The sequence below is a fragment of the Lepisosteus platostomus genome, chromosome 4, assembly GCF_059453375.1.
Source record: "Lepisosteus platostomus isolate fLepPlt1 chromosome 4, fLepPlt1.hap1, whole genome shotgun sequence".
NCBI lineage: Eukaryota > Metazoa > Chordata > Actinopteri > Semionotiformes > Lepisosteidae > Lepisosteus > Lepisosteus platostomus.
Genome location: NC_142614.1, coordinates 69229818 through 69301906, shown reverse-complemented (window position 1 = coordinate 69301906; position 72089 = coordinate 69229818). Strand labels below are relative to the sequence as shown.

Genomic DNA, 72089 nt, shown 5'->3' with positions numbered 1-72089 from the left:
AAAAAATAATAAACTGTGTTTTAAAAATAAAAAGATATTCTAAATTCACTGTCTTCATCAAAGTGAAAGATTCTAAGGGATATTGAGGATGGAGTTACAGTAAATAATGTAGTGTAAGAAGGTAGTGCAGTAGGTTCAGGCAAGACAGAAATCCTTATTTAAACCACATTCCCCAGCATGTTATGGGGAATAGGTCGCCTGACCTGTGGGAGGAAGACAATTAAAACCAGGAAGCTGAGGTACCCAGGTTGACAGTTGACTGAGCTTTTGGTGTGTGATTGCATCAGAGGAGAAAGAAGAAGGGATGCAACCTTATTTTATTTTTTTTGGAAGTGATTTATTTTTTAGAACATTTTTGCATTTTTGCAAGGTGTATCCTGCCTTGCATCTGTTGCTTGCCGGGATAGGCAGGCCCCCTCCGTGACCCTGTATTGAATAAGTAGATTGGAAAACGGAAGGACGGATATAACCTGCTTTGGAATACTGTAATTTCAATAAAAAGCAACCACATAGATTCTTTGGCTCAAAGTAATGTCCTAATCTCACAGACTAAGAGGATCTCTAACAGAGAATTGTATGAAGAAATCTTGTCCCAGAAGTCAAAATTCTCAAAAGCATTGAAAATTGAGAAAGATGCAATGGATTCTTTCATACTCAACACTTAAATACAACCCAGAAGATACAAGTGAACCATCAGGAAGTGTTTTTAAAACTGAGTCCAGGAGGAACTTCATTACACAATGGAACTGTGGGACTATGGAACAAGCTGCCCAGTCGTGTTGTTGAAGCCTGGCTTCTTTCAAGAAAAGGCTAAATCACATCTTCTAGTCCCTAAATTAGTTACTGTAAGACCAAAGCAGCTAAATGGGACTAATGGCCTCCTCTCATTTACAGTATAACCTCTGTAATGTTCTGAAATTGTCATAGATTATCGTGCCTTGTCAATAGAGCATGTCATAAAACTGTATTGATTTTATCATTGTATGCAAGAGACCATGTAATTTACTGTGGTGTGCATCTATAGCAGGATTTCCAGAAGTATGTAATGAATTGCCTTGTCTTCATAAAAGGCAAATTGCTGTCAGAAGAAATGTAATTGTATAATAACTCAGCAGTGGGAGTAATTGTATATTCACAGTGAAAAACTAAACTTTCACCTTTAATAATACCAAATTGTTTCACGGAATTAGATATGCTCCTGTTTCTAATGACTACAAGTCTACATTACCTCTCACATTAGCTGTTTCCCTGTTTCTTACTTTCTGTGCCTTAAGGTTATATACTGTACTGTACATTTCATTTGGTTCTGAAATGCTGCAGTGATTGTTCAAACTTACATTGTTGAAATTCAAAATTATTTATTTCTATTATTTATTTTTTGTCCTTGCTGACCTTAAATGACATCTTCAGTAATTCACTTAACATACAGTACTTGATTTTGATTTCTTTCAATGTTATTGAAAAAGAAATGTACATGAAGGTGAAATGTACAGCATACTGTATGCAGTAGAAGAGTGGAAATAAGCAAAATTAGGCTTTAAAATTCCTCCCATACTTCTGTTTTAAACACAGTTTTCCATATGGTAGTTTCTTGTACTATTTGTACAAGACAAAGACAAATATTCTGTACCTGAGAATACTGTACCTTAATTTTCTTATAACTAACTTACAAGGTCCATCCAAACAGTAATACATCACCGTAACACATCCTGTCAAAAAACAACAGCATTTATTTTTTATCTCTATTCAAAGTAGCATGCATTGATAAAAATAGCGTTTAAATGCCATTTGTACACTCAGCTTGCAAATTGATAGTGAAGGTCACTTTAGTGAGGTTCTGAGAGAGTGTTTGTGCCTCCTTTAGGTGACAATAATTGCTAACAGTAACTAGATTTAACAACAGACTTTAAAGAACAGTCACTTGTGTGAGAATGTATAATTAAGTTGAATATACATTCAAAAGTCGCAGCCTTATGCGCTGCTCTACATGTACTTAGCAGTTAATGTCATTTTCAATGATTCATAAAAGAGCTTTAGGATTTTACTGGACGATAATGGGAAGGAAATTTAATTTTCCTCACACTTTTCTTCAGGGGTGATTTTCAGCCGTGGATTTTTCAAAGACGGAGATTCTCAGAATTCATAGTTAATGGGTAACCGGAGTAAGACGTGTTTCAATCTGAAACCTTAAGTCAATAAAAGCACTCAGCAAAACCTGATCTTAAAAAATTAAGTGATATAACTTGTATTGTCTAATTATCCTTAAAAGGTCATTATCATACTGGGTAACTCTGCAACATACCAAGGCAGATTGGATTCGAGTCAGAACTAGCTCTGGTGCCTTCTGTGTACTGTTTCACCCTTTAAACTCAGTCGTATTGCTTAGCAATTTATTAATGTATATTTGCCATGTACTGTACATATCACTTATTTATGTAAATGTTGTATTGATTTAAATACTGTATGTGTATATAAAAGAATGGGATTCTGAGTGGTTTAAAGATTGAAGATACTTGTTCAGACCACAAGATGAGGCCTGTAAGTCAAGACAGTGCTAGATGGGGTCTGGGTTACCACCTATCATTAACACCAGCACTCAGGTAAGAACTGCAAACAAGATCTGAATCTGTCTGCTCTGGTAACATTAGGGCCTGTATTGTAAAAACTGGCAGATGGCTGAACAAAGCTCTTGAACAAAGCAAGAGGACTATTTCATTTTTATTGAGAAAATTCAAATAGTTTTACTTGAAAACTCAGGCAATTTTCATATACAGTAAGTTTATAATTCTCCTGATTTTTATCACACTTCATATGCTTAATGTACAAATCTATATCAATGTGCAGTATTGGAATGGAGTATAGATGACATTTTGTTGATTTAGATTGAAGCATTCAAAGATGTCATAGATCATTCATACAGTAGCTCCACTTTTTTCCCTCAAACAGAAGGCTTGAATGCTATAAGTTTATTTCCTTTCATAGTTTTTCAAAGATGTTTATCATGGGATAAAAATGGAAGACTGTCAAGATGTTGTATTAAATTGATTTAAAAGGATGCCATAAAAAAGTAAAACACCATCTTACCCTGGAGGCCAAAAGCCTTTTACATCTTTATGGACACATCTTCTGCAACACTCCTTTTGCTTTATACATGCACTGTTTTTAGAACTGGGGCAGGGCATGGAGGAAAGCTCTCAGGCTATTTCAATATTTGATGAAATGGCTTTAATAATAAAGGATACACAGCTATTTTTTTTTTTCAGTTTTGCCATATGTAGAGGAGGAGAATGACGAGAGAAGACAATAGTTTCACTCTGTGCTTGGGGGCTTCTTATTTTTTAAACAGGGCAACCACCAGGTGAACAGTAGCTTGTCAGTTTGTATTAGGCTAAGATTGTTCTTTTTCTTTGTCTCAGCAGGGGACTGAGCCCTGTGTCCACATCGACTAGCTTCAACAGGCGAAGAGTTTGACTGCCAGAAGCTTTCTTTGTACATAGCTCATCTTGCCACTGTAATAAAAAATAAATATCAGAGAGTCATTGTAGACTGCACAGGATTACCGGCTGAAATTCACGTCTCCTAAGTATTTCATTTTCTTGACTATTCAAGGTTCCAGAGTAATGACTGCCAAATGTCCCATTCAGTAGGTTGTACTGTACTTTCGACCCAAACCAAAGCTGTGTGGCATGGGTGTGATATAATTCTCACATTATTGGATTATGCCAATATAATAAGAAATGTTATACCCTGTTTAGAAACAGGGGAGGAATTCCTATGAACCCTATAGAACCCATTGGGAAAAAATGGCAGAATTGTTCTTACAGTACCTTCTCTTCTGTCTGTTGTAGTTTTACATTCAAGGCTTTAGTTTTTAAGTAGTTGCAAAGCTGAATTCTTCTGCTTTTGCCCAATTGTCTGCTGAAAACAACTAATGCCACCAATGTCACCTTGCACCAACTGCATGCTGATCACCAGGTGTCTCCTTTCCTCACTGTTCCTCTGTTCTAGTTCTGGTCTCAGCCTGCTCAGCATCCCCACACATCTAATGTATCATCTCCGACTTCAGGCTGTGTGGTAATTGATGGGCGTCTGGACAAGCAGAATGTCTTCACTCAATCTGTAATAATTGTCCTCTGTTGTATTGTAGTGTAGGAGTCTAATCTTAAAAGGAGAGGAAAGCAGACACAAAAGAAAACAAAAACACTCCAAGGCTGACAAAACACTGAGCATTATATGCATAACCCAAGAAGTTATTTAATATTGCCTAAATTTAATCTGCATACAGTATGTTGTAAAACCACTGTTGCATTTAATGACACTATGAAAAGAAATGCACAGACAGGAACATTGTGGTGCACACAGTTACACCAGGGAGAATTTTACAGAAGCCATTTAACCTACCAGCATGTCTCTGCATGGTGGAAGGAAACCGAAGCACCTGGAAAAGAAAAACACACAAACATGAGGAGAACAAACTTACAAACTCTATGCAAATAGCACAGCAGGACCTGACCCCTGGGCTGCAGCACATTGAGACAGCAGTGCTAGCCACTGTGCCACCAAGTATACTTAGTGTACAGTACATATTCTCATTTTAAATGGAAGGTATTAACTGACGTTCAGCAGGAATAATGATAGAAAAAGGCAATTCACCCAACTGTTTTAAAATGCAATCATTACCGTTTCACTGTATATACTGTATCTCTTGCAAACATTCTTAAAAATTTCCATGCCTCCTGCCTCCACCCCATCTCCACCTTTGCACCTACACCTTGGTTAACTCCCCTCTCTGAGTGAGGTTCAAGCCTCTTTGTCCTATCGCCTACTGTCCCTTGACCAAACTGGTTAAGCCAAAACTATTTTACTTAAATACTCAAACATTCCCCCATTCTTCATTCATCTGACTCTGGTCGTTTATATGTCATCCAACCTCATTTACTTTTTATGAACGACAGGGCCTTCTATAGCTCTGCTATTGCTAATGCTCTGGAAGTGTACTATATCTCTAAGCATACAGTATCAGAGATGCACCTGCCCTGTCCAGAGTGCATTTTATTCTTAACTTGAAACCTTTCTTTTCAGACAGGCTTTTAATTATTGTCTGTGTCTGCTCCACTTTCTAATGACCATGTATTTTCTGCTGCACCTCTAACTGCTTGTGTTCCTTATATGTGCTTATTTTATAATTTATTATCCTTAGAACTGTATTCTTGTGTTTTAACTTATACTTCACCTACTATAAAGAGCTATAAAGTGCGTAGTTAGGACCCTATGCAGATGATATAATCCAGAAGTAACTTGAAAGGACAACAGGGAAAAGACGTTGAGGATCAGGATGGGAGGACAGACAGGGGGGCGTGACGATGGTGATCCGGCGTGGCGCAGGCAAACAAGTCCAAACTCTCCAAGGGGGAAATCTGGGCACAGTCCAGACTCCAGGTGCCGGGAGAAAAATCCAAGACAGACAAAGTTAAAATCCAGAACAGGAATAGGGAGTTAAAAACATGATGACGAGGCCAGGTGCTCTGAGCCCCGGACTCAGATGGTCAGGATGCCGTTCTGAAGCCGATGCCGTCGGGTCTCTCCTGGACCAGCTGATAGGCGGGCTTCCAGGCCTTCGTCTCCCAATGCTGAGCCAGGAATAGCGAGAGTGCCAGGCTTAAATAATAGCCGGACAAACAGGGGGCAGGTGCATGTAATCAACTAAAATACTAAAGGGTTGGAGCACCCTTAAGGGAGGGATGACAATTGTGACAAACTGTGCTATATGAAATCTAAAATGTTTATTATCGATATATCATTATTTTATTACTATAACACAGAGGTAAGCGGATGTACTGACCTGTACTGCAGGTAAAACACTGTGTTGCGGAATGAACAGAAGATCTTTTAATTGGCAATATAAACATATTGCGACAGTAGTTCTTATGTCTTTTTGAATTACAGACTGAGACTTTTAAGACGTTTGTCAACAAATCATGAACTTTTACAAATTGTGTTTTTACGTGAATTATAGGTGCCCAAAGTTCACTATTAAGAAAAATAATTGACATTAAATATGCTTGCCAAGAAAAGCTTACATTAAATATGCTTTCTGACACTATTTTTTTCAGCAATCCATAATGATACAATGTTGCTTACTGTATAGCTTGCTGTTTCAGTACTCCCCGCAACCACAATATTACAGTAGGTGAATTCACATTTTTTGTAGTTTTGCGGTATGTCCACCCCTTAAACCAATGAATGTATTGCATTAAGACTTCAGTGTCCTAATCTGGAATTAAAAATTAACTTTAGGAATGGAATTGCATGTTCTGACAATATCAGACCCAAGGTCTGCTATGGTTCAAGTTTGTCCTTGAAAACCACATACAGTACACGAAAATGAGTAAAGTCCTTGTTATTTTAGATGAGATTTAAATATCACATAATCAGAAAAGAGCCTTTTGAACCAAGAGATGTATTTTCGACTCTTGATTTAGGGTTTGGGTGTATCTAGGAAGAAGATTAATGAACATGTTGATGAGCATCAATATGTTTAAATTACCTTGCAATTCCAAGCAGAGCAACAGTGCTGAGCACGTGTTGTAAATTCTTTCACCTTTCACCTTAAGCTTCATGTGATCCCTGCTGCTTTTCAGCACCATTTTAGATCAGGAACAGACAAAAGGTCTTACAGTACATCACATAAAACTGAAAATCTAGCCTTTAGAAGTCCTTGGACTTCACCACCTCTAAAGCAGTGACATTACGATGAAGTAACGAAGCATTAGACTGTTCTTACACCTTAATTATCTCAAAACAAAGAGCACAATTAACCTCAAAAGTGTAAGCAACCTCATCTGACTGAAAAGCTTATAATTGTATGTGCTGACAGTGATTAATGGTTTCTGAAAATGTTCAATGCTGTTATTACCTTGCTTTCATGCCCATTAATCGACGTGTGATCTAAATTTCAACAGCATTGTGCTAAAAACGTACAGTGTCTGTATGATTTTGCTGCTGCGGAATATATATTCAATATTTCACAGTGAACTAGGTAGCGTTCTAGGGGTGAAAGAATAAGGCGGTGAAGTTCATTCCTTGCTGCAATGATCTACTGTAAGTATTATACTGAGCCAGGGCTGGATTTTGGTGTTAGTAGGCCCTGGGCACTTTCACTCCGAAATGTGCAAAAAGAGGGGTAAACACCAATTAAATTATGTTGATTGACATGATGCACTTTAAACTATTCTGATGCTAAACCACGTGATTGATGGAGTGATTCGAGCGACCATCGCTTCGATACTTCTAATCCCTAGAACAGTCGCTAGATGATGTATGATTATTGTATGATGATTGATTTGGAGCACCTAGAGTCGATTGCAAGCATGTTGTTTCTATTCGTTTTTCGTTAGTCACTAGTGTTTCCCTCCTTTGTTAGGTCCTAAAAACTTTGTAGCCCCTAGTGCCTAATGGGAAATCCTGAAACAGTTCACCAGGCACATAGGGTGCTTAAATTGCCATGCAACTGAGAAGATACTGTATACTGTAATTGCAGAGAGGTATTTTATGGGGATGATGTCATAAGAAAGACAAGATTGGGATGAAGAAAGTTCAGATTATGGGCAAACATTGTGCTTGGATTTCAAAGCAGGATGGCTATAGGCCAATGCTTACAGTACTGTATGTTAAGAAGTATTCACTTTAATATTTCATTCTTATGAGACATTCATGATGGCGTTGGCTAGACACTGAAGATAAATGTTTCACTACTGAGTCCTTGTTCTGAATGTTTATGTCTGGCATACAGAAATACATGTCCTCTGCAGTAGTGTGTGGTTGTTTTTCAGTTGTGTGCTTTCCTTCACTCCACAACGTATTTGGAAAATAAATGTTGCTACAATATTAGGTTTGTTAAGTTGAAAAAATAAAATGGACTTTTAAGGTCTATCATTTTTTTCTGATTTGAAAACTGATTGCCTTCTGAATAATATTGAATACAAGTGGCAATTAATGCATAATCCATATGTATCATAATGCAAACTGCAGTAACATTTTAAACCCAGTGTAACGACAACATACTGTACAGTAAGTATGCCTTACAATTTCCTTTTCTTGTACTTCCACTTTCTTTCAGTTATCTGTGAAGCATTATATCTGTATGTCAAAACATGACAAGAAATAGTGAACATATTTAAAGCTCACCAACCATCCCCTTCCACAGCTACATTAGCTTTATAGCAAGATGGCTTGGAAACTGAGTTTTTCTTAACATTAATTGGTACACATTTTCTAAAAATCTTCATCCTTGTTGCAAACACGTTTAATCTCAAAAGCTGAGAATAAGGAGTTGAGTCATTGCAATCCTTTAGCGTGAGGAGTTGTACAGCATTGCAGGCAAGAATGGCTTTTTTTAGAAAAATGTGATTAACAATTTTTGCAGCAAAATCCACAGTATTACAGACAGAGATAATGCTTTATCCCATACTAAGACTAAGCATTCCTCTAGTCCTCAGTTACCACCCCACTAACATAAACATACAGAAGATTTAGCAGAGGCACATAAAAAGGCTACAGCAAGACCCATCTATCCATTTTCTAACTGTTTAATCCAATTCAGGGTCATAAGGAAGCTGGAACCTATCATGGCAAGCAATGGATATCAGACCAGATACCAGTCCATTGTAGAGCACCTACAAACACAGACATGCACACACACTCACACCAGGGTCAGTTTTCCATAAGCCAATTAACTTACCTATATGTCTTTGGACTGTGGGAGAAAACCAACATAAACAAAGGGAGAACATGCAAACACCATGCAGAGAGCAGCCCAAGGCATTGAACCAAAGGCCCCAGCACTGCGAGGCAGCCAATGATAACCACTGTGCCACGTGAATGATTTGCTTGAATCATTCAACAATAAAAACCCTCAGGGTCCAACATTTATTCCCATCTGGAGCAATTTCACCAAATAGTAGAGTATGGCCTCCATAAATGGCATTACTATTTTAAGTAAAAACTCACATAAACATAGAAAATCTACACACTCTGAAGCACTGACTTCTGCTTACGATGATCAGAAGCCATTCTGGACCAGCAATCAGTTGTACTAAAATACAATTTATGGTAATATAAAAATAATGCAATTCCGTTTTTTTTTCAAAGAACATGATCAATGCTTAGGTTAATAGCTTTTGGCATTTTTATGTATATGTTTAAATAAATTTGTTCCTGCTTTCCTCTGGAGGTACATTTAGGTGCAAGGAAATTCTGTTATGCTCTGCTCCAGTTGCTTCCAGGACATGCTACAGTAATGTATGTCAATCAAGCTTATGATAATATAACCTCATGTCTCTGAAGGGCTAGATTACAATTAAGCCATTTCAACAGTTCACTTACAACCAGACAAGCATAAATTGACAAGTAACTTCCATGACCTTTCCGAACAATTAAGAGTTATCATTTATTATTAAAAAATATTAATTATTATTTCAATTTATTAGTTATTATTAGTTATTAACTACTTATTATTTCTTGAGAGGCATTAAAAATGTAGCAATTGAGGTTTGGACCCAATAGCATCTGGAACCAAGAGGAATTTCTTCTTTGATCACAGATCATTCTGTCATGCTCTGTCAAGTACAGTAACTACAACATACAGTACAATGTACAGGACATGTTGGTGAAATAAATACAGTACTGTATGACTTGTGTACTTTTAATCCCCCTAAAAGTTTAAGAAAAAAGACCAGTGAAAGAAATCTTCCATGCAAATAAGTCCTAGATGTTTGATCCACTTTGGTCTGATGTGATGTGACTTATGTTCAGTAGGTTTTGCTGAGGAGGTGATCTAAACCCTCCTGTTTTTGCTTCCTGACTCATAGGATCGGTACTGCTTGTTTAATTATTTGTATATACTGTATATAACTATTGTATTATTGTAATGTCCTCTTATCAATCTGAGTGATCACTGATCACAACAGATTCTGCACTATCTACAAAATTCCTTTGTCTCTCTTAGGATGTAGCATCTGTAGCACCTCTTGATTATGAATTGAACAATTGAATGTTATGATTGAAGTAACAGTGGCAAGATTTTTTAAGATTTTCTCTTGTCTCTTTTTTATTTGCTTTCCTTTTTCTTTGTCCTCTGTTCAAGAAGATCCACTTATTTCCCCTCTCTCCTCCCACTACTGTAAGACTTAAAATAATCTGGATTTGATTATTTTATGATAAAAAACAGCACTCAAATTAATTAATTGTGTTTCATGTGCATTTTGTGCAATCTTTTCAAAACTCAAGAGAGACACACATAATTCTTATATGAATACATATGTAGACAGATATTGTATCAATTAGTGCATAATTAATGGATAATACGTGTTTTTAATTTATTGTTTCTAAAACACTTTGTGTCCATGGGTTGTTAAAATATGGCTGTGAACAATACTAGTGTAGTGCAGTTTAAATATCCTATCTTACCAACTGGCAACAGTTTGTCTCGTTTGGGAAACAAAATCAGATGTTGCCAGTGATTTCCAGTGTCCTCCATGGGTCTTGAATTGGGGCCCATCCTGTTCCTCATTTACATGCTCCCCTCTGAGTCAGATCATGCAGCATTCAGTCATTGACTTCACAGCTATGCAGATGACATGCAGCTGTACTGTTTATTAACACCAAACCTGACGTGTCCACCACCTTGGAAAATGTAGACAGCTGTCTGGAGGAGATCAGGATTGGGATCAGCCAAAAATTTCCCATGCTTAATAGTGCCAAAACAGAGGCCATGCTGTTTGTAACACTTGATCAGATCACCACCACAATTAGCTGCAGTCCCATCATTGCTGGAAATATTATTCCACTATCTTCAGTGGTCAGCAATTTGGGTGTGAAGTTTGATGCTTCTCTCCAATTCTCAGATTATGTTACAAGCATCAATAAGTCTTCATATTAACATGTGAAAAATATCTCCCGGTTGTCTCTCAATTTTGCAGACATGAAAAGTTAATTTATGTCTTCTTTTCATCTTGCCTGGACTATTGTAACTCTCTTCTTTGTGGTCTGCCATCAAGCACATTAATTAAATTACTTCTCCAGAACACCACTGCCAGGGTATTCATCAGAGCAAGGAAGTCAGACCATAACCCCCTTGTTCTAGCAAAACTTAATTGGCTCCCACTCCATAAGAGAGTGGATTTTAAACTATTGGTCCTGATTTTTCAGGCTTCAGTCTATCTCGCCGACTTTTTTCGTTTTCATACTTCACCCCAGACATTAAGATCTGGTCAATTTAATCTGCTGCAGATCCCCAGAACCAAACTATATACGGAGGTTTTCCATCACTGCTCCTTACCTCCTTTGAATAGTCTCCTTGATCATCCCAGACAAACAGTTTCATGTGAAAAAAGAGATCTTAAAACCCTTCTCCACCAGCAAGTCTGTCAATTTCCAGTATCATGAACTGTCTGATTTCCTATCTTTTTCTTCTTAGTAATTTTAAGTTAATTGACTTCCCTTTTAGCCTTTTTATGTAAAACACATGAAAATCACTGTAATGAACTACAAATACAAATGTAATTTAAATACAAAACTGTTATTATTATTATTATTATTATTATTATTATTATTGTTGTTATTATTGTTATTGTTATTGTTATTGTTATTGGTTGATGGTGGCGGTAGTGATGATGGTGATACTGGATTTTCAATTTCAGAGATTGGGAAAATAAAGTACAGTTCAGGTCAATTAGCAATTAGCAGATAGATCTTTGGCTAGATGGGCTGAAGGGAATTAATTTGTACATACAGTAAATTAACTTTACATAATATTGTATATACTGTGTAACATTGTATTTTATCGTATGTTTTACCACACATGGTTGCTGTAATGCAAAATCTTAGTATTTTCGATTTTTTTTATTTTAAATACTTGGAATATTTGGCCATTTACTCTGACTATGAACACCTTCTGGACTGGTCCATTTTGAATGGCAAGTTTAAAACTCATTCATTAAAACATTGAACCCCCTTAAAATCTGTAGTCAACTTGAATTGGCCAGGCGAAAAGCATGGTAATATGGAAAAAGTATGCAGGTACAATAGTGAGCACAACATTTGCTGTTAATTGCTAAGGAGATCACCAATATTCAAAATGGAAGATCAACTAGTCCCGGTTATGTGCTAGGATTTTTAGGATTCTGTTTAGTATAAAGGGTAGAGATGAATACCTCTTCTCTTAGTAAGAATTATCATAGAGTGCAGAGTTAGTCATGAGACAGAATGCATCTCAATAAATATACTCCCATGATAATCTGGCAGTGGTTTGTGCTGATCTCAATCTAATTAGGTCAGTTCTGTTTTTGTGTGATTCTGATATACAGTATGATGATGATTTAGCTTTTAGTTTTTTCTGAAGTTTTTATAAGCTGTCTGGCTATAACCTTCACTCGGGGAAGCAGACTGAAAGTGAATAGTTGTTTGTAAAATGCCTGGATTACTTTATATACAAAATACATGTAGTTGACATTAAGGAACAAGTAATAGGTTTATTCCATGCTAAAAAAAAAGAAGAAAGAAAACAGCCACGACCACTCTAATCTCTCCATCTGTGTTCTCAAAGATGGTTTTCTGAACTCATACATCAGAAAGACTACCGAAACCAAACTTATCCTGCAGCTAGGATCACACATTCCCCCTTCTCTTAACGACAGACTACTCTTCTTCTAAATTTTCTCCATTCATAGGAGGTTTCATTTCACACCTCTCTACACCTATTCTGACTTCACACCTCCTGACTGGCCTCTCTTTCGGTCCCCTGCTCCCGCCTCTCGCTCCTCCTCTCTCCCAGCCTTTGTTCTCCCGCTACATTACCTTTGCCTACTGCCTTGTCTCTCTCACACCTGAAGAAGGCTCCACGGCCGAAACATTGTGTTTTCTTTCTTCTTTTTTTCAGCATGGAATAAACCTATTACTTGCTCCCTTGCAGCCTACGCATGCTGACGCAGCTACCCTCCTGAACTACTTGACATTATGCTGCATTTTTATGTGTGATCACTTACCCCTTCAGTCATTGCTCACTTTTCATTCAGGGCTTCCCCATTAAAAAGTAGTAGAAAAATCTTCCATTTTTAAACTGTGTACAGTATGTTGATGGTACCTTAGTTTAAGACTAGGTTTAAAGGTTTTCTTTTACCCCCAAATGCTTGCGATACATAAATTGTTGGAATAATAGGGACTTATTTTGTTTAATGCATACTTAATGCATAATGATTTAATATTATTTATAGAACAAATACCACAATTAATCACATTATCTAATAAAGCAAGAAAGAAATTTGGTTGAAAATGTGACCACGCAAAGTCTGAGTCAGCTTAAACTTAATAAAACACTAAAACCACCTCTTTATCTTATTACTGCAGTCTGCCCAGAAGTGCAGCATAATCAGCGCAGCAAATTTCTAACATTCATAATTAAAGCTACCCTCATGTCCTAACAATGCTGCAGATTTCTAAAACATTTCTCCCACAAGCAAGAGACATTAATTGAGTTCATTTTGGGGTAGGAGGAAAAACAGCTTGCATAGATGAGAAACGAAAACATAAAAGTAAAATCCGCATTCAGATCTTAATAACAGATTTTTTAAAAATATGCACAGAACGTCTGTGAATTCATGCAGAATAACAGTATCTGCTTTAGTTTTTCCAAAAAGCCATATTTTTAGTCCAAATTGTGAAATGCTTACTTGTAAACAGTGCCAGGAGTTCATGTCAGTCAGTTATAAGGTAGAGAGGGCAATTATGGCTTATCTGTTGAAACATAATGCTAAGTAAAAGGCTTGAGAGATTTAGACAAGCCCTCGATAGAAAAATGTTTTAGGTTTTACCCTGAAGGCAAAAATTGCTTCACAGGGGGGACTCGTCCTTGAATGTTTGTTGTAAATGAAAATGAAAATCATAAAAAGTGTGTTTCCATTATGTTGGTTTTGTATACAACACACGAGTAAACAAGAAAGTACTCCGTTATTATACAGTATATATATATCAAGCAAGCAGTCATATCACCCTGAATCTCACAACTGATAGCCCACTGAAGTACAGTACAGTAGGTCGAAAGCCTGGTCAGTACCTCGATGGGAGACCTCCTGGGAAAGCCAATGTTGCTACTGGAAGAGGTGTTAGTGGGGCCAGCAGGGGGCGCTCACCCTGCTGTCTGTGTGGGTCCTAATGCCACAGTATAGTGACGGGGACACTATACTGTAAAAAGGTGCCGTCCTTCGGATGAGACATAAAACCGAGGTCCTGACTCTGTATGGTCATTACAAATCTATAGAGTATTCGTGGCAAAATATGGAAGTAGAATGCCAGGCCTTTCTTCCACGCAGATAGTGCTAGTGATGTTGCTGTTGTCATGGAAACGTGATCCTCCGCCACCAACACCGCCCCATACTGCTGCTGCCCAGTATGGGTTTTATGGAAAGGCAGCCAGAGCTTATTTGGAGTTGAAAAAAGAAACACTATGTTTTTCATTGGAATGAAAAGCCGTGAAACTCAGTCGTCAAATTTACCTGTATGTTCACAAACATATAATGATTAAAATTTAAATTAGTTATTGTTGAACAGTTATTAGAATTTGTCACTTAATCTACTTAGAGATACTTTCTTTCCAGACTGCACACAGAATATTTTGCTTTTAATACTTAAAATAAACCTTACTTCTTGCTGAATCTTCTGCTTTCTCATGCTCCTCTTTAAGATATACTTCTGTTCCTAATGTACTGTATGCCCTAATGTGGAAAGGACACTTTGTTGTTTGTCATGTCATATGTTATGAGCTATGAGTATCTGCTATAGTATGTCTGAATTATTTATTTCATTACCTCTCAACCTGTAACCTCTGGGGGATTGTTTTAATAGCACAGACTGGCTTTCAAAAAACTCAAGTCTATTTCGGAGTGTATTAGGTTTTTCAATGTCTCAAATCTAGTGTCGGATGTTGGATGTAACATCCCACAGTAGATTTGGATGCAGGAGGAAGGACATACTGAGCTCCAGTACTCCCTACAATTGTAAAGATTTGTTTTACAGTACATGTTGTTTATAGTTTTATGGAATTGAACACATGAAATTAAAGAAAGCACACAACCTCAATCAACATTTCCTTACTTGTCAAACTGTTTTATTTCACTTTTATAAATTGCTTTTTCCCATGTTGCTGTCAAGACAAATCACTAAAAGCCCTTATTAACTCTCAACAACTTCATTTGAAAAAATATCATTGGAAGAACATTTTTTTTTCCTAGCTGTCCAATATCATGTCTTGTTACAAACCATAAGGTGAACGTAAGTTCTGAAACATCAGGCGTGTGGGAGAAATGTACTTGATGTCAGTGCATGACCCTATGTTCAGAGCTCTGATGTTGCAGGCTGGGGGAAAATATATGCGTAGAAATTAAGCCTCCCATATCAAGAAAGTAAATTCACAAATAAAAGGCTAAAGATCAAATTGTAATTAGTTTTGATATTTTCAAGAATAATTAATATCTTTCTGTAATGAATTGTCGATAAGTCACTGATCACTAGTTTAAGTTGTTGTTTTCAGTAGCACAGAATCAAAGCTTCATCTGAAGTGCCTATAATATAAACGTTTTATTGGCAAGGCCTTGGAGGCAATTAATTTGTATGCATTCACATCTACCAGCATTCTACTCATAATGACCTTCACCACTTACAGTACCTGTCATAGTAATTCTTCCATTCATAGTAATCCTCATCCCCATTGTTATTTATTATGATTTGGGTCACTTGTGTGTAAAGATTACCATGAGTCAAAGAGCTCCGCCCAGAAAAAGATATATTTAACTTCCTAGGAAAATAATATGAGCAGTACAAAAATGACAAACAGGAAATGTGATAGTTGCATTAAATGTGCAGGCAGCATGACCGGGCATTCTTCATTTGATAGTGCACTAGCATTCATGTCAGAGGAACATGTAACAGGGCTCATTGGAACTGAGATTGTTACATACAGTAAGATCCACTCAGTATTTCATCTGTCTCCCGAGCCATTATCCAATCTCCCACATTTATCTTGAAGGATATACTGTTCATCCATCACTGGAGAAACAATTCATGTCAACTGTAACAACATAGATACAGCCTTTACTTTAGGAGATAAATCACAGCAGTCAAGCAAAGACTAAAGTCCACCCCATTGTAGCTGATGATAATTAATGTCCATCTAGACTAAGTGGCTGGAATAACTAATCGAATGGCAGATAATAGTATTTGTTTTACTCTCATCGGGATACCAATTAACAACCTTCATAATGAAATCCTGACACAAGATCCACAGTGTGAAACAGTGATGTTGTCTAAAACACATGTAGACTTAAAGCCTCATAACACAGGAAGTCTGGACCGAATTTTCACAATTCATAAGTGCCTGTGGCAATCAGCATCACATGGGACTGTCAGTGTCTGAGCCTCTATGATGCCCCAAAACCAGACTACCAGGTGATGCAGTCTTTGCATTTTGTGCAACATACATTGGTATAAATGCAACTTATTTTGTTATGGAAGATCATTTCACAGTGAGATAAAAAAAAATAAAGAAAATATTTCACTGTGTGCTTTGATGCCCCCTAAAGTGACAAAGATCTTCTGATTACTGCATGATCTGATATTAAATTAGAACACAAGAAAGGGTACAAGGTTATGAGAGGAAGATTATTTGATAATCAGATTACCTGATACCAGGATCTCTTTCAGCAATTTCTTGAAAGAGCACAAAATTCTAGCATTAAAAACAAGGCTGGTTTGCCTGTTCTCCCAAATTCTCCCAAAACCCAACTGTAATAATAGAGTGTGTAGATATATTACCAAATTACTAATTAAGTACATTCATTACCACTCTGTTATTCATTTATTATCATTCTGTTCTCTTTAGGGTTTATGTGTTATTGATTATTCAAACAGATGAACTTAATTAGTTAAGTCTTAAAGTAAAGTCTTTAGTAGACACATACAGTATACATGGCAAGAAATCCTCTGGGACCCCATGGTATCTTACCAATTGTACTTAAGAAACACGAGATGTTATACAGAAGCCACTGACAACAACTCTTCAAGATCCTTGGTTGTATCCACAGATTGGATAATTGCTAATGTAGTGTCCATCCATCAGGTGGATCTCCTCTTATTTCTAACCATATTTATGTCCATGTTGATAATTTTTCTGAACAACCAACAACAGTAATGGATACAAACAGAATCTATGACATACAGTACAGTACTTGTCCATAAAAAGATTGTCAAATTATAGGCAGTATGTGTTCATGGAACATGAACATTTGGATTGAAAAGTGTTGTAATATAAGGATCTGTACTAGGGCCACTGGTCTTCTTAATTTGTAATCATCTAGGTTTTCGTAATATTAGTAACTAGTTTTAGTGGGGAGCTGCATCTATGTATTTCAGCTGCAAAGGAAATCCTGCAAAGGAATGAGTAAAGTTTAATTCCATGCTGAAAATTAGAAAGAATAAACACAAAGAAAGCACAATGAAGGTGGCAGGGGTGTAAACTATAGTAGAACAAAGGACAAAGCTGGCACAGAACAGGCAGAGAGCAGGTGGGAGAAAGCATCCAAATGAAAGGAACTCAGTACCAGAGTTAGTAAACTAGTCAAAGTTACAGATTGTACCACATTACAAGAATCAGCAAACACAGCAGAAGAAGCAAATGAAATGCAAAGTGATTTAGATAAAATTCACGACTTGGCAAACAAGTTTTAATTTAAGCAAGCATGTGTTTTACATACAGGTAGCAAAAACATAAACTACTGTATAAATACAAAGTGGGAAACTGAGACAGAAGAGGCTAATAATGAAAATGACTTATTTGTTCATGAGGACACACCATTTACAGTACATCTGGACAATGTGGGGAGGAATTTAAATGTTAGGGTGTGTAGTCAAAAGCATATTTAATTTAAATCATGATTTGTTATGTTAAAATGATAAAATACACTATTAAGGCCTTTAGAATGTTTGGTCAACATGTTATAGAAATTGGCTCTGAAATCAGTCTAGAGAAGAGAAACCAGACACATTCTGGGGCTTATAAGACTGCCCTACACTGAAAGGCTTATGGGGCTGAATCTTTTTTGTCTTTATAGAAAAGATTATGAGAAGACCTAATGAAAGTATTCATTGCCATTGTTGAGGCTGACCCCGTGGACTTTGTCAGAATGAATAGTGAAACACAAACCAGAGGATATAAGCGAAAAAAAGTGCATTTAAAACCAAGAACAGGAGACTATTCTTTAGCCCAAGGGTTGTGGGAGTAAGGAACAAGCTACCCAGCCATGTTGATGAACTTTATTCAAGAGACAGCTAGATAAGATCCTTGGTTCAATTTGCTTCAACCAAATTGGTTAGATGCTGAATGCCCTCCTCTTATTTCTAACCATATTTATGTCCATTGTAATGTGCTGTAGTATTCTGGCGTATTTGCTCTATTTGACAGTGTTTGCTATCCTCTTACTGCCTTTGAACAGTTCTGAAATCTCAAACCTGTTTTCATCTGTAACTGCATCCAACATAAATAAAAGACTTTCTCTTGGATATGTGGTATTCAGTATTCTGTTACTGTTTCCATCAGCTTACAGTCTGCTGTTATAAGATGATTACAAGGATGTCTGTACGTGTAACTGATCTTTTTTTGTATCTAGAAATGGTGCCGAATGCACTGTGATTGGTATAATGATATCTGCAAAAACTCAGTTTTAAAATTATCATATGAAGTCCATAATTCACACTATAACTGTTTCAATGACAAAACTTTTCTCAACATACTGTACATCAAGCTCATGGGAATGGTTTTGATTGAATTTATATTATTTTCCACAGCAGATGGAAACAAAGCAATAGACTTCAGCTCATTTCCAATACAATGCTTGAAGCAGATGTGCACAATACAGAGGTTAGAGCTTACAGTATATCTTACTAACACAGCTCCATAACAAAAAAAAATCCAGTTAAATGTCATATATTATGTTCTTAATATAGTGTTTAGGAATATGGGAATAATTTAAAGTTGGAAAACTATCTAACACTTAATGTATTTGTTTCAAGAATAATCCTTAAATGTACAGTAAATGTAGTAGGTATGGTCAATTATATGAACTGGGCTTTTTCACAGCATGAAAAACGTGATAATTTTCCTTTGTTAAAAGAAAAGCTGGTTTATACATAAAAGCGAAGCAAAAAGGGCAAAGACACATCCTAGTCTTAGGACAGGTCAGCACATTTGCCACTCAGTTTCCTAAACATGTTTGCAGCTTACTAGTGGCCTGATATCAGAAAACATGTTTAGAACATGTCCCTGTTAGTTATTTTTGCTTCACTTATAAGATGTTTTAATAAATTAATAATAATAATTACTGTTAATGTGCTCATAACTACAGTAATGGAGAATGTTCCACAGATTGAGATATCTAGTTCTTTTTAACCAAGAGCGCTTGCTACTGACAAATAAAAACTTTGCTGCCTGTATATGAGGATAAATATACTTTATATATTGTAAATAGCTTTTCATTCCTTTATTTGTGCCTGCGCTGCTCCCAGTTGGCAGCACTTGATTTTTAAAATGGTCGATAAGTCTCAAAATTAATTTCGAGTCAACAGTGTCCAAGTCATCCCCTTTATGCTCTGAAAAGAAATCCCTGTGTGCTGACAGCTTTCCTTCAGTGATTTCATCTATTGGGCATGTTCCCTCTTCCCAAGGACTCTGTCATGGTTATAGCGGAGGACGAAGGTGAATTGCAGCACTGTTTGGGCGAGCTGCCAGGATGTAGACGACACTCTCCTTCAGAAACTCCTGCCAGTTCACTTGCCTGACAGAGATAACGACAAAAACAGCAGAATAATTACTCTGGAGTTTGCTGGCAAAACTGTATTATTTCCTCAATTTCTAGGACGTTCTGTGGTACTGTGAAAAAGCATCTCCTAAGATAAACAACTTTTTGATAGGGATTCAAAGAATATGCGAGAAAATGTAAGTCTTGGATTGTATGACACTTAAAACTGTTTGTGGCTCAGGTGGTGTCAGGCTTTTCCAGTTGTAATCTTTATCTTGCACACTAACGGCTGAAAAAACAAATCCAGTTCACAGGAAAAAAGCTTTCAGAGTGGTGAGGTACACCTTGCATGGAAATGTGTCTGTAAAAAGGCAGAGATTTTTTTTTAAAGAATAGCATCTCAGCACAACAACCATATGTTTTACTACACTACAACTGTATTGAAATTTTGAAAGAAACGTGTAAGGAGTAAGGGAAGATGTAGTGAATCAAAGTGTTTTGGAACTGCACAGTTGAAAGAAGATCCCTCAATTTAATAGACACTTGGTACTGTTAGTCAGAGTAGGAATGAACAAGGTGGTGGAATTGCCACTAAAGATGGGTATTTTTCAATTTGAAATGTATCTGTCTGGACAAGCATATACTGTACTGCAGTAAAATTACTGTCTTTGAATTTGCTCAGTAAGACTGTAAAATGAATAATTAGGCATACCCACAAATTATCTGTTTTCAGTATTTATCAATTTGTGTTCTGTGCAGCTATATGCATCTCAAATATTTTAACTGACTAGTTGAAAGTTTGTAACAGTATCAGATTCATTATACACACAAGTGAAAAAATCTATGTATCATATAAGATCATGTATGGAAAAAAGCTGTAAACATTTTCCAAAAAGTTACCTGCTATCATCCTGCTCAGTAGACAGCAATGCTTTATCCCGGCTCTTTCCACTGCCTGAGCTTGCTGGGCTGCTTTCTGATATTGGACCAACATGACTAATGCTGCAAACCAGAGAGAAATAGTTTGTCATAGCCATTTATAGACATTTCCTGTCTGTTGAGTTCAAGGTGTGGTGAAAACCATGTCTTTGACAGGTTAAGGTGTGTTAATCACCTCAATGCTACTGTACTGTACTATATATACTGTATGTTAGAAAAGCATGTGATTAAGACCTTTAAGGCATTGTTAAAGACAAAAAAGTTTGTGAAGTCACTAAATCATTTCTAATTTAGAAATAATGTACTGCAAATTTTCCACTATTTGACAGTTGCTATAAGTAACAGCAAGTTGTACTGGTTTAGATTAATACATTTCCATCTGACAGAGCTCTTCAGAAGTATTTTTTCAGGACCTAAAATAAAATTCTGGAGCAAAAATGACTCATGCTTCATATAATGTAAGGGTAAATCAGTGTATCAGCCAGCTGAACAGAGCATCTCCAAAGACTAATTTTGTCTAAAATACTGTATGACTTCTGAGAGAAAGTAGTTTCATTTCTCTCCCCTTATCCTAATTGGCATTAGAGCACACGTGCAGAACATCTACAGTACTTTGGTTTGGTTGACAATGTATACGATGATATGAACATAGTGTGCTGTTACCATTGGCAAGACATTGAGGTGATTGCAACATGTACAGTATTCTCTTTTTTTAAACCAACAGATAACATTAAAAAAGAAATAAGGATTGTCAATAAGTCTTTAATTGCAAAGCAAGATTCACTGCATTTCCCATCATTTCAGCCAATGCATTGATTTTAGTAATAGGCTGTATATTAATATTGAGCAATCCATTTTCTAAAACAGAAATATGCAGTAGACCGTCTTCATGAATCTTAAGTAGGTTTATCTGCCTGGTATGTGATATAATATGGAACAAGAATTTTTTTATCATAAATGGAATTTAAATCCACTGCATTTTTCTAACTACCGGAAAGACCATCATCATTCTGTTATTTGAGCCGACATTTGATACATATTTGCATCAAATCTAAATTAGATACAATATTGTGACCGTTCTATGGCACTGGAACACTACAGAAAAACAAACAACGATGGAAAATAAATATAAAGCACATCTATTTCATTCAGCAATCAGCACATAACTGGCAAGTATCACTTTCTTTAAGTCAGGAACTGTCCAGTCCTGGTCCCAGAGGCCTGGTCTGTCTGCTAGTTTTCTAGGTCTGTTTAAAGCAGCAGCATAATAAGAGCTGGGTGATCCAGTTAAGCTCTTAATTGAGACAATTTGAGACAATTTATATTATCAAGGTCTGAGCCAGAAGGGAAAATCCAGGCTTACAGACCCTCGGTTGGACAGTCTTTTATGATCTTTATATTTAAAAAGTGTTAAAGTGTTAACACATGACAATCTCCCAAATTCTGCCTTGTCAATGGTCATTACATGCAACTGAATATGAATATGAGTTTTCACTTTGTTAATATACGGTACACAGTCTAGAAAACATTGATCTAAACCATGTGAGGAGGTGGGAGGATATAATGTTTAAATGATTTAAATGAATGGGCAAAACTAAATGAGATGATACCATCAAATAAATATTCCATATCAATGGGGCTAACCCACAGTAGGCTTCTATTTAGGTATGTTGCATTAACACATTTTGAAAATTTGGAAATCATTCTGGCATTTAATAAAAGCATTTAAAAATGGCAATTTAAAAGCGCTTTTTAAATTGAATGTGCTATTCAGCTAACATTCAGCTATTCATGCAAACCTGGCAACCACTACAGTTAAATGTAGAGTTTAAAAGTGTCCAATTCAATTCTCTTTAAAAGATAAGACCAGAATGCTGCCTCTTGGTTGTGTCCGATCGTGTCCAATGCACCTTTTGGAACACATGCATTAAGAAGAATTTCTGCCAAAGCATACAACCTATATCTACATCCTATTGGTTTCTGTGCCATTTCCATTCACAGGAGTATTCTCAGCCTTTCTCTCATTCTAAAGTAAGACAAATGCTATGATTAAAGCACAATACATCCCTCAAGAAAACATTTTGAAAATAGACTGTAGGTTGTAATTTTAGATACAAATTTACAACAAATGTCTTTCCTCATGTTACCTTAACCCTATTAAATGCAAGGCAGTTTAAAGAGTTGAGGGAGATTTGTATTATTTCCAGTCACTTAAGACTGTATGTACTCATGCTGTATTTGTCCTTGAAATAAATACCAAACAAATTTCTTAATGATACTTCACAATAGTTAGATCGTTCAAGTAATGAGAGAACAAAAAAGGCACCATATCTGAAATTCCCAGAAGATGGGTATCTCAACATACAGTAAGTGCGTCTCAAACAAAAGCCTAATGCATGTACTGTACACTGCTGCTTACCTTAAATTCAACACAGGAGAACACAATCCGACAAGTCTGTTGAGAAATGGCACACGTGGAACACAAGTGAGGCAAAAGTAAAGATGAAAAGGGAGATGACTGTACATTATGGCATGGTTTTATGACTATTTTTTCATGCTCTCTGGAGTGCATATGACAATGGGAAAGCATGCAGCTGTGCTTGAAATCCTTAACCCAGGATTTCAAATGTATTGCAGTTTTGGGAAAATGGGAATACTGGTAATACCTGCTATATATCATTTTCATGATGAATTAAAATGACCAAAGTGTATAAAAATATGTTTGCTTTGCTTTTTCAAGTGCAGTTGTATTGTACGATATTGCTTTGTTGTGACTTCTAAGAGTAGAAATTTTAGATACAGTAGGTTTAAAAGGCATACCTGTAGATGGAGAGACATTTTCATGTTCCACACAGATATTTTTAGTTTTATTATTACTTTATATAATACTGTAAATAATCTCTTTATTAATAATAATAGATAAAAGAAGGCTATGTGAATAAAACAAAGTATAGAAAATAAAAATGCACATTTTATTGGTTATTTAGTTTTTACTCAACATTAACCTTTTTCTTTATTTCCTCATAGTTTGCAAATTACAAACAGGAAGACAGGAAGGGCAAAGCAAAGGCTTAAAGATTAAGATGCCTTGCCTTTTTTCCCAGACAAAATTTCCTTCACTTCAACTGAGCACTTCAAATGAAATTCAAAGTCGAGCAAAAAAAATTAAACACATGGATAATGGACGAAAAAGACAAAAAAGTACCATCAGTCTTTTTCTTAAAACAAGTAACAAAATATACAAAATGTACAAATTTATTAAATAACAAAATCACGACTCAGCTGAAGACCAAATAGAAACTTTCTTTTAAAGAAATATCTACAGTATATTTTGTCTTCAAATTATTGAGAGATTGGGCATTAAACAGCTTCTTCTTCTTCCTCTTCTTCTTACTATTATTATGATTCCAAAAACCACTTTTTGTATGAAAATAATAAAAAAATTGTGTAGTGTAGTCACAAAAATTCAGAGTGTAGTCACAAATCAGGGTGATGAATTTAGTACAGTTCAGATGTGAAATGGTCCAAACACAATTTTTCCTTTGGGAGATGTGTTTGCTTTCTACATAAAGTTTTCAGAACGTGTAAAAAAAGCTGGCATTTCTTTTGTAAGTACTAAAATCATTACCAACGGATATTTTTATACCGCTATTCACAAGTACAGGTTTAGTAAGATGACTTATGAACCCTATAGCTCAGACATAAGTGACTGACTGTCATTTGCACTGACATTTACGGTTTGTACAGAATGATGCACACTTCCAAGGTAATGATTCTTTGTGGTCTGATGCTGAAGTGCACTGAAAGGAGCAAATGGAAAAGTTGTATTATCAGGGGATTTCTAGTCTGATGGACAAATATAAGGCTGAATGTATTGTATTAAAAGGACAACTAGGTCGAGAGTGCACAAGTTGTAAAACATTCTTAATACCCCCAAAAAATCACATGTCTGGTATTAGGTCATTATGTTTTTTTTTTTTTTTTTAGGGTAGCTTTTATAGAAACTAGCATTTTGTGATGCCTTTTGTCCTTTTGTTTCCCTTGTTTTATGGTCACCATTAAAATAAATATTTTGTAATGACAAACAAGCTTACAAACAAGAGGAGACCATTGGTTTCTGGTAGTTTGTGGACCGGAGCCACTTTTAAAGGATCTGATGTAATCTGCTTCAATAATTAGGTTATGTAGCAGTTTCCAGACATTCTTAAATATCTTTTCACTTTCCTTTATCTCTGGGTCATGAACACACTCAATGGGCTAGCTGGGCAGAATTGCTGCCTCTTGTTTGTAAACATTTTTATAGATAACATTCAGAAACCTCCTCCATCACAGTACCTTCAGATTTTTTTCTGCTCAGGCTTAGGCAACTAGAAGATCAGTCATTTGAGATATCTGCTATATGGTTAATAATAGCTTTTTGGGGCTGTGTTCTTTTATTACAACTCAGGAACTTAGTTGTAAAGTCCTTAACAACTCAGGGTATACAATTCTGGCAATAAAGAAAACAAAAATGATGAAAATTGCAATGATTAAGTAGTGCATGGCATCCTCTGGGACACCAATATTTAAAAATTAAATAAAAATCTCTGTTCCAGGCATGATAACAGTTATTAACAAGGCACCAGAGCTGGTTTTACTTGATTGAGACTATAGATACTGTATGTACAGTGTCTGCCAGAAATTAAGCTTTTTTAAAGTTTGCACAAGTTACAAGAAAAATAAAGGTTTCCAATTATTTCCTTTTCTCTCTTGATTGTTAGCATAGCACCATGTTTTAACTGCTCATTAATGTGCACAGCAACAGCAGCAACAGAGGGAGATGGAGGAGTACAGTACAGCCAAGGTCAGGCAGGCAGTAAAACTGTGGAAAATTATTCCCTACAATCTGTAACTTAAATGCAATAACAAAAAAACAACACCAATTTGTAGGTTATAAGAAGAATATTTACAATTTCCTACTAAAGAATTTTTCAGAATGTCATTGTAAGATAAACCAACAACTCTTTTGGGATTGTGACAAGCAAAAAGTGATAATTTTCTTTCATGCATTTTACATGAGTATGTAGCTACAGTAAATGTATAGATATGTTTCCCTTGGGGTACTGTATATTCTTTCTGCTCTCCTAAATAATCTATAGGAATATTGATTACTACATCAATACTGCATAATAATAATAATAATGCATATTTATATTTCACATTGAAATTGTCAGTGATGTTTTTGTCAAAGCTCAAAATCATCAATAGAAGAAAATAAAAGGAAATAAGAATATAAACTATTGAAGCAAGAAATCATAGCATTGCATCTTAAAAAGTTTAGGTTAAATAATGGACCTTAAAACCTATTCACAATATTGATTTATTTGCATATTTTTTTAAATCTTTATGTACTTCCATTTTTAAGTTCATTTTTACTGAAATGTACAGTACATAAAAAAAACAACAAATATAAGTATAGTTCTCAATTAAATGTATAGCTCAGTACATGTAGAAATAAGGATAAAATTTTTTGGACTGTAGGATCATGACGATTCAGCCTATTTGCCATATTTTAAAATGTTAATGAAAACAGAGAATTTAAACACTTCTAGACGGACTTTCCAGAAATGGTACATTCATTAAGAACATCAGAGTAATGGATTAGATTCAAAAGGACTGTAGTATTGCCTTCAGGGTATCACTGGCTTAAAAGCACCACAAAATCTAATCATTCTAACGATGACAAGCATGCAGTAGCACGTCAGTACAAAAGTGTTTATTTTAGCAGTTGTCTTCCTAAAGTGTACTGTATATATAATATATATATAAGCACTAACATAAAGGTGGTATATCCAACTACTATGCTGTAGCTTTCCAGCTACTTTCCCACACGAACAACTTCCCTCTCCCTCTTCTTCAAACAACATCTCCTTATATGTTTCTAGCTACAGTATGTCCATAGGAACAATTAGTTGAGGTAAGTTTATCTTACAGCTAATAAGTATTTATAAAATGGCCAAATTGTAATGCAATGTAATATATTGCACTGTATACAATATTTTAAAAATCTGCACAATAGCATTTTATTGCTAGGGGTCTTTGAAACGGGAAGCAAATATTACTTTAACATATTATTTTGCATAAGTGCTTGTGATAATTTTAAAGGCATTTAGACCTCTTTTTTATCTTTTGTTTTATGTTAGTTTTTAGTGTGCATCCACAAACCAATACTGGAACAAAGCAAGTTACAACTTCGTCTGGGTTGTATAGGAAGGATTTTTATCTTATCACTTGTAGGTTTGAGCCTGCTCTGTCACAATGGGGCATTTTGGATTCATTATTGATTTGGATGTGGATTTGGATTGATCAATGCTTTTGCTGTGTAATATTATCGAACACCGGCAGACTGTCAGAATTGTTAATACCACAGAGTGACAAGCATTACCTGACATTGCAGGACTGAGACTCCTTGGTATGCTTGCGGAACCAGGTGTGCTGCGCTTTCCGCACCTCTGTTCCTGTGATCAGCCCATCCTTATCCCGATCCAGACCCAGGAAAGTGGCTCGTGTTCGATCCTTCTCTTTCGCTGTCAGTAGTCTGATCAACGAATTCTGCGAGGGACACAAAAGGTTATGAACAAATTCCACTAAAAAAAAACTCAAATTTTTGGTTCCGACAAAAGCAGCAAGTATTGTTTTATAGTGTTATATATTTTTTCGTGATTAATAGTGCTATGAAGCACATTTCCTGGCATATAAGTGTGTCAATGTGTTACCAGGCACATTTCCCAACACTTTTTCTTTTCCACGAAGCAGTGTCAGCGAAGATTCAGAATATTACTTTCTTTACAGTTTTATGTTACAGCAGAATTGTCTCTTTTACAGAGATTAACAGAGAAAGTAATTGTATGTAACAAAAAAAACCCTGTAAGCATATCCTCAAGCTTTTTAAAAAAATGTAGGGTTTCCTCATTGTACTTGTTTCAAAAGCTTCCTAAAAGCATGTCAAAATAAGTGAGATTTTTATTGATGAATTTATTGATAAATACAACATTCACAGCTTTCTAGAAAACTTTGTTAAGCTCCTACCTTTTTTAAAGTTTAAAGCAAAAAACAATCTCTTCACATCATTAATAGGTCATTTAGTGGACTCTGTGTGAAATAATAGTAGTTCTCATGTGTCTGAACAAAACCACCTGTGAAGTGTGAAGTGTGTTGTGAAGTTCTTTGGTCAGGGAATGAAATTCAAGCAAAGATTTAAAGAGGTTAGACGTTTACAGATTGGGTTTTCAGGTTTTGAATATATTAAGTTAAAAATGTGTATTAATTGTTTTGCAATTTCACAAAATGAGACACCATACTGTAGGAAGTGTCTACAGAATACTCTTGCAATTTAATGTAATTCCTGTTAAGTTTTCATATTGGCAGCAGACATCCTGCATCGGCACTTTTTAAATCAAATGTCAGTTGCTTATTATTTATTGCTAATATACTAAACAATAAATTATCTGAATCATAACTCACAGTGGATACAGTTAGTTGAGTATGGGGTAAACATAATTGTTATTAAGCATTCTTCTGTGCAATTCTGTTGTAATCCTCCAAACGTGCAATGTAAAAATCCATTAATCCCAGTTTTAACAATATGATGACAAATATCAGGATTACATAAGAACATACTGTACAGTATCCACTTACTGTATGCCTGTAAGATAGGTTTGTAAACCCAAATTGGTGATAAAAATAAAGACCACAGTAACACATTTTCTGACGATACAGTACATAACTCTTCGTTTTTAAATCAAGGCGGCATTATTCAACAGAAGTTCAGGAGGTGGTCAATGGTTCTAATGATATACTTCTGCTCCCATATGTATAAAAACGTCTTGGCTGCATAAAGCTGTGCATGCATCGTTTCTAGCATCCCTTCTTTCACCACATTTCCAATTGTTTATTCCTCAAAAGTGAGACAGGCTGTGATCTTCAGCCAGTGCTGTTATTTCCTCAGCTACAGATACTGTAGGTGAGGTAACGCCAAAGTATTAGGCACTGTACAGTATATATCCCTTTATGTTCGCTGGCTTCTTCTGTCATTATTAGAATTTGACCGAACTACCGAATTGAGGTTCGTGAAACCTAATAAACATTAGAATAAAATGGGATTTGACAACTGTTGTTTTTAAATGGGCTGGCAGTAAACCCCCAGTGTTCCATACCTCAGACCGGAACTTCTGTAGGACCAAAAGGGACTCGTGGTAAAGGAAATCAGCCCATTCGATCGAGCCCTTCTTCTCATGGTCGAGGGCAGAGAACTGTCCCAGTACTTCCTCTTCCTGCTCATCTGACAGCTGTTTCTCAAACAGCTGCCGGGACACAAAATGCTTGTAGTGCAGGAACTCATCCGAAACGAGGCAGGACTCTGGGAAAGCCCAAAACAAAGACCGGAGGGCAAATTCAGTTTTATATAAGATTATCTGAATATAGCTAGAAATTTAAAAAAAAATGATATTTAAAAAAATGCCAGAATTTCATTTTGCTAAGTTAGTGATAATAATGTATCATTATTCGTATACATTCTACAGTAATTCTTAGTTGTTGTTTTTTCATCGAGGTAACATTGGAAAGTGCATAATAATTAAAAATAATTTGACATGTTACAATGCATACCTGGGATGATCTTGCACTGCTTGAAGGTTTCCATCAAACTGTACATCTCTTCTTCAGTCAGAAGCAGGTTGACATTATCCTGTAGCAAAAGCCAAATGTTTTTACACAGTTATTTGTTTTTACTCACAAGTCCCTCTAAAGGGCCTTGCTCAGGGGCCCAACGGAGTAGGATTCCTCTGCCGGCCACGGGATTCACACCAGTAACCTTCCAGCCACAGGTGCAGATCGTTAGCCACAGAGCCACTGCACCGCCCAAAGCAACTATTCTGGCCCATGGAGCTCTTACCAACTGAGCTCCACAGCATTAGCATTAGCACAACATTGCTTGCATTAATAATAAATGCACATGCTGTATCTAGCTGTACTGTATACTGGATATTTACCCATCAACTTTGGTTATCGTTATGAAGAGATATAAATTTGTTCCGTGGCACACAACAAGAACAAGGGCTCTGCGTGACTATGGATGAGATTAAATTTACAGGAAAAAAGACACAAAAAGTGTTTTAATAGAAGATGTTGTATTAATTCTTAATGGACTGTTGGAATATATTAGTGTCTGTGAATTGATTTTGGAGGGTGGTGGTCAAATCAAAGGTTTAGCAATGAAAGTCAAAGTTAGAAATGGAGTTCAGAGGTTAAGAAGGAAGGTTACTGTACATGCTAATCTAGCACACTTCTGCTCACTGGCGTATGTAAATCTCACACCCAGGTCTTCTCTTTTTATACATGTATCTCTCTCGCATCCCCCCAATTCTCATACAGACTCTAGCAGCAGCTCCCTAGCTCAATCCTTGCAATAGTGGGGGGAGTGATGGCAATCTATCCTCACAGACAGGGGATAATTCACTTAGTTAGGGAAGTCATGCCAAATATTTTATTTAAATTGTGTCTTTCTGTTGCATTCATTAGGATGTAACCAAACTACTGTACCAAATTATTTGCTGCGCTTTGGTTGTTTACAGCATTAACACAATAGTCCTATGACTATCATCACATTTTGATACATTATAAAGGCTTTAAGATAACAAATTTAATTACTTTTGAAAGTATTCTAGTGTTGATTTTACTTCTGCATGTTATCAGAAAATGTGTACATGGCAAAGAGGCATACTGTATATAAAAAAGTAGCATGCATTAAAAAAACAGAAGAGGTTAAACTTCCTTAATGCACGGTGAAGTGATAATCTAATGTTTCACTGTTTCTTGTACTGTGTATAGGATTTTCAAATCTTTGTCATACCCAAAAGCGATAATTCTACCAGAGGATGTTCAAAAAGCTGTTCAGAAATCACACAAAATAATTAGTAGTAAATATCTCAATGAAACAAAGACCTCCTGCTACAGTGAATGGATATTAACTTAAAGTGAGCAGATTTCAAAATAAATTTAATCTAGATCTTCCACCAACTGATTGTTACTGAAAACAATCATTATGGCCCCAGTAGGCTTCTATCCTCACAACAGATGCTGGTTGGTCTTTTGCAGGGAACTTGTCTAGTACTTGCTTATTTAACTTGAAGGTTAACCCTGCTTGTGAAATGGTGTATCAGGAGACAGTGTTTCATAATCTGAAGCAGAGACAAGTGAGTGTCCCTGGAGCTAACAGAAAACTGTACAGGGTCTTAAGATGAAAGGTTATTGACTTGGGGCAGCTTGATACATTGTGTAGCCTTGTTCCTTGACTTTTTCTGCTGTTTAGCCATATTTCACTTAATGCATTGTTAAAGGTCATTAAAACCCATGCCTCAGAGAGAATCATATCCATTTATTCAATACTTTTCATCCCCCGTGAATCTCATCACCCCACACCAGCTATTCCAGGCTCCAAAAATAAACATTTTACCCACGTGCTTTCAAGTATGGAGGGTCAAAGGAGAATTCTCTCTAAACAGACATTGTTCTGTGGAATGAAATTAAATCAAGAGAATTTAAAAAAATGTTGCAGATGTTTTGTGGAGAACCACACCTTGAAATATCATAAATAAGCCTTCCTCAGGATGGAGGGTGTTAACGAGCTTAGAAATTTGTGAAAAACACAATTTCTGTACTTTTTGTTCAGCAATACCAATATAAATCACTATTGATTTAATATGCACTCTTATTTGGGATACAATCTTACAAGACCTTTCATAGGGCAATTCAGAAAATATATAGTCTCACATACAGATTTTAAATACAATATATAATTTATTGATATAATCAAAACATGCATAACAAACAACAAATACGATAGAATATATATCTGTCAAGCTACCTGTGGTTAACACGGAATGCTGATCATTCTCTCTGGGATTACAAAGATTGGAGTTCAGAGTTAAAATACACATTGACTACAATGTGTTGAAGTCTAGCTTGTGGGTTTTATCAGTCTCATATCACTAAATCACATTTCTATTCTCAGACAAAAGTAAATGTACATTTACTATCATGAACGAAACATCAAACATATGGTTCGAATAATTGTTGAGAATAATGTGAGTAATTAAGTTATACTCAACAATCTGTTGGCCAAATGTCCCTGATGTTTTTAAACTACCCGCTGATAAAAAGGAGCTGAGTTTGTTCTTGGCAGCTTCTCTTTCAGATGTAGGCAGAGGAGAGCAAGAAAGAGTGTTTGCCTTGCGTTGGCTAGGCGTTTCCATTGACCTTACACAGCTCTACCAAAATAGTCTTTAAAAACAGTCTGTGCACAGTTTATCTTCTGTAGCTTTTGTTCAGAATACAATCAGATATTCTGGTTCCGAAAAAAAAAACAGTCCAGTTGTCTAATTTTGTTGATCAAGCAAATATACCAATGGATTCGTGAACACAAGATTTTTTTGGCTTCAGGAAGAATACCTTGGGGTGAATTTTGTACTTCATTGACTCACTCTCTTGGTTTGGCTTCTTGGCGAAAAGTTCAAGTCCTGACTTGCACTACTGGCAGTCACGGAGTTGTAAAAGTCAGATAGTCGGTTTAGATGAAGAGATTTTCATGTCAGTGAGTTAACAGGCGAGAATGAACTGGGTTCCTGTTCATATGGGGTGACATCACAAGTTGGTGATTGGCTGAGATACCTTCAGGTTTGGTTCTGGCACCCACTCTACAGATCATTGGTGGATCTTCCTTTGGCTTACTGGTCATACTTTAAGATCAGGTCCAGATGTGCATTCAGCTCTGTGGTAGACATCCAGACATATCCATCATGGGAGTTAAGATCATCCTGTCCTGGGGATGACTATTATCCAAAAGACAAACTTACCTTCCTAAATGCAAAGACCACTAGGTCATTTTGTGGCCAAGATCACAAAGAAAGAGACTCTTTAGCTACATGCCTGTGTTGTCACACATACAGCAGCAGGCTGCTTGGTCAAGGCACACAAAGATTATTAAAAAATCTTCGATAACACTTAATTCAAAATGAAATAATAGGCCTTGCCGCTACATTTGTAATCTACCATATATGTCCAGAAAATGCATTAGCTTTGTTAGAACTGCCTTTGAAAACAGGCTAGGTGTTTATAATGTCTTATTGAAGTGCAACCTCTTAAAACACTTAATACATTAATGATGGTAATTAGTTTTGCTCTCTAAGATAAGAACTGTTGTCGCTCTGGAGATAATAGGAGTAAATGCATTAGGCTGCGTAGGCTATTTCATAGGTTAATTGAGTAATGCCTCTGCTACAAAAGTGAATTTTAAATTAAGGGATACTGTATTTTAAATTTCATAGAAAAACAAATTGCCTTTAGATGTTGTAACAACAAGACTGAATTTTCTTGTCAGAAAATAATCACAGCCAAAAAAAAATGTTTATTAATAGATGTCGCACAACACCATTATATATAAAAAAGAATTCAACCAATAAGGCTTCCAATATGAAAATGATGTTACCATTCCTGTAAAAGGCCCCTGGCTCAAGGTTTATGTTAACTTGCGTCATCTAGGTGTTTCCCTACATACTGTAGCATGGTCAACTTTTGACTTTTTGGAGATGCTGTAAAAGAATAATGGGGTGTGAATCCAAAGCAACAAAAGTAAGCAGGGTGCTGTATCTGACATGTACTCGATACAATTATACTGTATACTATAAATAGTAAAGCATTTAGTCGTTTTTTTTATTTTCTATATATTGCGTAGTAATCACAAATAATAAAAGGCTGATGTTACTCTAGAGGGCATGCTAAAGATCAGTGAAGCCTCTGGACTTGCAACTGACAGGTTCTAGGTTTCAGTACCTGTTGAAGACACAGCTGTTGTACCCTTGAGTGAGCTTTTTTGTATCCTAGTTGCTCCAGCCCACCCAGCTGTGATTGACATCATGACCCACACTGGGGGAGAGGGGGAGCCATGTGTTTCTTAGACCCAGGATGGGTCTTGGCCTGATGAGCCATTGTGTGCCAGTATAGACTATGCCTTTGCCTTAGATGTTAGTATATAATTCACATTTCTCAAAAACAAACACTACAATGGAAAGGAGAGCAAAATCCAACTCTGTTCCTTCAATGGAGTTAACAATTATTATTAAAAATTGCATTTATATGGCACTCATCAACCCAAAGCAATTTACAAATATGAAGGGACCCACTTCATCAACCACTGAAGTACAACACCCACCTAGATAATTTATTCCAGTCATTATGTGCCAGCAGCCCTACTTCACAGCATTTCAGGCAGAGAAGTGAGAAATTGTTTTACCACTTGAATAAAGGGGGAACTTGTGCGAGTCCAAAACTGAATTTTGCCAGGAGAGGAGGGATAACATCCCTTCTCTTATAGACCTTTTTAATGACCAATTAGTCAGGATCTTGGTTTAACATCTTATCTGTAGGATTTAAAAGAAATGTGGAAAGATTCATCCAGGATCTTACAGCACCTGCCTATCTCATCATATAATAGATATCTACATGAAAAAGGTCATCCAGCACTGAGAAAGAAACTTAACATTAAGCAGAACGTGTTCCATTTCAATTGCACTCATGTTAAGTACTGTAGCTGTTTTCAGTTCAATCAGGAAGATATAAGGGCAAAACATGACAGAGGCCAAGAACAGCTTTAATGTGTTGCTTTTGTGTGGTGTTTGTTTCATAATTTAAATACTTTGAAGAGAGGTACTCACATTAAAAAATCTTAAACATTTCTTTTACCAGGTGTTCAGAAATATTAATGGGCTCATCAACTCTAAGAGTTAGTGTCAACAAAAATAAAGGAATGAGTGAAAATATTCTGATAAATTATCACTGTTGTGTGATGCTTGTTTTACTTTTTTAAGGAACATTCCTGAAATAGCTTAAACACTTTTCTGGCCTTAATGCACTTTGTAACCATGTTGTCCCTTCCAAAGTCTAAATATATGTTTTATGATTTTTTTAAAATATGTTCTCCAATTCCTATCATGCACTTTCTGTAGAACTCACAGCTTCTCCTTAAGAGTTTTAAATTGAGTATATATTTGTGCAGGGATTATGTGTTTAATTTCTGGATACTGACTGAACTCTGGCAGGAACACATTTGTTGTTAATTTTCTCCAGAGGGGAAATGATGTATTCCTAGAATTTCACATTCAGTTTCTTAAAATAAATACAGGAAAATATGCTGAAAGTCAGTATTCAATGGATTTCTTATTTATATTTTCCTGACAAGTGACTATCAGTATAAACCCACGCCTATGAAAGTGTAGATTAACCAAATGCAATAACATTTTGATTTTTACTGCTTAATCAAAAAAGCTTCATTATGTAAGAACTGGAAAACAAGAACAATGTTTGCAAATATTTTTATCAGGATCTGGTAATTAGAAAGATTTTACCAGGGCATGTTTTTATTTTATAAAACCTACTTTATCCCACACAGAATTTAAACCAAATAATAAAGGGATTACATTTCAATGTTTACAAAATCTAGTGTTTGAAAATAAATTGGCAAGACATAATAGTCGAACACAGTCTGGAAATCACTGACCACAATTTGGGAGACCATGAGTCCAAGTCTAAGTGTAATTGTCAGGGCAAGTCTAGTCACCACAGAAATCCACTTGCAGTGAGTGATGGCAATCTGAGAACAGAATACTAAACTGATCTCACACTGGGACCTCACCTGCAGCCCTCTCAGTGAGCTATGATGTGGCTGCATTTCTCCAGGAATCCACATGTAACAATGACTTCCTTTAGCAATTAGAATGTGATATCTAGTGCTCAGAGAACAGTGCACTTACACATGCTTGTCTAGGCTGTATGAGTTGAACAGGACAGAACCAAAAAGTCAGAATGCAATCTGGTGCAAAGAATGTATCACGGATGTAATACTTACATTGTTTCCCTCACATGCTACTAGCCCTGTGATTTACACATTAGATTCCCTGTTGATCAGCCCAGTTAATAAATTCATTAATCAAAAAATAATTTACACACATCATGTCTATCCAATAACATATCTGTGAATCTTTTGATGAAACTACTGATTTTGTCATTTTTCAAAGAATTATCTGATTTTTTAATAGTATATAAACAAATGATAGAATTTAGAAATGCTTTTGAATGTGAGCCACATATAATGAGAAAATAAAATAATTATTTTAATAGTTGGAACAAAGAATGGGTTAGAACAACAATGAAGTTCAGGGCACAACAGAAGTCAGACAAACAAAGCAATGTTTACCAAAGTCTCTGATATGTGCTGTACAATCAGTAAGAACACTTGTCATCTCAAAACACAGAAATAATCCAGGCTAGATTTTCCTGAGAGAATTTCATCCCATTTTTAATCACAGAAAACAAAGGCTTCTAATTGGACACAGATATTGGCACTCCTTGTCTTTGTTGTGGATTAGTCCGCCTTATCTCTGGTAGAGACTTTGGGTACAATTAAGAAAACATTGCAACAGCATTTCACAGGCCTTCAGGCATTGCTATATTTAGATTTCTTTCACAACATTAATTTAGATATAGAGGATTAAGAGGTGTGCTTAATTCTAGGGTTTCACTGAATGGGTATGACATCTAATCCTGTTTCTAAACTTGTCCTCATCCTACAGTATCTCAGACATTTGATTTGTCCATTTGTCATACTGTAAGTAGTACATGAATTAAGGGTCATACCTGTTTATATATTATAAATATAAACTATATATATTACTATTTTAATTAGTAATCACAATGGGGAGTGCTGTCACTTCACAGCACCAGGGTCCTGGGTTTGAATGGGGTACTTCACCAGGTACTCAGGTGTTTGATAGTTCAGGAACATACAGTTAATTAGGGTCTCTGAAATGCTCTCAATATGTGTAGGGGCACCCTACAAAAGACTGGCATCCTGTCCGAGGTGTAGTCATGCCCTGTTTATGCTGGGCTAGGACCTGGCTCACCACAGCACTCCAAGGATAAAGTGGCTTCTAAAAATGTATGTACTTCATAGCTTTTAGAACTAGAACTGCCGGTGGTTTCCGCTGTATTATTTCATGCTGTGACAAGTTTGACATTAGACCCATATGTGAGGCCCTCAGGTCACACTTCATAAATAATAGCTAATAATAGCTAAATGTGTTGGTTTGTTTAAAGAAGGAAACAGGAAGGAATTCTGCAAGGAAAACCACACCTCCTCCTGATGATTAGGTGCTTTGATGTGAGGAGGACACAAGCCAAAGTTAATCCCTGCAAGGCTGCTGGACCTGATAATATACCTGGTCGTGTGCTCAAGGAATGTGCAGAACAGCTAGCTGACGTCCCCACACATATGTTTAATATCTCCTTGTGCCATGTGGTCATCCCCGTATGCTAGAAATCCACCTCTATTATACCAGTGTCGAAGAAGTCAGCTGTGTCCTGCCTCAATGATTACCACCCTATGGCACTCACACCAATGATCATGAAGTGCTTCGAGAGACTAGTCATAAGCCACATCAAGTCCAGACTCCCTATCCCTCTGGATCCCCTTCTCTTTGAACTACCGCCCCAACCGGTCTACTGATGATGCCGTATCTCCACCTAGCCCTGTCCCACCTGGATAAGAAATATTCTCATGTAAGAATGCTTTTCATTGACTTCAGTTGAGCATTTAATACAATCATCCTCCAGAGGCTGATAGAAAAATTGAGCTTGCTGAACCTCAACACCTCCCTCTGTAACTGGATTCTAGACTTTCTGATCAAGAGACCTCAGAGAGTCCGGATCGGTAATAACATCTCCAGCACCATCACAATGAGCACTGGAACCCCCCAGGGCTGTGTGCTCAGCCCACTGCTGTTCACACTGATGTACAGTTCAAATTGCATCATCAAGTTTGCCGATGACACGACAGTGGTGGGCTTCATTAGCAACAACGATGAGGTACCATGCAGAGAGGAGGTGGAGCAACTAGTGGACTGGTGCACGAACACCAACCTATCTCTTAATGTAAATAATAAAAAAGAGATAATCATTGACTTCAGAAGTATCCACACTGATAACTCCCCACTGCACATCAATGACTTCCCTGTGGAGACAGTTAGAAGCACCAAGTTTCAAGGTGTACACATTACAGATGACCTCACTTGGTCCCTCAATACCACCTCCCTAGCCAAGAAAGATAAAACAGCAGCATCTTTATTTCCTGCGGCGACTGAGGAGGGCAAACCTTCCCCCTGCCCATTCTTACCACCTTCTACAGAAGCGCCACTGAGAGCACCTTGACCAGCTGGATCACTGTTTGGTTTGGGAATTGCAGCACTTCAGACCACAAGACCCTGCAAACAATTGTGGAAACAGATGAACAGATCATTGGAGCCTCCCTCCCTTCCATTTCTGTCACCTATTACAAATGCTGCTTACACAGGGCCTCCAGTATAGTAGATCACCCCTCCCAGCCCTCCCATAAACTCTTTGCCCTCCTACCATCTGGGAAGATATCGCAGTGTACTGGCTAGCTCCACCAGACTCTGGAATAACTTTTTCCCACAGGCTGTCAGGCTCCTCAACACCCTGGAATCCACTTGCACCCACTCCAATTCCAGAAACAGGGTTTAAATTCTCCTGGTGTTTTTGTGTATATTGCATTTGCCTTAGTAATTTGCACTATTGGCACTCTGTACTATGTGTATCCTGTCTATATTATCTATGTCAGTGTCCTGTCTGTTTTTGTACCTTGGACCAGCAGGAACAATATTCTGTTCCACTGTATACTTGTATATGGCTGGAATGACAAATTGACGTAAACTTGAACATGAACTTGATTTCATTCGACAATTCTCTATCATTAATAAGCAGATCAAAATCAATGTTTATGATATAACCTGATTTAATATAAATTCTTTTGTGAGGCTTAATCAGTGTCAGTTGCTCTCCTGCTCATTGTGATGGCTTTATATTTTTAAGGGGCTTTGTATAAATTTAATAACGAGAGATATTTAAAGTTTGTGGAATACATCATAGGACCAAGTGCAGTATGGAGGAAAGAAGTTCTCTTTGTTGCTGGATAGACTACAATTGGTAGACACGATGTTGTGAGCATAGACTAATGCCAAGCAGTACTTTTTGTATGGCTAAAAATGTTTTGTTGAGAGACAGCCAAAATAAATAGAATACTAATGTAGAAAAGCATGCACATACTGAAGAGAAATCCATTAATGGGTTCAGAAAGAACATATTTCATATTGGTTTAAAATGAAACTACCTCAACAAAACAACAGTAAATACCACAAAGTTGCATCCAACCCTAATAAACCACCACAGTACAAAGGGCCAGTGCTTCATATGTTGTCTTTAATACAGAGTTCTAACAAGCGTTGTTTTTTAAAGATACATTAAACACAAAGATAAAGCAAATGTAGAACTGACAAGGACAGACTCTGATGCTGTGATTTATGGCTACAAGGTTACAAATGCTCATTATACAAGGGATTTAAAGAAATCCTGGGTAAAAACAAAATCTCACATTCTCTATACCTTTCTTCTGCTGCAAAGTGAATCTCATTCTTATTTACCATCCAATTACAAGGTATCTTTATGTGGGTTTTCACCATGTAAACAGCGGTTCCCAAAAGAACATTTTTGCAACTACAGTATGAGCTGCTTATTTCCAAAGTATCTGAAGTGTTTGAGCCATGAAGTATAATTATCATTATTAATAAAAATTAACTGATAAGTTCAAGTCATAGTTTTTTTTTTAGATTTTAACAAAGCCAATTCAGTCCCAGCCTCCTGGGTCAATAATTTTATAATGTTTCTTTAATCTGTTTTCGAAGGAGAAGAAGTACTGAGGTAATTAACTTGTTTGTCAGGTGTTTGTTGTTGGCTAATTCATGTGTACTTTGTACTTTCAGAAATATAAAAATAGCTTTGCTGATCCTCTTTAATATTGATAGATACTGTATGTGTTCTGAAATACAAAAAATAGCATTTTAGCTTTGTGGATGTCTAGAGAGAAGTTAATGACTTTAACAAAACTTACTGTAGCAACTATTAATAACAGAAAATGAGATAGTTAGATTCGATTGGTACAGTAAATGTAATGGATTAGCTAAAAGCTTACCTTGATTTATCAACATTTAATCAAAGATTTTGAACAATGTGAATTGAAAATTACCAAATGAAAGTTTTTTATATAACAAATTTAATATAATAGAAGAAAAGAGAAGTGGAGCCTTTTAGTAAGTTATTGATGCTCCTAACATACTTATTTTGTAACATCTGCTGGCATCTAAGATGTCTAAAACTAGTGTACTGTATATAATGAAGGGTATTTAGCTTCTTATCCAGTAAAATATGTTTTTTTCTGCTTAAATTCTCTCTATACCCTAACTTGCATGCATTGATTAATTTCTGCTTTACCTTTATCCTTTAAGCGTTTGCAATAAACTATCCAAGATGATATTCAACCCACGTCTTCTTGAGAATGGCAATGCTGAGCATCTGCCAGAAAGCAGATACCAGGGGTGTAAGCAATTCAACCCTCCTTACCGCAACATGAGCACACCTGCAGTTAAAAAGCTCAAAAAAGAGGTATGGAAAACAGTCAGGGCAGTGCCTAGTGCACACTCTTTTTTGTTTTGTGGAGTTCAGTTCTATTTGATTGCCTGAAGGTCTGCATTCCATTTCCAGCTTATCTCTGAGTTAATTGTGGTGAGTTATAGTGCTCTGTAAAAAGGTCATTGCTATCCTAGAAAAAATGTTTTCGAAAGCCAGTTTCGTTATTTGTTTGTTTTTTATTAAAATGGTGGTGCATTGGACAGAAGCTTTTAGTTGTTGCATAAATAATGAAAAAGGCAGACATTAATTATTTAAAAAATCCCTGTTATTTTTAAAAGTTAATGGCAGCAGTTTTTGCTTGCCATCTACATAAAGATAAGTGAGCAAGGGGAACAAAAGAGACACTGTTTGTACCACATGATTCTTTCAGGACCACATCATAAATTGTGACAAATTTCTGTACAGATTTTTTTTTTCTGTGTAGCAAAATAGACTGGCCATGCTAAACAGATTGTACAAGATATGCAAACTCACACTCAAACAACACCCTTAGTCAACAGAACTACAACACAATGACAACAACTGCAGCTTCCTAGAAATTAGTTTTATTTGATTTGCTTACATAGCATAAATCTTACGATAAAACAGCAATTAACTGAAGAGAGAGGCACCAGTTTAGAAGCTGTACAATCAAGATGTTTATGCTCCACTATTACAGCTTTATAATTATCCGTTGTCGCATTTGTGCTTACCAGACACTCTAGTTGTGTTGTTCCCATGTTCTCTGGTTTACACAGACTGTCTGCCACCCAGAAATTAAAATCTGATAAAATGATCAAGCTGTAAGTGAGAAATAAAAATCTCTAGCCCATAGGAGTGTCTACTAAAAGGCTTTCTCCACAACACAAAGAACAGAAAACCAAGGAGAATAACGAATTTAAATGATTTCATTCCATATCTTATCATATTAGAGCTCAGTGTCATTGGCTAAATATTATATGCAAGGTTAAGTTCTCTGGCTTTTCCTTTTTAATTTCTAATTTGCACGTTGCTTCAGTACAATTAGTGGCTATGGAATGAAAAAAATCATATAGTCCAAAATTTAGCTAATCTCAGAGAACACTTTGATTGCCTTAAAACCTTGTCAACATATTTTGTCCATTTTTGTATTGTTTCATTCATTTGTTTTATTATGTGTAAGATGTGTGTAATGGGGGCAATGATCTTAAACTAATTTTCAGCATCCACTCTTTTCAAGATACAGTGACCACTGAATTAGGACTCTCTGACCTATGTTACTAACACAGAGATACAGATGTACACACTCACTCCCGGGTCAGTTTTACCAGAAGCCAATTTACCTACCACTATGTCTTTGAACTGTGGGAGATAACCTGTCACGCCCAGTACACCTAGAGGGCACCCTACTTCTGTCCTGTTCCTAGTTCCCTGTGATTATTCATGTCTTTTCCGGTGTGTATTGTTGTGTAGCCTGTTTACTTCCTGTGTCCGCTCTGCTCCTCGCCCAGCATTGAGGGTACGGATGTCCTGAGACCCGCCTAGCACCAGGTCGCTCCTGTCCATGGCCTGAGGGCATTGGTTTCTTTTGGACATCGTCTGACCCCTTGAGCCTGGGCCAACCCCCATGTTGCCCCTTTTACCAGTACCCATAGGGTCTTTATTGCTCTCCTTGTCATTCTATGGCTTGCTCTTCCCACATCCGTGACATAACCGAAGCACCCAAGAGGAAACAGATGCCAACATGGGGAGAACTTGACACAGGGCGCACCCCAGGAACTGCATCCAGGGTCCCAGCGTTAACCACTGTGCCACTATGTCACCCTCCACACTAAGACATTTTCTGGAAGTACAGTACTACAATCTGGAATCACTATTATTTTTTGGCAACCCCTCATGAATTCAGTAAGCAAATGGTCTCAATACAAGAACACTCACAGGAAGATAAAAGAAAGAAAACCATAAGGACTCTGATATTAAATGTGCTTTGTTGAGCCAAACTGTTTTCGGGTTGGTTCTCATTCCACCCAAGGGAAGACTGCATGTCAGTGACTATCTGTTAATTAAAATGGAGATTAGAATTTGAGCTTTGAATAATTGTAATTTGTTTTGAGCTACAGTACAGGTGCAAAGACTGAATGGAAGTTTAATAAATTTGACTACTATACTTCAAACCTCTTTAAAAGTGGCCCAGCCCATTAGTCTGGTTTCTTTCATGAAATAGCTTGGTAAACTTCTTAGATAAAAGACAGTATAGATCTAATCACCCCTTCTTTATACTCTCAAATGCTTGGATTTCTGCTAAAATACTTAACATGTATTAAATTAATTATTCACCAAATAATGATAAATATGGGAATTCCCATCCGCAGCAACTGTAGTACTGTATGTTTATTCAACTTGTTTTGTGTGAGCGCACACATTTCTACATACAGCAGTCAGAGCCATATGTAGGACTTAAAGTATTTGCTTCTCAACTGCAAATCCTGAAAAATCAGCATTGAGTTGCTAATCGTAGTTAAAAGGTAAACCACAACAAAAAGCCCTGCCATTCTCACCTCCTGGGAAATGTTAAGTACAAGACATAAGCATTTTCCTCTAAAAGAGGCAGTGCGGACTTACACAGTAGTAGCAGCTCCAGCCCGTGGCTGTGTGTGCTGTTTCAGTGAGGTCTTCCAGGGTGTCACTGTGCAGATAGCCCATTTCACGCAGGCAGCCATCATGGAAGACCCTGGTGCAGACCCGGCAGGGGTACAGGTCTTCTGCTGTCCACACCTCACAGATCTCACATATCTCATCATTCACTGGCTGCGAAAGGACACGAGGCAGGGTCAGCAGAAAATTACATCCGAGCGTTCAGCCTGCTCTGATGTTTACATTTTTGCATCTGTTGTGTGGCTCTTACCAGTACCAGCGAAGATCTCCCTGTGCTGATATTTCTAGAATCTGCCACTTCTCAAGAGAATAAAATACAAACTGCAAATCAGTGAAGATGATGTTTTAAGGCTCACTAAATTACAAGATGCCTTCAAAAAAGACCAATGTCAGAAAAAAAAAACGTTCGTTGTAAACCACAGTTAAATATAGAGCTATCAAAAATAGAGGATAATATTGAAAATATTGCGCTATTGTATAATATTGCATCACCTCTTGATCTAAAAAATACTCATAGAAAACAGAAATTTAAAATGAAAAAAGAAAGGAAAATAAAAAAATAGTTTGAATTGTGTTTCCAAAAATTAAAATTTTATACACTTTTCAGAACTTCACACCAAACAACCTACTTGGATTTTGTGCTTTTCCTTAGATCTCCAATTTTACAGATGAAAATGCAATACTTCATACTATGACATTTTAAGCATGTAAATCCTCTTATGATCTTCTAGGAGGAAGATTCTCATGGATGCACATATGTATTAACCCTTTGAAATAAATTAAGAAACCATCCTGCTTTGATCACTGGTGTCTCTGCATACCTTTGGTGATCTTGTTTGTGATTAATCCCTCTTGCATTAAGTTCTGAAGACTGGGACCACTGCATCAAACTGGCTATATAAGACAGCTTGGCATCTGGGCCACATTAGCTCTGCCGTTTTACTGTATGGTGCTCACTGTAATGAGTATTAACTTTGACAACACAGGAGCTCTCTGCAGTTCAGCTGGAGGGCTGAAACAAGCATATTACTCTGGAGCGTAGAGAGAGATGGCTGGTGACATCAAAGATGAAACATTGAACAACCTTGCTGAGCCCAGTGCACCACAAAATTATTCCAAAGGTAAAACAAAGTACAACACAAAATATAGTCTAGGGGGTTTTTGTCTTTTGTGTTCTTCCATTATCACCTTAGAGATTCGATTAAGTAGCAACCATGGACAGTACTTTCACATTTCTTTCCATTCACCCAAGTAATTGTTACTACATAAGGAGGAGGTGATAATTAGGAAAAAAATATTTTTACACTTCAGTTTCTGTTCTTTCAAGCTAAAAAGAAACCTCAAAATAAAGAGAGGGAATCGCAGCAACATTTTCCAGTTTTTCAGTAGTTTGTTGTGATAAAAGAAGCCTGTGTTACCTACTGTATGTATGTTACTTGCCAAAACCAGAAGCTCAGTCTGAGTTGCGATTTACACTGTGCCTCAAAACCCTTTAGCCTTTATTGTCCCTAAGGGAATTTGCTTTTCACATCAAGAGCTCATGAACATATGTGGCAATAATACTATTCAACAGAAAAACAGATAATTGCCTTGTAAAGAGTCAACAATGAGAACCCTACCCTCAAGCATTTTTTTTTCTTTTTTTTCATTCGACAATTCAACAATTGAATTATTTTAGGGATAAGAGAGTAAATGCCCTCACAGTCTTTATACAGAGGCAACTATACTGAGAACATCCTGTCACCTCCAAAATTATTAGCACTTTTGATAAAAGTGAGCAAAAAATGCTTTATTAAATAAACAACATCTACAGTATATTGTAATTTTCCAATATGTGGATTATATTTTACTTTATTAATTACTGTATGTAATGGAATCAATAAAAATGACAGTTTTCTCAAATTGTAAATTTATTTCCTAAAAAATTAAGTTCCACAATTATTAGCAAACTTCTTTTCAGGACTTTGTGCACCCTACACATGTAAGGATAACAGCACTGAGCCCTTTTCTGTAATGTGTTAGTAGATTGGAGAACACAGTGGGAGGGATTTTATTCAATTTTTCCATACAGAATCATTCCATATCCTTAATATCCTTGGTCTATGCTTCTGGACTGCCCTCTTCAAATCAAATCACAGATTGCAATGGGGTCCAAGTCCAGAGATAGAGATGGCCATTGCAATCATTGTATTCTGATTTTCAGATATATGATAGCTGTACTTCTAGAAAATAAAATATGACAGAAATGCTAGTTCTTGCTGTCATATGTGAAGTTACCTCCTAACCTGACATGAATAAATTTTGGCTGCCCCTAAAACATCTGTAAGAACTTTAACATCCATAGCAGCAAATAGAAGCCTGAAGCATCCCTCAGCATTCACATGCAGGACTGACTTAATTACAAGATGTTACTCCAGACGTTACATTTGTAACATTAGTTACATTTGATTTGCCTTATCAAACTCAATCTGTTACGAATCCTCAAGCAGAACCTCTGCACTCCTTCAACACTGCACAGATTTAAATCTGTATTCAGTCTCCAACATGCAATCTCATGAATCCAATCATTGAAATCTGATTTTATAAATTATGCTTGTTTTAAATTATGTGAAATGATGGGCCTTGCACTTTGCTGTTGTTTTTGTGTACCTTTTTCCTTTTAAAAAGTACATTAGTTTATAGTCCTGTGGTCCTGCAATATTGTCTCTTAAGAAGACCAGAAACAAAGCTCTTGTTTCTTCCAGAAGCAGTGCTGTCTGCAAACTCTACAGTCTAAAAAAAAGGAAGCACTACAAAATTTTAATTAGATGTGGTTAACACCAACTGTAAATCACTGATTAATTCAATTTGTATAAATTTGAAACACTTCAGATGTTGATTTCAGTGTTTTTCTAAGTAGATGTTCCAAGACTCCACAAATGCAGTCAATGTCTAATGATCTATCAGTTCAAGTACAATTCATCCGGGCTCAGTAATCAGAATGGCTGTAGCCATTGTGTGCATTTTATTCCTGAAGATAAAACATTTTGAGATGCAAACTGTAAGTAAACCTTTGTAAAAAGGGACAGAAAAAACATTCTGTTAATCTCAGCAATATACAGTAAAGCCTCTTATAGTCCTTGGCTGTGCAATTGTGTACCTTATCTCATTGTGGCGTATAATTCACCACCTAAAGCATTGGTACAGTAGCTTCATCCATCCATCAGATTAAAGTTTTGATTGTTTTATGCCTAAAAGTACTTAACGATTGCCTACATAGAACATATTTTGACCAATGTACAGTAACTGCAGTTTACATAACCCACCTGTTCTTGTTTTTCCAGAGGAATTTCAATAGGTTGGTCATCATCGGAGTCTCTCTTTGGCCGGACAAATGCTGGAGGAGTGAGCTGATTGGCTCTTTCCAGCTCCTCAGGCTCCACCCCCTTGCCATCCCGGAGTCTAGACCACGCCTCCTGATTGACTTTACACTCATCCCTGGGAGGAGGCTGGGAGCTGGAGGCCCCGGGCTTGTTGTCTTCCTCCTGAGGGGCCACAGGTTCCGGCGGCTTGTCCTCTGCCTCTACAGGGGCCTCGGCAGCCTCAGGCCGGCGGGCTGGGGGCGGCCTGTCCTTCAGCCCATCCTTGAAGGCTGACACCACCACACTGACTTTCTGCACCTTCTCCACACTCTGTTTCTTAGACATCAGCACCCCCATGGCTCTGGAGAAGCACAGACATAGGGTGGAAACTAATGAGTGACAAAAGAATTGTATACCACCCTAAGGTATATCTATAGATCCAGTTTCTTATTATAACTTTACCTAGGCTATAATGGTATAACATCCTATTGATTTACTGGTCAAAATGTACTGTATGGAAAGATGCACTTTTGCACTTTTTTTGAGGGAAAAAAAGCTTTTAAACTACTTTGAAATATTTTGGACCAGTTTAAAGAAAAACAGGTAGCTAGGAGTCAAGAAGTACTTAACCTCTAAAAATGACATCTGGAGAAATTAATAGCTGTTTACCTTTAAAATCACCCTTGCTTTTAAAGAGGTGTTAATCATATACAGTATTCTGTCTATTCGCCTGAAGCTGAGAGTACAGATTAAACCCTTTCAGGGTATGTCATTGAAAACTATTCATTATAACTCTACAGTGGTTTCTACAAACAGAATGGAAAAGTAGTTACATTTATTATTGAAGATTATAATAAAAATGTAAAATATTTAACCATTGGTTTGGTTGGTTGAACGTGCTCCAACCAATGGTCCTCTATTATGTAAAAAAATAGACAGTACAATCAAGGAATGAGCCATCCATCTGCAGTATGACTGTGATCAAAGTACTGTGCAGTATATTACCATCACAATGTAAGATAATGAAATAAAAATGTGAATACAAAGCAAAATAAAAGTAAGTCGTACAATCAATTGTTTATTTTGATTATGGTTTGTGTTGCATATCTTTGTGTGTGTATTTCAGCTACCCCTTTGGGAAATATTATTATTATTTTACTGTTAATGGATCACTATACCACAAAGGCTAGTATTAGATGGACTCTACCTTCAATCAACGGGCAAAGAACGGCAAAGAGAGGGCCTTCAGCACCTCTTGTTTGGTATACAGCCGGCAGATTTAATAGATATAGAAATGTGTCCCCTGGCTTTTCCTGCTAGAAAGTCACCTCTGAAGTTCCTTTGGTTTTAAATGCCACATGGGAAAGTTTCCAACAAACAATGTGTCTTAAACAAGGGCAGAACTTTCCATTAATCTATAACTTGTCTGATGCTCAGTGAGGCATTTACGCTCTTGGGAATAGTATGTGAGCGTGCTTCACATCTTCAGGCTTAGTGCTTTAGAGACTTCAACCTCTGGCCTTTTCAATTTAAATCGAACCATTGGTGCCAGTCCTGAAACGTGTCTATTGCAACTTGCTATCAACGGATGCTATTGAAAATGTTAAAGATCCATCTGAGAGACTTCCTTCTAGGCCAATGACACTCTTTCTGCTGCTTTAACTCCAGGACCCCCTTGGCTAAGGTGAAGCATTTCTGATATGGCTTAGAGGCTGCTGAAGGCTGTCTTATCTGCCGTGTAAATACAGCGCAGCTGGGGCTGATTACATAGTTTCACTATGGCAGAAGACAAATAAAAAGAATGAGTAAATACATAAAAACTACAAACCTGACCATGAATATGTAAAATTATAATAATTTCAAAAATAAAACCTCATATAAGTCCTTTCATGTCAAATCTTCTCAAGGTGCTTTACAATGAAGGTGACAGTTCAACAAAAGATTCCTCCGATGGTAAGAATTGTACTGCACTGTAAAACGTCAAGTGCCCTATAATACCCTTATGTGAAACATTGGAATATCCTATCAGGTAAAAGGATCTGAAACTATATTACACTCTTCCCAATGTTTCACTCCATTATTTCCAAACTTGAATAATAATAACTCCTTTATTTAGCCCTTATACAGTATTTGTAAATTAATACAAGTTAAATAATCAAAGTTTAATACATTTACAGGATGGATACACTATTTACAAAAGCAAAGTTGAGTGCAATTGCTGAGAAGACTTGAAATTGCTACCAGGATAATAACATACCAGCTGTATGTTTTTTAAACTGTAACACTCTTTGATTCCACAGCCATGTAGAAATTGTTTTAAGAGTATAAAACTGAGGTGATATTACAACAACAACAACAACAACAATAATAATAATAATAATAATAATAATAATAATAATAATAATAATAATAATAATAATAATAATAATAATTATTATTATTATTATTATTATTATTATTATTAAAAATGTATTTATTCTGGTGCTTTACAGGACCCCCTTTTTTCACATACCACAGTTTGCCAGTGTCTAAATACTGTGGCACTGTTTTTGCTCTGTGCTTGAATCCTGGCAAAGGTGGAGCACAGCTTCACCAGTCACCAAAACACAATTTAGTTTACGTATGGAGCTGCACAGAATGTGTGGCAAAATTCATTGCCGCATTAATCAGCATTTGCCGCGCTGTGGTGTGAATCGGCTGTGTGATTCACTGGCCAAAGATGATCAATAGGTGGCACTTGTTGGAAGATAAAGAAACAATTGCTTCATTGTATCTGCTTTACTAATGTACCTCTTTAAATCAGTTTGTGGACTTCCGGGTTCAGGTATCGAAGCATGATCTTAAAAGAAATATCAAGAGAGCTGTGATTGATAAATTGGTGGAATTAGAGGTCTTTGCACTAGGGAGCAAAGACGCTGGTTCTTCCGGGGCTGGTGCTAAACCTGCTATGGCAAAGGAAGAACAGGATGAGGTGCAGGTGGTGGCTGAAGACTTAATGGAGGCTGAGGTCAAGGCCACATTACCTCCTTTTGAACCGTTCTCTCCGGTCTCCACCGGGTCAAAAAGCGAGATTCGCCTGGAAGTTTGTCTGGCCTGCTTGCAAAAGGAGGCACAGGAAAAAGCCCAGGCACGACAGGTAGAATTTGAGTTGCGCCTTGAAATTCGTAAAATAAAGATTGAGGCGGAGAAAGAGGTTAAGCTTGAACTAGAAGCAAGAAGGAATGCTCCTGCTGCGCAGCTGACCCACTCCGAGGCCTCTAACATGTCTCCTTTGCAGGATCCACTTTCGACCGCCTTCGATGTAAGTAAGCACATTGCTTTAGTTCCTCTGTTCACGGGGTCAGAAGTTGATTCGTACTTTAATGCATTTGAGCGAATTGCCACATCACTTCGCTGGCCTAAGGAGGTCTGGTCACTGCTTTTGCAGTGTAGATTAGTTGGCAAAGCTGAGAAAGTTTGCTCTACACTTTCTCTGGAAGAAAGTTTGTACTACCATACTGTGAATGCTGCAATCCCACATGCATATAAACTGGTTCCAGAAGCTTATAGACAATGATTCCAAAATCATCAAAAAGTGTCAGGCCAAATGTGTTGAATTCGTTAGAGCAGTAGTTCTCAAAGGTTTTTGACCAAGTACCACCCCTGATCAAACCAAAGTATCCAAGTACCACCTACAAGTCATCTTTTCATAGGAATCCCAGAAAATTTAAATGACCAACATGAGTGCGCGTGCGCACGCACATATATAATAAATATTATAATAAACTTTATTTGATATAGGGCCTTTAAAGGTGGCTTCTCAAAATGATTTACAGAATGACAAAAGGAACAACAGCAATTAAAAATAAAGCACCATTTCAGTGAAAGGGGTGAGCCTGTTTAGTCGAGCAAAGCAGATGTGAATTCTTTGGTCGAGCCATGATACAATACACAACAGAGTCTTACAGATTTTGTCTAACAGGCATTTTCTTGATGGCCAAGGGCTCGCGGTGGATGCTGCAGTTCATATCTGGAGCAACCTCTCTGATTCAACTACACCGCTTTTTTCGGCTTGTCATCGCTCTAGCACCGTCTGTACAAACTCCGACGCATTTCATCCAGTCGATGCCATTCTCTTCGATAAATTCATTCAGAAGCTGAAATACGTGCTCTCCTGTAGTTCCTGTTGGTAGCGGTTTACAGAACAGAAAGTCGTCATGGGACATGCCCTCAAACTCGTATCGAACGTAAACGTGCAAATTGGCCAAATCAATGACATTTATAGACTCATCTAATTGCAGTGAAAAGCATCTGCTTATCTTAACGCGCTCTATCAGCGTACTTTTAACATCATCCGCCATATCAATAATTCTATGAGTGACTGTTCAGCAGCTTTTTCTCCACACATAATACGTGTCAGCTCTTTTGCCAACGGTAAACAAACAACTTTAGCGGTCCGCTAGCTTGCATTTTTCCCTGTTTCCATTTCAGGAGTCTGTCTCAGAAGTTCAAAGAAGTTTTTATTTCATGTGCATGGGAGCGAAACACAGAGACGCTTGGTGTATTTTTCTCAAATTAACCTAGAACAGTTCTTAAATATTTTTCTGTTATCTATCATGCTTTCCTGTTCTCACAAGATTCCCAGCGTTCGTAGTACGCATTTCTATGCTTTCCTGTGCTTACAACATTGGCATTGTTCCAAAATCACGCACATTCTCCTACCTCCCTATTTGCTGGAGATTATTTTTTTTAAACAAAATTGGTCACTTGTGTTTGTAGCATGCATTCCTATACAATGGTATAGAATTACATTGTAGCTCTTGTGTCCACTCAAGTATTAGCGTGCGCTGTATCGTAGTACGTAGGCTGCGTAGTCGCCCAAAAACATTTTAATGTCTGCGCATGCAGAGAAGACTTTGTCTACTCCCAGTTTACAACCTTAGTCTCCCCCAGTAAAAACTAGTCCCCCACATCCTAAAGAGGAGCATGAATGTTTTTATTGTCACAGAAAAGGTCATGTCGTTGCCGATTGTATGACGCTTAAGCGTAAACAAAGTACCCAGAAAACCAGAGTGTAGGGCTTAGCAATGTTGTTTCCCACGCTGCCATTCCTTTGACTTTTGAAAATACTCCTGATCCTAGTTATGAACCATTTATCATGAAAGAGTCAGTTTAGTTAATGGGTGAACCAGGGGATCAGAAGCCCCTTCAAATACTAAGAGATACCGGTGCAGCCCAGTTGTTTATTGTTGCGGACGCACTGCCCTTGTCTGATCAGTCTTTCTGTGGTTCCAGTGTAATAGTTCAAGGCATCGAAATGAGTTTTATGAAAGTGCCTTTACACCGTGTACATTTACAATGCGATTTAGTTACTGTATTTGTTAGAGTTGGGGTACGTCCTTCACTACCCGTTAAAGGGGTAACTTTTATTTTAGGAAATGACCTGGCAGAGGGTAGAGTATAGCCTATTGTTTGTTTGTTTTTCTCGCTTTAACAAACATTAGATGTTTGTTTCTATGGGTGGGGGTGTTACATCCCAGTGTGTGGTCCATGTGTGTTTTGTTGCTGTTCCACACTTCCTGACCTTGATTGTTCTCCCTCCCCCATCGGTCCATCATTACATAATTGTTTCCCTGTGACGTCATTATCAATCAGCTTCTCAGCCAATCAGAGCGCAGCCAATCAGAAGGCTTCGGCTTCGCCCGTGTGTTTTCGGATAGCTTCCGCTTTTGTTGGTTTGTGTTCGTCTCTTTGTACTTTCGTTTGTTCGTGTTTATCCTTGTTTAGCCATTACCTTGCCAAGACGTATTGTATCAACCTCTGTGTTCTTTTGTACGCTGTTACTTGTCTACTCTTGATTTCCTTATTTGTATTCATAGCTCACTTGTGTATTTATGTGAACATTTGTGTATAAGGTTAGTTTAGGTTGTTGGGTGCATTCTGCACACGTAGTTGATTTTTATATTAGTCACACTAGTTTCGTATGGGTGAGTGCCATTTGTCTTGTATGGTTTTGGGTAGTCAGTGAAGGTTAGCTAGGGCATTTGAAGATGCCGAAGACCATGTGTTTCAGGTTTCCTTTTGTAGTCAGGTTAGCTTTCCCTCACTTTCTTAGCCAGCTCCATTTTCTTTATTTTCTTTTCTTTGGCACCACTCTAGTTCCCTCTCCCAGTGTGTTCTTGTGTCCTATTACATACCAGTCACTTATTGACCTTAAAATAATCACTTTTGCACCAACCCTTGTTAACACGCTTCCTAGGGGTTCCCTCACCAGAACCCACCTGCATCCAAAAATTATCCTAAATGTTACACCCCTTTACCCCTAGACACTTGGGGTCGTAACAGGTGAATTACAACTCGAGCATTCTGTGTGGCTGCATCTTTATGCTCCATCTTAATTCCTATCAGGTTGCTCTTATCTCTATTAGATACACTCCAGAATGCAGTACGAATTCAAATGTTTCATGCATTTTACTTTGCTTACTGTACCAATGGAATTGTATTAGAACATCTGTTTCTTCTATATACGGTAGCAAATTCATGGAAGTCTCCCTGGAGAGAAGAATATGCAAACTAATCAGCCTTTGTTTAATTACATTTTATATGAGGAATAAGTGTGTGTGCATTGTGACAGGGACTAAAAATACTGCATTATTTGCATGATAATTTGATTCCCCATGTGTTTTTATTCATTCATATTTAATTTCTAAGTTTACAATAGGTGTCAAACAGTTTACCAATGTTTAAGAAATGTTCAGTGTGAACATGATTGGCACTCTGTTAAATGCTCTAATGCATTGAGACTAAATACAAAAAGCTGCATAAACTGTTAAAAGGCATATAAATCATTTTCATTTCTTGCCTCAGATTGTTGCTTTTGTGTAGGTTGAAGGCATGGTGTATCAGAATTAAGTGCCAAGTGAGAGGAGCTATTCATTGTTACTAAAGAAATTCTGGGTTTGCGTTTTTGCAGAACTGTTAAGGTACTGTACCATAATCTGTATAATTTGTAATTCCCTCCAATAACTCCACAGTGAAATTTTTGTTGCTCAAAAAATTGACACTCACACAAAGAATAAGGACATGCTCTGTAGTGATTTTGCATTCCTCAGATGTAATCTCTGAACTATAAATATACCATATAAAAGCACGATCTAAATACAAAAACATGCAAGAAACAGATGCATAGAAGTTCTTCTTGAGAGACACACTTGCTCATTGAGTGAACAATATTCGATCCCAGGAAGTAGTTATACTGTATGCATTAGTACAGTATTTAACTAATGGACTGTTGGGACATGGACTGGGCACGTCCAAACAGTCCATAGGGTTTGGGCGCACTTATCATCAGTTCTAAGACCAGTCCTAAGGTACTGGCTTTGTGTTCATCGTTGCATGGCATCTAAAAAGTATTAATCTTTCGGCAGGCTAACACTGGCAGACATGAGCGTTTTATTGTACTGGACCAAAGTTATAGTTAAATTGCAGCCAAATAGCTGTGATAAACAGCTTCATTAGTGTGTTATAGAATTTTACAGTAACTCCCCTCAATTTAAATTCTGCACTTTTATGTTCTCTGCTTAATTTTTCTTTTAAATTGTTTCCTCTCTTTGTCTAGAAGGCGTAATTGATGTCAACATAAATGCCTTTTTCATACAGTATGTAGCTTCTTCTAGTTAAGTTATTCCCATTTTGTATTTAAAAATTTTTTAAATGCCTTAATACAATTCCCTGCAATTGTCTACATTGAACACAGTGAAGAAGATGCAGTATATTTGCCCAGGTGTGAGCTTTATATTAATATTTTGAATTTTATTTGCTGCTTGAACAGTAATCCTCCTAATTTGGTATAATTTGCACATTTACTAGTTTATACACTATTTAGGAATCTAGATCATTGATGCAAATTAAGAAGAGCAGTTGTCTGGGTGCAGATCACTGTGGTATTCTACTACTGTACATACATTACATGAGTTTCAGTATTCAACCTTTATCTGTACCCTCTATTTTCTGTATACTGTAATAACTAAGTCTTTAAATCTAAACATTTTTGTTTCCCTAAATACACATCACACACAATTTGAAAAACTGATCTTTCATGGGCAACAATATCAAAAATGACCAAGATTCATTATTATTTTCATATCTATACCATGGACTGGGAATTACACAGATCTGGTGGAACAGGTGAATTGTTGGAGGTTTTTTATTAATTTGCCATAATGATTCCAAATGCCCAATGTTTCTGAAGATTTCAGACAAGGTTTGTCTCTTACTTTATACAGTATACAGGTATGTAGACAGGAGTCATCAGAAACACCTTTTTGCAAAATGTGACATAGTACTATACACACCTGAAGAAGCCAAAACGTGTTGCTTTTCTTCTCTTTTCAGTATGGAATAAAACCTTACTTGTTCCACTGTACTACCACTACATGCACCATTTGATAAGAGGTAGACTTTCCTAATAAATGGCTGTGAAGTGAAAAGTAATACAGGTTTCCTCTAGAAGTTACCCATCTCTCATGCAAGAAAATGACTGGGCAGGCATAGACAGGAATACCCGGAGTCCCTGTTTTTAATTGTGTCTTTCTATTGATTTGGGAAGCTGCATTCCCGCTGAGAACTGAAAATTGACAGTTCTAACATATTTTCTTTGTTAGTCTCCACCACTAAGGTGGTGCTATAATATTTCTGAAAATAAGAAGCAGACTGGCACAGCATACATTATACAATTAGATCTTGAGTAAACTTTAATGCTACTAAAAGAGCATTATGTCAGTTTTACTGTGTATAAAGTTGCATTACAGTAACTACTCAGACAGAACAAATAAGAATCAAGGACTATTATTCATAAAAAACTTTTTTTTTCTCACTTTCATATCTTCGTACCTGAATAAGGCATTAGATTAACCTCTACTTGTTCCATGGCACATTGCTTTCTAAATACATGTATTGCTATTTAATACAATATACTGTTCAGTAAACAAGTGAAAGCTTCCACCTAGAACTGACTAGTACTGAGACAGTTGTAGATTTCATGTTCTAGGATTTGAGGATCCTGTGAGAACACAGAACCCTCTGTACATTTTATTCCACAATTGTAACACAATTAACAATGTCTGTAAATGCACACATACCGGAAATATCTAAATTGGAACTTTTATGTTTTCACATAAAGTAGAAGCAGGCAAGATGACAATTGGAAGCTCCTAGCTAGGGGACAGAAATAGAGAAACAAACTGATATATTTAATCTTCTAAATTACAACTTCTGCACACAGATATTTTTTTTTCCTTAGCACTGTAAGATTTATCATAATCCTATGAATAAAAGCTCCAGATGAAAGCTTATTTCTTCTTCAGACAGATTGCAGTTCATCCTCTCTCAAGGGCTTCAGCTGCCTCACACAGGAATGCTCTGAAATGCCTCTGGTCAAAAGAGCTGGCCAGTTCTTGAAATGAATTTTACATCTGTCAGCATAATTCAGATTTTGATAAGGAGCATTCAGTCATAAAATTAAAAAGATAAAACCCAAAAGAACGAATTGCCCGTCATTGGTCTGCTTATGTGAAGTATTTATTTCTCAAAAATATTCAGAACTTCAGGGGCACATTTTGATGACCAGACAATTTTGTATTTATTTTTCAGTCTTAGCCCACAATACGTCAACCAACACTCCTCTATCATTTTGATTTAAAGAGTACTTAAACAATCATCATATCATTAAAGCACAATGGGAAAAGCTTACACACTGCAATATTGTCTCAAGCCTGGAATATCATTTCCCCAGGAATATTGACACCCAAGAATTGGTTTTATTGTCTATGGATGTTTCTGTGTTTTCTGGTACAGTATGGTGATTTGGATTAAACTGGTTTGCTGTGACCCCTACTCTTTTCGAGAAACACCCTGGGATTTTTAATGACCACAGAGAGTCAGGATTGACACACTGACAGAGGAGGTAAGAACAGAAGTGCCTTGGGAACTCATCTTTGCTGATGATGTGGCACTGATGGCAGATTCAGAAGCAGAACTACAGGAGAAAGTGTTCAAATGGCAGAGGAGTCTGGAAAAGGGTGGACTGAAAATGAATGCAGAAAAATCTGAAATAATGGTAATGGAGAGAAGAGGAGATACTATGACCAATGTTGAGGAGACAAATGGAGGAAAACTGAAACAAGTTGATGGCTTTAAATACCTTGGATCAAAACTGGTAAAGGGAGGAGAAACACTGGAGGCAGTAAAACAAAGAGTGAAAGCTGGATGGAAGTGGAGAGAAATAACTGGAATAATCTGTGACAGGAAAATTCCTAGAAAGTTAAAGTGCAAAATGTACAAGACTGTGATTAGACCTGTACTACTATATGGAGCTGAATGCTTGGCAGTTGGAAATAGGGAAGAGAACTTGATGAGAAGAACTGAAATGAGGATGTTGAGATGGATTCTGCAGATTTCAATGAAGGATAAGATCAGAAATGAAGAAATCCGTAGACGATGTAGGGTGGTGGATGTGGTTGAGAAGATGCGAGAGGCGAGGTTACGGTGGTATGGACATATCATGAGGAGGGACGTTGAGGAAGTAACAAAGAGGGTAATGGAATTTGAGGCGGAAGGTAACAGAAGAAGAGGCAGGCCTAGAAAGAAATGGATAGATTGTGTGAGAAAAGATATGGAGGTATGTGAAGTGAGTGAGGAAGATGTGCTCGACAGAGACAAGTGGAGAAGAGCAACCAAAGCAGCTGACCCCAGGACAGTCTGGGACTAAGGCTGTGAAAAAGAAGAAGAAGAAGACAGAGAGTCAGGACCTTACATCTCTTCTGAAGGACAGTGTCTTTTTACAGTATAGTGTCCCCGTCACTATACTGGGGCATTAGGACCCACATGGACCGAAGGGTGAGCACCCTGGTATCATGCCACAAATAAAATGATTGAATGTGTTAAAATCACAAATGATTTTCTGATGTGTTAAGGAATTTAGAACAATTGTAAATGTTGTCATAAACGTTGATCAAAGATTAGATCCTTAGATTGATTTTTTTTAGCATTATTTATTGTGTGTACAGTAAATATTCTTTAACCAGCTGGAAATGTGTATGTATTTCAAACCCATTAAATAAAATGGTCTGTGAAATATTTAGATTTCAGAAATGGTAAAATTTAAGAAAATCAAGCACTGTTGTCATCACACTGCACTGCATTAAAAGGAAAGAAGAAAGTCATTTGCACCTTGCCTTCAGATAACTTAATTGTGTTGAGAAGAGAAGAGTGCATTTCATGTCATCTTCATGAGTACTAGCTCTGCACATTTCATTCAGTAGCTATTTTCTTAAATGAAATTGAATGCACCACCTAATAACTAGTAAAGGCATCCTTTTCAAAGATTAAAGGGCATATAATGTGTTTTTTCATGCACAGCTGTTGCAATTTTTCAGTGATAAAATACAGAAATGTGCAAGAACTAAAAAGGAGAAAAGGAAAAAAATGTTTAATTAGAATTTTATGTCAACCAGAAGTTAGCCATTGTGAAAACAATTCAAATGTCAGTCAAAAGGCAAATGTCACATGAGTATCATCTAAGAATTCAGATGGAATGTGGCTGCAAGGTGCAGGAAGGGAGCAGAATTTGTTATAATGAAGAAATGAATATAATTAAAAATAAAAAAAACAAGACAGGCTATGTAAAGCAACAAATGCAATATCATTACATCTGGAAATTTTCTAGTTGGAAAAAGACTCAGTTCATCAGTAAAGAAATGTATTACATCTATAGTTAAATGTGTAGCATATAACCATTGAACTCTTCACATTAAGTAATCCTAAGTGTAACAAAATTTCAAAGGTCTTGCAACAGCTAAAGAAAAAAATGCTTTACAGCCTTGGAATGTATCTTTCTGATAATGAACTGTATATGAATTATACCATAGTATAATATTCTTTAATAACCCAGTGATTTAAAGTATCGAGATACATTAGTTTTTGGTTGCATATTTGAGGACACAACTGTATGAATCTTTTGTATAATAATTTGAGATGCTTTCTGCAACACATTTGAATTCTTGCCTGTTCTTGGGGTCACTTTCCTTGGCTTCATTTTTTTTTCTCAGCATGCAAAATGCATGCTCAGTTAGATTTACATACGAAGATCGACCTGGCTAGTCTAAGGTTTTCCACTTTTTTTTCTCTCCTGATGAATTGCTTGGTTGCAAGGGCTGTAAGATTTACGTCATGCTACAGGATGATGTATGTACTGTATGTATCCTTCTGTAGACTTCAGAATTTATTTTTCTGCTGACATCATCAGTTACATCATCAAGTGAGCTTCAGAGGTGGCCATGCAATACTTTATAGATCTATGCAGACTATACTTCATAGATCAGGTGTTTTGTTTGTTTTTTTGGATGACATGCAGTCACATTTTACACACTTTTGCCTTTCCCTCACTTTGGTACTTTGGTAACATTTTATCTTGGTCTCATCTGTCTGTAAATCTTAGTCTCTGAATTCTCCTGGCTTATCTTTAGACATCGAAGCAAACTCTGAAGCAGAGGTAATGACATGTCCTGGGTATGCATGACTGCCTCTGGAACTAATGATGGCAGTATCATTCTTTCTGTCTCCAATCCATTGTCACTCCTTATACACCTTCTCATACTCTCTATTACTAATCACCCAGGCCAGATATTAACAAATAGAGAAGAGCTAGAAATAAGGTGAAATACATCTTTACAGTATTCCTGATTAAAAATGTTAACATTTCTGGGCTATGTATACAAACATACAAGCAAATGTTAATTCCACACTGAGAAGTAGAAAGAGAGAAAAAAATAGAACATTTCACCTGCTGAGCCTTCTTCAGGTGTCCTCAACAGAGATAAGACAGCATCAAAAGCTGAAAGGTTGTGTTTTACTTTTTACTTCTCAGTGTGGAACTTGCTTATTTCTTTGCAGCCAGTGCATGTTGGCACAGCTCCCCACTCAAACTTGTTTTCTTTATGAATATTGGTACGATAATTCCTTTTCCAAGAATACTTTTAATTTCTGCCTTGTATCTATTGTAAAGGCAGCATAGTAAATGACATTTATTGAACAACACTGTGTAACTAAAACAGAGGTAAGACACAAAAAGAAATCATTGTCACATTAAATCATTATTTAATTGTGGAACATAATATAATTTTTACTTATAAATATAGATCTATAAAAAGTGCAAAAAATCCATTCATATTAATCAACAGAAGCAGCAAGATCAGATAGTAGGAGTCAAGGTAATTAGCAATACTGTTAAAACACACAGAAGCCCATCAACTCCATCTAACTAACACCATATTACAATATGATTGCCTTTGTGGTTTCTCTGAACTGTATATTCTATATTTTAAACTTCTTTCAACCACATTTCATCAAGATTTGCAAGTGAAATAATGAATGTCATCTAACAGAAGAACTTTATACATTTTAAAAACACTTGGATATAATTCCTTGCCAATGCATTTTCTCTAGAGAGGTTTTCTTGTTTGTATCAACTGAAATAAAACAAATAACTGGTTTGAATGGCAGGAGAAATATGACACTGATTATACCACTACTTGCCAGCAGCCATATCACTCTGCAACTCACAACTGGCAACCCACTGAAGCTAAGCACACGTGAACCTGGTCAGTACCTGGATGGGAGACCTCTTGGGAAAAACTAAGGTTGCTGCTGGAAGAGATGATAGTGGGCCCAGTAGGGGGTGCTCACTCTGTGGTCCATATGGGTCCTAATGCCCCGTTATAATTATGGGGACACTATACTGTTAACAGGCACCATCCTTCGGATGAGATGTAAAACCGAGGTCCTGACTCTCTGTGGTCATTAAAAATCCCAGGGTGTTTCTCAGAAAGAGTAGGAGTTTAACCCTGACATCCTCGCCACATTTCCCATTCCCCTCTATGAATTGGCTTCATCACTCTGCTCTCCTCCCTACTGAGAGCTGATATGTGGTGAGTGTTCTGGCGCACTATGGCTGCCGTCGCATTATCCGGCCGGCTGCACATTGGTGGTGGTGGAGGGGAGTCCCCATTACCTGTAAAGTGCTTTGAGTGGAGTGTCCAGAAAAGTGCTATATAAGTTTATAAATAAGTGTAAGCAATTAAATTAAATTACTTTACTTGGGCCTTTAGAAATCTTGCTATAACTTTCTCTGGAGGTCTTCAAGTTTCTTCATTCTTAAACTAAATATTCTCATATTATCTCAAATATTCTTTTTCGTAAGCTTCTAGAAATATACTGTACTAAATTCTCCTCTGTCTATGATTCAAATGCTTATCTGGCGACACCAGGTTTCAGACGTTTAATAAATATATTCCTATAAAAAGAGGGATGGAAATTCAAAGAAATGAATGCAAATATCTTTAAATTACTAAAATTATCTTTATGTGGTATACTGTATATACAAGCAGTCACAATCTAATTTGATACAGTACACTTTTGTCTCTAAAGAAAGAAGTGCATTTTGCAATTCTTGTACAGTATACTGTAGTTCATCAACATTCACTTGACAGCAAGCATTTGTAAAAGAATAGTAAATCCTACTGTTTGAGAACAATACAATATTATGGAAATGCAGTAAATGCTGAATGCAATCTGAGTCTAACACCTAACACACCTAAAACTACTGAACATTTTTCAGAATGCAGAAAAGATGAGAAGAAGGACAGAATACTGTAAGTGGCAGTAACTTTAAATTCTCCAGTTTATTCCTTGAGGTTTACAGTAGGTCGTATTCTGAGGTTTTATCCCAGCTGGTGTACTATATAGCTCTTGCTTATGAAGAAGTAAGGACTAGTGTTTACTTAAATAATACAGTAATGATGAGGACCAAACATATATTTTCATCACTTCTTCCAATAAGAATGAAGAAATCGATGTTTTATCAGAGCTTTAAGTATCCACTGTAACAGAAACAATATTCAATTTTATAACTGTCATTTACTTTCTGACTGTCTTTTGCTGGGGCCTTGGTTGTACTAAATGGAGTCTATAAGTACAGTTCAACAGGACTAACTCTGGGACTCACCAAATACAGTACGTCACCGACTGTACATAAGGATGACAAACACGTCTTTTCCACTTCATCATTCTCCATCTCTGCCTCCACCCTATCACTGTCCTTGCAGCAGAACTTTGGTGTATTTTCTGGAGTGAATGCACATGTGGATGTACAGTATATGGATGGCAAACCTGATGGTTTATTTCTTATGGCCAAATGTGACATTTAAAATATTTGAATTTAATTGACTAATTTTTATGTTTTGAATAAAATACATTTTAAAGTAATTTTCTCCAATATTTTACCTCTACACTAATGGAAGAAGTAACTCATTTGTCTTTACTTAGACATTCTGTGTATATGATTTTAAAGTGAGATTGCTTTGTTTTAAGGTAATGGAAACAAACACCATATTACAATATGATTGCCTTTGTGGTGTCTTTGAGCTACATATTCTAGATTTTAAAATTCTTTCGACCACATTTAATCAATATTTACAAGTGAAAAAGTGAATGTCATCTAACAGAAGAACTTTATACATATTTCCAGTATTTATAGAGATTTCCAAATCTTTTGTACCCAGTTAATGAAGTACAAAGTAGTGTCATGGTGCTGTGAAAATCATTTGTTAAAACTAAATCTGTGAGAAGTTGAAATGTAGACTTGGTTGCATCCCTCAGCTTTTAAATGCTGTTGAACTTCTCATTGTGAACTGTATGTTAAATATCAAGAGGCTAATTCTGGAGGGCAAAATTTAAATCTAAATAAATCTTTAAAAAGAAGCCCATCTATTTATTCATTGCCTGCCAGGGATTGTTTTCAAGCCAACCAATGAGCTGTGAGTGGGATATGCTCTTCAGTACAGACAGAAGGGCCTTATGAATAAAGCTGTGAACACCCTTGGCTCTGGATTCTATAAGACAGACTCGTAAAGAATGCAGGCCTTAAGAAAAAACAGCCTTCTCTGTGGTGCAAAGATACACTTTATGCCAGAGTTTGTAAATGCTACTCTTTAGTTCTGACCACATTGAGATGCTAACAAGTAAATGAGACCTTGCACAAATGTTTGGGAAGACTTCCTCCTCTATGGGAGCAAAAGCTTTTCAAATTCCAGATTTTAGAAAGGTGGAAAATTTTATTCAAAATCATACTGCAGGGTATTCAAAAATTCTACCCATGCTCTTAGGAGTTTTCAACTGTCCATGAAAGCCTTGAAATGTCTGCTCCAGGATTTTGCCTACAATTTTTTTTTCTGGGATGAAGTTGCCATATCGATAAGGCCTTTCTTTTTCACTTTCATTATGTCTGCTTTCATGGAATAAAAATACTGGCTTAACCTACCTAAATGCACTTTCCTCCATGCTCATGGTCTAATAATGCAATAAAGTAAGGCATTGTTCCTGATGTGCACCGTCTAAGAATGCTTATCAACACTATAACAATAGTCCAGGGTGTTCTGATAAAGAGCTATAGAGGATTAAGCATTGCTCTGGAGTGCATTCCTAGCAAACAACAAAACCTTCCCAATGATAATTAGAATTAGCTTACATTTTACAAACTACCTTAATATTTCATGAAGCCGCGTGTCACTTAATTGTTATATAGTAGTGATATAAAACATGGTAACACTCAATATTGGTCATCCATGAGCTACCTCACCTACAGGCTCCCAGTGTTTACAAATACCTTCTTACCTTTGAATGCTAACTAACTGTGAAGCCTCTATAATACTGACTGATCATACAGTGAAAGATGTGGAATATTTTCCAAAATGACCTGGGGGATTAAATACATGAATCTCTTGCTTACAAATCAGCTATTACATTGTTTTCTAAAACATTAATCATATTTACCATGTAAATAATTTAAGGACAGAAAGATTGCTGTGCATTCCATGTTTAGAACTACTACAAGTGTCTCACAACTCTAGAAAAAGAATATGATATGAATTTCTGGGGTTGAATTGTCATTTTGCAAATTTAACCATTCTGAGTATGTTGCTAATAAAATTAAGGCTGTTTTAGATTCGTTCAAAATACCTTAATATGTCTCTCTCAATCTAAAAAAAAAATCTAGCATGTTTTCCTTTGCTGTTTAGATATGATACAAAGGCGAGCAGTATACGGCGAACCTGCCTCTATCGGGGTTGGGAGGGAGGGATGGGGGATTATTAACTGTTGTCCGAGGGAAGAGTGTGAAGTCGAAATACGATACTACTCCTAGTAACACTTGCGGTCACCGCTACATTAAATGATGGTCCCTCAAGCTTCCACACTCAGTCACTAACAGCATTAAGAAGGTGACCTAAATTCTTTTTTAACAGCTATGTTCATGTCAGAGCGCCCTTCCGCAAGTAAATATCCACTGCAGTAAAAAAAAAAAATCCACTTTGAGTTCACCAAAGTCTCATTTTTGGAATGTACAATTACTTCTGTTCCGGCTATTCTAATCCGGCTCATTAACAAACACCACGAAGACGAATGCCACATTCCCGACGTGTCTTGCACCTTCCTTGCCACTTTCTCGGGAACCTATAAAAAATAAATCCTGCGCATTCTTTACGAGACAATATGACTTGTACATTTTTTGTTCAGATGCATTTGTGCTGAGATTATCTTGACAGAGACTGTTCTACTTAACATAACATATTTAAAATATTTAATCTGACATACAGTATCATATACAACAACATTAATTTAATTCCAACCCTACCTGGGATGAAAATGACTTCGTAGACCTCCTTAGTTGAGACTTCCTTTTCTCAGCAAAGTCCACTCAGCATTTCAGACCAAGGCTTGATGTGTGTATTTTGCGCGTATGCATTAACGTAATTCCCAATAAAATTCCGTCTTTCAAAAGCCTAGGTAAAACTATCAGATTTGTGCAGGTTTTATTCTTCGGAGAATACTGTATTGCAGTGTGGTTCTCTGCCTGGACAGCTCCGGTGCTGAAATCCACGGCTCGTTTTCATCAACAACCGGGCGTGTACTGTTCAGTGCAGGACATAGGACGGAGCGTGTCAGGGAGAAACGACCGGGTTAGGGAAATGCAGCTACTCCTACTGCCTTATCTTCGCCCGGGGATTCCTGCTGCTCACTATCTTGCGTCCAAACGGGAATGTGAGCTGTCTTTATTTGCTGGGACCCCTTCGGAATAAAAAAAAGGAGCTTCATGAAGAAAAAAAGCGTGACGTAGATCCCGGGAAACACCAATAACAACCCACTAGAGTTGTGAGCCAAAGACTTTGATGGTACGTTTTAAGCATAAAGCTTCTTGTGTATGAAGTTGCATACAATTACATAAGGAATGCGTACAGTACAGTACGTAAGGGAAAGCCGTGTAAACCACGAGATTTTTCGTTTTATTACTTTGCTTCTCTTTGCACTTTACAAACATTCCTGTCCAACACAAACGTACAAGTAAGCTTCCATCCTCAAAGTAAGACAATATATCAATTGGCATTAAGAAGCCAATTGTTTTTTTAAGTCGTTTTGACAGCTTATTGTCAGGTCGCCCTGCTACCTGATTTATACTAGTTGATATCTAAAATGTCCGTAAATTACATACAGTACTTGAATTTTATTGATTCCTAATGAAGAGTGGCGACAAAAATAAAACAATGTTTTGAATTAATTACCCAGTAGAAAGATAATGCTATTTTAGATTTATGGACTCCCTGTTATCTGTGATTTGAGCTTTTGTGTTGCAGTTCATTTTTATTTAATTGCATTAACACTACCCTTTTTGTGAACTAAAACATGATTTTATCGTCATAGTATGTTCAAAGGAGTTTTCAAAAATGACAAAATGACAAACACTGAAATGTTGAAAACTTGTCCTGAAATATTCTACAATGTAAGTATTCACTCTGTCTTTAAAATGCTACATTGTTTTCCTGACATTATTATAATTAAAATTAAAGCATAGCATAGGGTGGGTTACCAAGAAAACACATATGCAACATTTTAGTTCTTTTATTATTTTCTTATGAATCTTGTTATTTAGAATTGAGCCCTCAGCATGAAGTGCTTCCTCTCAGGTTAGGTCTACACAAATAGCATTTCGTTATACAGCACCATATACCTGTGTATGAGTATAATGACAATAAGCTCGAACAAAGAATGTGAAAGAGTAGTGGCTTAAATTTGGATAATGGGAGTTAATGGGGATACAGGAGTGGCTCTTAGCACTGGCTCCCAGTTCCAGAGTTTATTCTTGCTGTGTCTGCAGAACTGGCCACTTCTCCACGGTCCTCACACAGTCATTTTAATTGCTCTAATTTGCCCCATTTCACTGTGGATCTCTAATGGACTGGTGTTTTTCCTAAGGGGCAGAGCAGTTTTGTGCTTTTACTCTTACTATGACTCCTCAACCGTCAGCTACAGTATGGAAGTTGGAGACCTGTGTTTGTTTAAAGGGTTTTTGAGAGAAGCACTATATTTGTAGCGTTAAGTGTTAAAACCACATGAAGTGTTATCATTACCTGTACCCAATTGCTGTGTTTTTAATGTCCCTAAGTATATACTGTACTGTACTGTATTGTATATGCACATGTTTTATGGCATTAAGATTGAGTGCAGTATTGCTATTGTACCTGAAAACATTTAACAATTTTTACAGTCTATTTGCACATTGCCTTGTAATGAATTCAGATTCTACTTAAGGTGTCCCATTTTGTGAAATTGCTTAATTATGCATACACACTTTTTAAACTTAATATTTTATTTTTAAGCCACTCTAGTGTAGCTTTGACCTAGTGCTTTGGGTCATTATCTCACTGAAAGATGGATTTTCATTCAGTTTTCATCCTGATTTTCGGTCTGCTGCAGACTCAAGCACACATGTTCCCATCAGTCTTGACAAGCTTTCCAGTCCCAGTTGATGAGAAACAGAATTATAACACGGTGCTGCGACCACCACACTAGACAACTGAGATTTTGTTGAGTGGTAGATACACTGTTTTCATTGCAATAGATTTACTATTTCACATTTAGACCATTGTTTTGCCCCATTTATGCATTATCAGTTAAATACTTTGTTACATGCAGAATGTGAAATGTTTTAATCGGTATTGGTTCCTTCTTGACACACTGCTATCTAGGCCTCCTTTGACTAATGAACATTTTTTCCATCTCAGCCATTGAACTGTGTAACATTTTCAAAGTCACTGTTGGTCTCACAGCGGCATTCCCTAATGAGTCTCCTCCTGCCCAGCTGCTCAGTTCGGAGCCTGACCTAGGCAGTGTCTGGTAGTACAATACACTACTCGGACAAATTTAACGATCGGCTTTACAGTGCTAAAAAGAAAGCCTTTGAAATTTGTCTTCTCTAGCCTGTGCTTTTCTATAACTTTGTCCTTGAGCAATTCTGAAATCTCCTTTCTTTTCATGGTTTAATCTTTACTTGAAATTCACTACCTGACTGAGATAGATATATTTATTCTGAAATCATGTAAATCATTATTATTGCTTGCAGACAGAGCCACTCAACTAATTGTATGGCTCATTAAGGAAATTGTGTGCACCTAAATTAATTTAGACTCGGCAGAGGAAATGCTTTGAATACTTATGCAATCGTGACTTAGTTTTTTTCATATAAATTATCAATTTATATCTTTCAATTTGTTTTTCTTTGTCTGAACACTATTGCTAGGCACTGTATGACACAGCAAAGAAGATTGTAAGAAGTATCATGTGATATGAAATTATGTAATGATGTGTAACTTGAATGACACCTTCTGACCTCTGACTCCCTTTAATGTCCATGTTAATAGAAGAAACAAAGTTGTGAGCTATAAGAAAGAATGCCATTAGGCAAAAATAAAAGGGCATTTACACATGCACTCTCATTATAAGGATTTGAATTTCATAGTACACTCGGAGGGGGTGCTTGCTTTTACAACCAAAAGTGTATGAAAGTTTATTGTATTTTTGTTCCATAAAACTATTAAATATTAGATAATTTATGTGCTGCATCAACAAAGATGACTTTCTGACCCATGTATCAAAGACACTGTCTGATTCTTCTGACTAGCTACACTGTATTGGCTTCATCACCCACCAAAATTTTAGAAATGTTATTCCTGAAAAGTTGCCAGATTCATTTTGTGTCCTGCAATGGAATTATACAGTATAACTATTTTGAGAAACACGGTCATTATCTTTGTAATCAGCATACCATAAATATATCAAGTAGGATCACACCGAAAGATGGCTCCACAGCCAAAACGTTGTGTTTCTTTTCTTCTCTTTCCAGCATGGAATACATCTTTACTTGTACCTTTTCTACTATAAATAAGTGACATTCTGTCACTATGTATGTCAAAATAGCTGCAGTTTAGTTATCATGCGTCAAGCTGCCTGCCTTGGTAGCCACTATATTAACTGAGTTAAAACTTGCGAGATTTTATTAATAACTCTAGCTACATCTGATTTGCACACTATTCCTGTTCAAGGCATTTGTGATAGACCCCACCCTTAAACTACAGTATGTACAGTGGCTCCAAGGAACTGAGCACATACAGTACAAAGTGCATGCTGCCAACACTGTATGGTGTAGGAGGCTTTCTAGCAGAGATTTTATAAAGGCTATAAACAAAGACTCAGAGGAGAAGTCCCATTTTCTCGCTTAACAAACTCTAAACCACTGAACCAAATGCTTTTAAAACCCAACCACTGACTAAAACCATGAAACCTTATTTAAATTAAACACACCACTAATTAGCTCCATGTGTCTGACCAATTTACTCCAGACATAGGTAGGTATAATTCTAGTGACGCCAACATTAACATATAATGAAATGGTGTTCCTGTATGAGCAACCAGAACAGGCTGCCTGACAGCCTTTTTATTGCATAATTCAAATTACTATTGTCCCAGGAATCTTGTCCCTGAAAGACCTGAAACGTCAATGCACAATCCACTTCATCATTCATGTGAAACATATCCCATAATTCCAGCTCATCTTCCCCAAAAGCTCATACTGTATTGAAATTGGGTACCTGCTGAAATCATGAAATCAAACTTAAACTAATGCTGTCATAGAAACTTGATACTTTGCAGGTTTCATTACACTAAATCCTGCTTCAGACTTGCAGCTCAAGTACTGCAATGAGCAGGACACTTTTTACAGTCACATTGGGTCATGACCTGCTTAGCAAAATATATCCAGCACCGCTAACAGCTCTTTTGCTCCTTGATGGTAATTTCCCAGCCATACTTAAAGGAATGATGGATGTTATTCATAGACTACTAGACAGAATAGCTCAGCTCTCATTTAGAATGAGAGCAGTAACTGCTATTGGATAGTTGTAGATTTATAAAAGAACTAAACCAGGAAAAAATAGACAAATCTTATACTACAATAGACTATATACAATAAGATTACAATACACTAATCTTATTTCTGTTGCACATTACATTTGGGAAATGATAGCGTAGAGACAGCAAACATGGAAATTGTGACGTCTGGTTTAGTTTGCTAGAATTGTTTTTATCAGTGTGGATTTAGGCCTTGCTTAACAAACTTGTTTAAACAAGTAACATCAGTTTTATAATGCACACACTAAGCTTATAATATTGGATATTTCGATTTTCAGAGGCTTTGATAGGTTTGTCATAAAAGATGAATTCTCATACTGTATTACATGCAGGCAGCAATAGTAAAGTATAGATATAAAACATAAAGCAGTGAGTCAGAATATTATACTTCTAAAAACAGACTTAGGTGATTTTGTCAAAACATTTGTCTAAACATGATGAGGAAGCACTGAAAAAGACTAAAGTGTTAATATATAGATTTAAAAGTTAAAAACAGAGTATGAATCCAGGAACATTATATCCAGGAGTTCCAAATCCTCATCCTGGAGGCCCACACACCTGCTGATGTTTATTCCAGCCCATCTCTCATTTACACAGTTGAAGCCTTAATGGACCTCTAATTAAATACAGGACCAATTTGAATGGTTTGACTGTTTCAGCTCTTAAACATGTTGGGGGGGGGGCATCTTTTAACTTATTGAATTTCATAAGGAGCACAACATTCCAAGCTTTTTCATAGGAAAACAAAATGTAAAAAAGTTCCAATCAAACAGCTTGTTAGTTTAGTTAAGGCTTATTAACCTCCAGGATGAGGACTGGGATCCCCGATACTGTATATATATATATTATAATAATATATATATATAATATTATTATATTATATATAGTGTATTAGATATGATATAATATTAAATAGGTATTAATATTATATAATATTAATACCTCATTTAGAATAGATCTCAGGATACTGTATACAATTCTGGTTACCACATTATTTGGTTTCAACAGACTCCTGTTGGACCCCAGCCCGATATTGGATAAAGCAGCAAGAAAATGGATGGATTGAATAATATTAATTCCATTAAAATATAGTGATTTGCATTCAAAATAACTTTACAATCAGACGTCTGTTACCTAGTGCTTTAGCTAGATCAGGACAGACCTACCTACAGTACCTTCAACTAGGACACTGCGGTTAATACCCCTACTGAATTAAACAGTGCCATTGGGTTTTCAGTGCTCAGGTTATCAGGACCTCAGTTCCATGACTCATCCAGCACACGGCACTTAAAGCAGTACTTGTAATCATACACTGGGGCAGTGGTGTGGAAAGTGTGATCGACAGAGAATATTTGCACCACTTACAGTAGCAATGATTCCCTTGGAGGTCTCCTATCCCAGTACTGATCTCATCCGGCAATGCATAACTTCTGCAATCCGACAGTATCAGGATACACATTTGTAACAATGCTGCGCATGTGGAAAACATGTACAGTAGATGTATATATATTTCAAGAGAAAACAGGGGGCTGTTTTTTACTCAAAGGGTATCGGGACCTGAAACAAACTTCTATCAACCAGGATGACTAGATCTCGTTTGTAACCTTTCCTACAAGTATGCTAAAGTTCTTATGAAAATCAGAGAGATTAATAGCAAAACAAATACTGTACAAGTCAACAGTGGATAAAAAACAGTGCAGAAAATGAAACCTTCCTATCAATTCTAGCTTCCTTGTATAATTACAAAAGGTATCCATATTTATTATATGATGAAAAGGCAACAGCAACTATCTTTTTGACACAAGACAAATGGGTCTTTATAATGGTATTTTATTCCATAGCATAATTCCATCATAATTATAGATGGTTTTGCTGTGCTAAGAAGAGAAGGCTATATAGAACTAATGGTCAATTACAGCACTGTAGTGTTATTGGCACTCTGTCCCTTTATTAAGACATCATCTCAGCAAACGCCAACATTTTAAAGTAAGTGATTCTATAATGGTAGGTCTTGGGTAAGGACCAAATCACTACAATTTGCTGATCAGCCATCAATTAATCAACATTTTCCTGTAATTATTGTTGATGTATTGTTTTTTTCTTATTGCAACTTTTGATGTGCACTTTGAGTACTGTAACACAAAGAAGCCAAAAGGTATTGTTTTACATTTTTGACACATTTAAACTTAAGACTTACAAGACTTACTTTTAAGGTGAAGTGACATTTTCCAGTCATTATAATAATATATTAGATACAATTTCAGTTTATAACGTGCAATTTGATAGATTTACTTTTGTTTCTATTACTGTACATATTTAACTAGTGTATATGAAAAATATAGCATATAATATACATATTTATGGAAGATATACTAAGAAGTACTTTTGTGAGTATTCAAGCCAATTGCTTTTATTGCATTTTTAATTCTGCTCAGTACATTTGTTGTTGAAGATTACTTACAGTGGGACAACAAGTAGTGCAAATAATGTATTGTAGTGTTCATGAGTTCTAGTTATTATTCTAGTTGTGTATTCTTGGGGGTACGTGATACAGTACATCTGCCAAATTTCACTAAACAATATACACAAAACAACAATGGAAATAGTGCAGTTGTAGTGTGAGATAATATGCATTTCTCAATATTCTGAGTCTGAAACAGTTTGATTTTTTTGCAAACTGTATGTTTAATGAAGTGAATATTTTTTAGTCTTCAACTGTTAAGAGACTTTAAGAAACATTCTACTGTACATACTGTACAGTATGTCTACCTAAGAAAATAATTAAATTAATTGTTTAACAGATTACTCAGGTTGGACCAAAGAAGCCTTTCAGGAATTCAATTTATTTAATTTTTGTACACTTTTTTTCTTCGAAGTACTCTGTCGACATGGCCTTGTTGGAAATTTCCCACTCATGCCTGAATATACTGTTATAACTTTTTCTCAGTTCCAAACTGAAACATGCAGACAAACAACCCAAAATCACATTAAATAAAACACAGTGCTCCTCCTCCAAAAACTGTGATTTCAGACTTTGAAAACATTTTAAGAGCTGTCTGATATTTTAGTGTGTTTTTTTTTCTTTTTTTTTAGGTTCATTCGTTTGATTAACATTTGATTGCGCTTTTAAAATGTGGTCATTTTCCAAAGAGAGTTTTGTGTTTTTTTGTGACGAATGAAGCAGTATTGTTAAGACTTTCAACGTGTTTATTTGAAAGAAAAAGAGGTGTTTGTGGGGTAGTGAGACTAAGCTTTGCGAAAAACAAATGCTTGTTAATTGGAAGAACCTGCAGAATGAGACACAGCTAGCATGACTGAGTAATTAGCAGCAAGAGGGAGTGAGGCTCCACGTGCAGGAAAGAAGTAGTCATATTAGGCTGTGCGTGGAAGTAGC

The 72089-nt window shown here is 36.6% G+C and overlaps 1 protein-coding gene across 2 annotated transcripts; it reads right to left on the bottom strand.

Annotated features, from left to right (window-relative positions):
* Positions 1 to 17757: 17757 nt before the first annotated feature.
* On the bottom strand, positions 17758 to 64588 carry phf24 (PHD finger protein 24). Of its 2 annotated transcripts, XM_088630496.1 has the most exons (9): positions 64089 to 64588; positions 46328 to 46724; positions 42990 to 43175; positions 29427 to 29505; positions 28976 to 29178; positions 27205 to 27371; positions 23200 to 23235; positions 20742 to 20843; positions 17758 to 19877 (listed from the first exon to the last, which is right to left on the bottom strand). In XM_088630496.1, the coding sequence occupies exons 2-9, from the start codon at positions 46718 to 46720 to the stop codon at positions 19781 to 19783; spliced, it is 1263 nt and encodes a 420-aa protein (XP_088486622.1). In that variant the 5' UTR covers positions 46721 to 46724; positions 64089 to 64588; the 3' UTR covers positions 17758 to 19780. The 2 variants fall into 2 exon arrangements, with proteins under 2 accessions (XP_088486622.1, XP_088486623.1); XM_088630497.1 differs by lacking the exon at positions 23200 to 23235 and having other exon boundaries at positions 64089 to 64584.
* Between the last annotated feature and the right edge of the window lie 7501 nt (positions 64589 to 72089).

What these genes read in the sequence shown, in the direction of transcription:
- phf24 (XM_088630496.1), bottom strand. Translation starts at nt 46,720, where the DNA reads ATGGGGGTGCTGATGTCTAAGAAACAGAGTGTGGAGAAGGTGCAGAAA. An exon ending in TCTCAGTCCTGCAATGTCAG is followed by an intron (nt 23,236 to 27,204) that starts GTAATGCTTGTC and finishes ATTTCTCAACAG; the next exon opens with ACTTGTCGGATTGTGTTCTC. An exon ending in ACTGAGCAGGATGATAGCAG is followed by an intron (nt 19,878 to 20,741) that starts GTAACTTTTTGG and finishes TATCTCTGTCAG; the next exon opens with GCAAGTGAACTGGCAGGAGT.